The 72,089-nt window shown below is 44.6% G+C and overlaps 1 protein-coding gene and 1 long non-coding RNA gene across 2 annotated transcripts; one reads left to right on the top strand and one right to left on the bottom strand.

Moving 5' to 3' along the window:
- Window positions 1–31,392: 31,392 nt before the first annotated feature.
- On the bottom strand, window positions 31,393–55,370 carry Znf365 (zinc finger protein 365). The gene is made up of 5 exons (XM_006972751.4): window positions 55,058–55,370; window positions 51,881–52,642; window positions 41,923–42,103; window positions 35,688–35,725; window positions 31,393–34,976 (listed from the first exon to the last, which is right to left on the bottom strand). Exons 2-5 carry the CDS (start codon window positions 52,627–52,629, stop codon window positions 34,715–34,717), a joined length of 1,230 nt encoding a protein of 409 aa, XP_006972813.1. The 5' UTR covers window positions 52,630–52,642; window positions 55,058–55,370; the 3' UTR covers window positions 31,393–34,714.
- Window positions 55,371–58,245: 2,875 nt separating this feature from the next.
- LOC121824644 (uncharacterized) lies at window positions 58,246–66,442 on the top strand. Its single transcript, XR_006066569.2, has 3 exons — window positions 58,246–58,498; window positions 66,022–66,220; window positions 66,354–66,442. It is a non-coding gene; the product is annotated as an uncharacterized LOC121824644 (long non-coding RNA).
- The last annotated feature ends 5,647 nt before the right edge of the window (window positions 66,443–72,089 follow it).

The following is a 72,089-nucleotide window of genomic DNA, read 5'->3' as shown; positions in this document are numbered from 1 at the left end:
ATCCCTTCAGTGCCCCGTCACCTGGCTCAATGCTTACTATAGAAAGGGCACCCAAGACATTTGTCCAAGAAGGCATCATGGGTGAAGCTGACCACTGTCAGCCTACCTGCCCTTAATAGAGGGTCCAAGGATCCAGAAGTTGGGGTTCTCTTGAGCACACAGGGGATGTTACGGAGGGAACCCATGTGGCAGGTAACCTTGAATCTGCTCTGTGGGGGTGTTGCTCTAGAACGGGTGTTACTCAGTGGACACATGGCCTGGTTGGGGGAGGGGAAGTTACCAGGGCAAGTTCACGTTCCTCTCTAGGGACAACTAGGAGCAGAAGGCAAACCCTACATCCCCCTCCCCTACTAAAGGGTAAAGAAAACCCCTCAGACTGCAGAAACAGAAAGCCAATGGGTGCAGGTGCCTGGGTCGGGGTGGGGTCCTCTCTCAGACAGCATCGGAATAGTTGTTTTTGGTGGAAGAGAACTTCGGGAGCTCAGAGCAGATAGCTGGTGCCTGGGAATCAGCTTTTGTGAGGCAAAAGGTATTTCTGCAAGGTTGGACATAAGGAAAAGGCCAAGGGGATTATTTAGATATTGATTTTGAAGTGACCAAACAAAATCAATGGCTTCAAGCTTCTACAGGTAGTCAGTTAGAAAACAAATCCATTGTTTCAGCTCCAGCAACGGTAACATACGCCTGTGAGTACCCCCATGCTCCACGAGTGTGAGCACCTTTAAATGTCCCCTGGATTCTACATTCGGTTAATTAAAGCATGAAGTCTGATTGCTCATTTCATCTGCTCTATAACTGTGAGTCAATGTATGGAATTTACATGCCGGCTTGGGTTAATCTTCCAGCCTTCAATTTAGCAGGGAAATTTTCCCGTCTCTCTTCCTGCTTGGGGTCCTGGCTCTTTAAATTCTATCCTTATTGGCAGGCTGTTGTCATGGAGAAAAATAACTTTAAGTAGCTCTTTGGAAAGCTTTGAGATGCTGTTCCCTGCTATTTAAAGACACCCCAGTAAAGCAAAAAAGCACACTCCACTTCCTTATAAGGTTCTGCCACTCCAAGGCAAGAGTGTCACTTGGTCCTGTCCTCCCAGAGCAGTGTGAGGCGTGCCCCAAGTGTCTGAGGATCATATTTACTAAATAGTGTCAATCCAGCTCCGGAAGGCAAAAGAAAGGCGGGCGCACACTCTGTCACCTGGACCGACCCACGGGGCCCCGCAGTCACTCCGAAGCGGAGCCAATGAGACCAGCTCAACCCTAGACTCGTCCAGTCCTCCTCTCTCCTGGAGGACTGCCTGTCATGTGCCCATGAACTCACTTGACACAATCCATTTCCTCAAGACCTAGGAGTCAAACATTCAAACATCTCACACTTTCTTCAGTTCTATTCACAAGCAATTTACAGGACACACAAAGTACACTCAGCCTGTGGCTGGACCCCGGACAGGGACGTATTAAACGATGAGTCTAGCAGAGTGAGAACCGAGAGATAAGAGGGGACAGAGGAAGCAGATGGCCTCCCCAGCGAGACGGAGAAAGAGTGATTCCTAACCGTAGCTGAGCAGGCTTCTTAGGGAGATGCTATCTAAACACACAAATCCCAAGCTCTTATGCCTGGCTTAGTGACTCAGAAACTCTAAGAAGAGGCCCCACGAAGTGGCAAGATTTTTGCCCTGTGGACAATACTGGATTCTGTATGATCCTTAACATCTCTGACCCTCTGTTTTCTCATCTATAAAATGGGAAGAGGGTACAGAGGGCACTTGACCACCTTCTCTACCAGTTTGGCGACTTGAAGTGTGTGTGTGTGTGTGTGTGTGTGTGTGTGTGTGTGTGTGTGTGTGTTAGATAATAGCCAACACCCGAAGTCAGAGAGCTTGGTGGATAATGACGGAGCGAAGACATCCCAGTGGATGTAGAATGACTCCGAGCAGGGACATGAAAGCCACACCACCTCCGATTTGAACCTCACCCCTGTATCATTCCAGCTGGGTGGCCTTGGCCAAGCAGTCCCACCTGTCTGGCTACCCGTTGGCTAGTGTTAACAACAGTGTCTGCTTGCTGGAGCTGTTACAATGACGGCATCCGGCAAGCAAGTGGAGCACAGGGGCAGGGCTCAGTGACTGCGACGAGAACAATTCTCCCCGGGGTGGGTGGCGTCTTTGTTCCGTTTCCCCACTGCTGGGACAGGACACCCTGAAAAAGCAACTCAAGGAAGGGAGGGTTTATTTTGGCTCCCAGGTCCAAGGTGCAGTCTATCAAGATGGAAAGGTACGTGGCAGCAGCTTGAGGCATCATCCATAGTCACAAACAAGAGAATGGTGAATGCTAGCTTTCTTCTTTGTATGGAATCCAGGACCCAAACCTATGGAATGGTACCATCCACTGTGGGTAGGTCCTCCCACCTTAGTTGACCTAACAGAGAAAATCCCTCACAGATGTGTCGAGGGTTTTGTCTGCCAGGTGATTCTAGATGCCATCTAGAATTGACAATAGAGATTAGCTTATGTAGGTGGCGAGGAGACTAAGGAAGTCCCTCTGGGGAACAGCTTTGAGCCAGTGTGCACACGTTGTAAGGGTTATGATGCATTGGGTGCAGAGAGAGCAGCCGGCTTGCTTGTTAGGAAGACAGAGGTAAGTCTGATTAGCTACTTCAGCAATGATGAGGTCAGATTATTCAGTGGTGTTGTGAAAATGCCTGGACTCCTTGCAGCCAAACAGATCACTTCCTGGGCATGGCACACTGGGTAGATGCTCCCCAGGTGTTAGTTTCTCAGGCCAGTGCTTTTCTCCTTCCCACACAGAGAATCCAGCTTGTGCTTCCCTCCAGAGTCAATCTGACTTTGTCAGAGTGGGTCAGAGACAGCCTAGCCAACCTCGGCAGATGAGCACACATCCTCACGGAACTGGGGCTGTTGCTAATGGGAGGAGACTCAGCCTTGTCCTTGTGTCCAACGAGCCAGGTTCCTGCCAAGAAGAGACTCCCGGAGCAATCTCTGCCCACGGGAGATGAGTCACGTGTCTGTGTAGAAAGCCTGCTAAGTCTTCATGAACTTGTAACAGAATCCATGATGCCAAGGTCATGGGAAAGGGCAGGTGTAGAGTGTCAAAGAGAGGTACCCAGAGATACGCCAAGGGTCGGAGCCTGAAATGATGGGCCTTTGTGCTTAGGCACCCAAGTCTTTTAGGATAAGCATTATTCTTGGCTTCTGTTTATTTACTTGACATCAAGTCCATTTTCAAAAGCCTTGTCTTCTTCACTATCAAAGAAAATATTTTGCCTACTTCAAAAGGAGATTTTTTTCCTTTCTTTTTCTTGAAATGAAATAGCCTGTTTTGATCAAATAAACGTGACATGGTCGAAAGGAACGACATTAGAGACTGAACCATTGATGATATTATTTTCTATGCACCTACTGAATAGGAAATGCTTTGCAAGGTTCAAGGCAGAAGTTCGCACATGTGTAGATTTGTGGATTCCCGGGCAGCTTGCAAAGACTCCGACTCATCGTTTTGGAGCAGGGCCTGGGAACCTGTTTTTAGCAAAGCGCCGATCGATTTGGAATGTTCAGACCACGTTTAGAAACCCTCGTATAGATGATGCACCGATGAGTGAAGCGATGTTCCTACTTCAAGGAACTTACAGTTCCCAACCCATCCAGTAGCTGGATGTACTTTCCCACTTCCAGCTTCCTGCTTCCTCTCGCCTCCCTCAGCTTGATTGTGTGTACCGTGTGTGTGTGTGTGTGTGTGTGTGTGTGTGTGTGTGTGTGTGTGTGTGCCGTCACTGCACTGGCGGGGCAGACATAAGCAGAGTAAGCTGTCTGCCCTCCGAGGACATGTATGTGGAGACCGTCACCATCACTGTTGGGCAGACGGCTGAAGGTCACCTGTGATGGACGTGCATTCTACGTGACAGTCCCCTAGCTAAGCATGAGTTTAACTACAAGAAGTCCCTTTGGTGGGGTACAGTAGAGAGAAAAAAAAGAAAGAGGGCACATAGTCACGTGACACGTCCGTAGCCACTCCTCCAACCCCCGGCCGAGTTCTAAAGGGTCAAAATTTAAAATGGGACGTTTTAGAAGGACTTTAATCTTTATATGGAGCTGGATAAAATACATCCGGTTCCCAGGACAGGAGAGCAGATCGACAGTGGCAAAGATAGTAAACACATCCAGTAAATGGCCTGCGCTGTGAAAAGCAGGAGATAAAGCGCGTCCACCCCACAGGCGGCCTGCAGAGGTGACGGCCCAAGCTCGCACCGCCTGCGGCTCCCAGCCACCCAGGCCCATTCGTTGTCAGCTCTCGCCCTCTAGTGGTGAAGGGGAGACATTACCGCGGCCGTGCGTGCATGAGCGTTGTGCGGAAAAAGGTTTAGACACACTAACAAACGCACACGCATAAGCACACGTGTAGTAATCTGACCACATACTAACACAGAACAAACCCATACTAGCACAAACGCATGAACACACACAGAAACATACTAACAAGTAGGAACACACAGATTAGAATTCACAGAGCACACGCATACTAACACACACTAACATACACATGGGCACACACAAATTCACCCACGAACATACAAACATGCTAACACACATGACAGCACAAACATGCGTACTAGTATATACACACACTAACATGCAGAACACACCCATACTAATACACACACTAACACAAAGACACATACATACTAATAAACAAACATATACACAGACACCCATATACTAAAATATACTAACCACACACCATGACACATACACACTAATACATACTAACATACACAAATATGTGAACATAAATACTAGCACACATACCATACAAACACTAATCCACACTAACAAATACATACTAACATGCACATATAGCACACATATTAACACATATACACCAATAAACACAGAGCAAAATAACTCCTTCAAAGGGCCCTTGACGTTGCCTCCGTCACCACAGCCGTTCCCAGAACCCTTTCCTTAAAAACATAAGGAAGAAGGCAGCGTGTGTCTCCTTTAGAAGGACACGGTTTCCTATGCACATTTTCACATTCACTTTATGTCACAAAGAGAACTCACAGAGGGCCAGACACCCAGGGTAATGTAGCTCAACTCTTTAAGGCAAAAATCAACAAACTGCTTCCTAAAGCAATTGACTTGGTGGTTCATGTTTTGAGGCTGAGGCAGGGGGATGGATGGAACTTTGGGGCCTGTGTAGGCCACCTAGTGAGTTTCAGTTCAGCTAAGACAGCAGTGTGAGGCCCTGTCTCCAAAAACTTAAAATAAAGGGGTGAAAAATAAATGTAGGGGCAGGGGGTGTGGCCCAGTGAGCGGAGAGTCTGTCTAGCATGCAGCAAGGGAAGGCTTCCATCCTCAGCACCACATAAAACTTATCGCAGTGGCGCGGAACAGGAGGGTCAGGATCTGTGCTCACACACACGCAGGGCCCAGGCCCACTCACGGGCAGCCACAACAACATAAAGAGTCCAAGGCCTTGGCTACATGAAACATCGTCTCAAATAAATAAACAGGTTAACGGAAGCGATGTATTTTAAAAGCAGTTAGACTCAGCCAAACTGGCCTGTCCTAATTCATGAGTTGTAAAATAGTCGGATGACGAAGTGACTTCAGCCACATTCCCCTGCCTCCACCCATCCTGCTCCCTCAGACACCCACAGAACTGTATATTTATTTCCACGGGTGTGTACTGCAAAAAGATTTAAACAGAAACTCCTCACGACGGTGGGCGATTCTGAAATCACCGGCAGCAGAAAGGGCGTTTTCTCATCTGCGCATGGGCCTGTGGCCCTGGACTCTGCCGCTCTGAGAGCTAACAGTGAGTGAGTGTGAGGCTTCCCAGAAGATGCCCGCCTCGCTATAGGACACCCAGATGTGCATCCACAACATCTCTCAGGTGCTGAGTATGCACCGCGTACGCGTGAAGCTGGGCGGTGATGGATTCTCCTGACCACGTCACAGAGAAGCCCGCGGACATAAACGAGATTCCTGACACAAAGGTGGCCCGTTCTGCAAGCGGATCTTAACTCCTGGCTGGCCAAACCCTTTAGTTTTGGCTTTTCCAGCTGGTTGGCTCGATGCCACACTAGGCAGGATATTAGTCATTTCGACGACGTGGATCATCAAGGAAAGAGATTCAAGGGATGTTTATCTCCTACCAAACACAAACTTCTTTGTGAAAATCTTTCTGCCTTGAAATCCTGAAGTGACTCCATGAAGGGCTAAGGTCTTTTTTTTTTTTTTTTTTTTGTATATCATCAAAAATTAGCCTTATTTTTATGCCAATAATCGGACACATGGCTTAACTTTCTTATGTAATTAAATTTCAATGATTACCAGCTGGGCCTGTTGCTTTTCCTCCTAAAAGATGAACAAGGGGGCTCTGGGCTGGAGAGTTGCCTCCATGGGTAAAAATGCCTACTGCTCAATTGTGAGGACCTGAACTTGGATTCCTGGACCCCGAGTGTCCTAGTTAATGTTAACTGCCAACTTGACACGGTAGGGAAGAGAGTCTCAATGGAGAGAGAGCCTCTATCACACCGGCCTGTGGGGGTTGTCTTGGTTGTTAACTGATGTAGTGGTGACTCAGTCCACCACGGGGGCCACCATTCTCTGTTCAGATGGCTCTGAGCCACGTAAGAAATCTCTCTGAGAGTGGACCCGGAAACCGAGCCAGGAAGCAGCGTTCCTTCGTGGTTTCTGCTTTGAGTTTCTGCTCTGGCTTTTCTCCAGGGGAACTCTGTGATCAACAAACCACCTCTTTCCTCTTCCAGGTTGCTTTTGGTCAGAGTGGGTCATCAGAGCAACCTAAAGGAAGCTGGAGCACCATGTACATACGGGGCACCGTGATATGACGTCATACTTATGGTTTGATAGGCGACCACGCCTCCAAATGAAGTGGGGACATTGTGGCGGGGAAGGCATCCCAGCATCCACCTCTGGTCTCCTCATGTGCCCACACAGACAAGTCCATCTGCGTATACGCATGCACACACATATTCCATAAAGGAAAAGGAGGAAGAGGAAGGGGAGGAGGGAAGGGTGGCGGAGGGGAGTTCTGTGTACCCTCTTTCAGCCGTCAAAAAAAGAATCCCAGTGATTTAGCGTAAAGATTTTAGTTACTTCTGTGGCAGTTAGTCAATATTCCAGTCTATTTAACTTGTGTGGCTATTGGGACTTTCCTATCTGTCTAGAAGAAAATTCCCATGCCTGCAAAATTGGCAGCTTGCCTGATGGGATTGCGCTGTTTTTCTGCCAACTGTAGTATCTTGGATAAGGCAGCAGGTGGCGGTAGCTCCTTTACATGTGTTATCAATGAACCTCACAGATACGTTCAGATCAGTGTGCATCACCTAACCCTAACCCAGCCACAAAACTTTCGACCCACGATTTGTCCTGCCTGCAAGATGTGCGGGGGTAAAGGTGGTACAGAACTTGTGGGCGAGGCCAACCAGTGACTGGTCCAACTTGAGACCCTTGCCACTAGAGGGAGCCACGCCTGACACTGCCTGGCGGGCCAGGAACCAGAGGCTGGATAGCCCAGAGACCTAGGGTACAACCAAACTGGCAGGGGGAAAAAGTCAATGAAATGATTTCTAATGATACTCTACTATACTTGTAGACCGGAGCCTAGCATAATTGTCATCAGAGAGGCTTCATTCAACAACTGATGGGAATAGAAACAGAGACCCACAGCCAAACATTAGACTGAGCTTGGGGAATCCTGAAAAAGAGGTTGAGGAAGGATTGCAAGAGACGGAGGGGTCAAGGACACCACAAGAAAACCCACAGAATCAACTAACTGGGGCTCACAGGGATTCACAGAGACAGAACCAACAATCAGGGAAGTTATTTCTTACCACGGATCTTTGTATAGATCTGGCCTAGACCCTCTGCATGTATGTTATGGTTGCGTAGCTTGGTGTTCTTGTGGGACTCCTAACAGTGAGAGCAGGGGCTGTCTCTGACTCTTTTGCCAGCTTTTGGGACCTTTGTCCTCTTACTGGGTTGCCTCGTCCCGCCCTAATATGAGGGGATGTACCTATTCTTATGATAACTTGATATGTCATGTTTGGTTGATATCCCTGGGAAGTCTGGTCTTTTCTGAAAGGAAAAGGAGAGAAGTGATTCTGGGGAAGAGGGGAGGTGGTGGGGAGAGGCTGGGAGGAGAGGAGGGAGGGGAAACTTTAATTTGGATTTAATATATGAGAAGAATTTTAAAAGGAAGGAGGAAGGGAGGGAGGGAGGGAGGAAGGAAAGAAGGAAGAAAGGAAGGAGGAAAGAGAGAGAAAGGAAGAAGGAAGGAAAGAAAGAAAGAAAAGTAGGGTTAGGGGTACAATTCAATTGATAAGAGTGTTTGCCGTTAAGCACCCTGGGTTAGTTGATTAGCACTGAATAAGCAGTGTGTGACTGCCTTGTGCCTGTAATTTCAGCACTTGGGAGATGGAGGCAGAACCTTATTGGAAGGGAAGGAGGGAGGGAGGGAATCTGTGAGACTCTTAGTGGATTAAGAAACTTGTTACCAAGCTTGACTATGTGAGTTTGATCCCTGGAATCCACATACACAGTACAAGGAGAGAACCAACTCCCAAATGTTGTCCTGTGACCTCCAGACCTCCACACATGAATGGTGGCCGGCTCACACACAAAGAATAGATAAACAAACAAAAGTAAGCACATAAAAATGCTATAGTATGAATCAGCATTCCTTGGGTATATGCCCAAGAGTGGGATGGCTGGGTCTTGAGGTAGTTCGATTCCTAATTTTCTGAGAAACCGCCATACTGATTTCCACAGTGGTTGTACAAGTTTACATTCCCACCAACAGTGGAGGAGTGTTCCCTTTGCTCCACATCCTCTCCAACATTGGTTGTCATTGGTGTTTTTTATCATACCAGGTTGATTGCAGTCCTTGGGGGAGGACTTGTCCTGGAGGAGGTGGGAATGGGGGGGTAGGCTGGGGGTAAGGGGAGGGGGTGGGAGGGGAGAGAATAGGGGAACCCATGGCTGATATGTAGAACTGAATGGTATTGTAAAATTATATATATATATATATATATATGTGCTATGGTAAAGGAAACCAAACACCAAAGAGGTAAATATGTTAGGGTCATATTTACACGGTGTAAAATATGACCTTCCAAGTGTTAGTCGAAAACAAAGGCAAAAATGGTTAATTTGGCTGACACATCACTTTTGATAGAGGTGATATTTCAGTAAGAGCGTTGGAGATGACATATTTAAGGACGCCTATTGTCGCTTTGCCTGTAAAGAATAGGGCATAACAGGCTTAGTCAACAGACCAAAAGAAACTCATTTTCCCTTTTTGATTTTTGTAGTTTTAGGACTTAGGCATTGCTAGGGATTTGCATGAAAATGTGGCTGCAAAGATCCGTGGTAAGAAATAACTTTCCCGTTAGTTAACAGAAGGAATGAGAATTGGTACCAATGTTGCTGCCTGCATTGGGTTGGAAACGAACCAGCTTGCCTTAGCTTTTGCAGGTGTCTAAACGTCTACAGCGCCTACTACTTTATTGTCTCGCATCCCTGAAAATGAGCTGCTAAGATTCCCCAGTCTCCTGGCGGGAGAGCCTTATAAACTGTTCTAACTCTCACCCACTTCATCATTCAGCCACCAGCCAGCAGTCAGCACATGCGCGCTCCGTCACATCTAAAGCACCTGCGTTGCCAAGCAGACGCTCCTCTTTGGGAGTCTCAATAAAAAGGGCAAGTCTTCTGGAAACAAGTTGCTTCCAAACCCTGGGAAACCCGAGCTCTGGGCTAAAATCCTGATTAAATCCCCAACCATCTGAAAGTTCATTTGGGCTGGGGACGTTGCTACAGCCCTCCCCAGTCTCCCTAGGAAGAGGAGGCAAGGCGCCTCTCTGCCTAACCATCCTCTAAGACCGTTGATCTGGGGTTGACAAGATGGCTCAGCTGCTAAAGCCTCTTTGATGCCAAGCACAATGGCCTGGATCCCATGAAGATCCAGGGACCCACGAAGAGAAAACCAATTCACTCGCATGGTGGAAAGGGAGCCACCGCGCACGTTATCTATCCTCTGGCCTCCTCAGACACGCTAGTGGCATTTGAGTTACCCGCCTCACCCCTCCCCACCCCTGCCACGTCCACCTCCAGCTTGTCACCATCAGGAATGGTTTTCATGTATTCGTTCGCGCACTTAGTATTTGTCTCCCCCGCTAGAATGCAGCGCATCTGCTCGCTTCATGAGACATCCCAAGAAATGCTGTTGAATTCTCGAAAGGAGGCGTTTCCTAAATAAACGGAGCCCAATGGATGTAGGAAAGGGTGAATTTGCCTTCACCACGTAGGACTTGTTAGTCTTCTGAACAAGGTCGCTCTCCTGTTCTCTCAGATGGGATTGTGAGAAGAAATGCTAACCGCTCAAAGAGGTTGCCCCTGGCCGGGCGGTGGTGGCGCACACCTTTAATCCCAGCACTCGGGAGGCAGAGGCAGGCAGATCTCTGTGAGTTCGAGGCCAGCCTGGGCTACCAAGTGAGTCCCAGGAAAGGCGCAAAACTACACAGAGAAACGCTGTCTCAAAAAATAAAAAATAAAAATAAAAAAATTAAAAAGATTACACAAATGCCAACTCACTTTTGCTCATTGCATGAGTTGGCCGTTTGAAACCTGGAGCTTATGCAGGGACACTTGGCTCAGTCTGGGAGGAAGGGACTGGACCTGCCTGGACTGAGTCTACCAGGTTGATCGCAGTCCTCGGGGGGAGGATTTGCCCTGGAGGAGGTGGGAATGGGGAGGGTGGACTGGGGGTAAGGGGAGGGAGTGGGAGGGGGGAAAATAGGGGAGCCTGTGGCTGATATGTAGAACTGAATGGTATTGTAAAATAAAATAAAATAAATAATAAAAAAAGGAAAAAAAAGATATATATATATATATGTATGTATATATATATATATATATATATATATATATATATATATATATACAGAGAGAGAGAGAGAGAGAGAGAGAGAGAGAGAGAGAGAGAGAGAGGCTGCCCCGGACTGGCGTTCCACAGGGACGGCACCGAGTTCATTCGGGGTTGTAGAATATTATTTCAAGGTGTGTTACTTTTGTTTATGCTCTGGAATGGGTGTGTAATGATGCAAAGATGTGTTTGATTAAATAAAATTCCCCTGCAGTCCGGAGGCTGCGTCAGCAACCAGCTGATAGGAAGTGGTGAGGGGAGCCAGGTGAGAAAGGGTTTATAAGGAGGGCAAGGAAAAGCTTGGGGGCTTTTTGGAGGGTGCGAACAAGGAGAGGAGGGGAGCTGATTGCTATTCAGCCTCTCTGAAGAGCAGAATTCCACCTGAACCTTTGAATCCTGAGTTCTTTAGAGGGAGAGAGGTTTAGTTAAGTTCCCTTCTGTCGGTGCCTGAGGGAACAGATTTCCCTCCAGCTCTGGCCCTTGCAGCCCAAGCACTGCTGCTAGCCATGAAGCTGCAGTTGGTGATTCGGACAGCTGTGGCTTAAAAGGCAGCAACCATTTAAAAAAGGACAACAGGGCCCAACGGTGGTGGCGCACACCTTTAATCCCAGCACTCGAGAGGCAGAGCCAGGTGGATCTCTGTGAGTTCAAGGCCAGCCTGGTCTACAGAGCGAGATCCAGGACAAGAATCAAAACTACACAGAGAAACCCTGTCTCAAAAACAAACAACAACAACAACAACAAGGACAACGGTTCTGACCAGATATTCCACTTCGTGTGGAGAATGGGTATCTCCCGTCTCACTAGCCCTTTCCTGATGAGCAGGTGAGGTCTTTGCTGGAAGCCAGTGTTGGCCTTCCTTGTTAGCGTTCTTAATATCTCACGCTCATTGGCTACAGATCTTGTTTTGAAGTCAGAGGGAAAGACAAAAACAGGCTCTGGAGCTGTTTAAAGTGTGTGAGTGTGTGTGTGTGTGTGTGTGTGTGTGTGTGTGTGTGTGTGTGTGTGTGTCTGTCTGTCTGTCTGTCTGTCTGTCTGTCTGTGTGCCCTGTGTGCCCTGTGTGTTGATGTGGGTTTCCCTGGAGCTGGAGGCAGAGGTGGTCGAGAGCCACCTAGAGTGGGTGCTGAGAGGCCAGCTCGAGTCTCTGGAAGAAGATCAACAGGTGACCTTATCCATTGAGCTGTCAGTCACTCCTGCCACTTGACCTGTTTAAACTCTCGAGTGAGTGACTGGCCCTGGCCCTGGCCCTGGCCCTTTCTGAGAGCGGTGTCAATGCAGAGAAGGAACAGCAAACAGACCTTGCCCAGTCCAGGTTGGGTGCACCCAAGGCAGTGCCCATCTACATTAAGTCCTTAGTCCAGACCAAACTTCTCACCCACAGCCTAACTTGACTATTTGAGTCTTTTCTAGTTCAGACAGAAATATAAAGAGAAAGGGCAGGGTATATTGAAGGACTGTTGAGCAAAAGTTAAAGCTGGTTGATATCTTACCGAGTGATTCCCAAATTTCCAAACTTGTCTGAAGAGCGGTCACCCAAGGTACCAATTATATCAGTTCTCAACCCCACCCTAGTGATTTGCATTCAGCTCAGCTGGGCTGAGACTAGCTGTAGCCCTATTTTTTTTTAAACAAATATTCTCGGTGATGTTTTTGTTCAAGCAAGTTTGGGAAGTGCCAGTATAACCCAACCCTTTAATTTACCCAAATGAAGAAACAGAAGCATAAAGAAGTTTGGGTAGATGTCTGTGCCTGTGGCTCTTTAAACACCTTCAGTTCTGATCTGGAAGCTTTCCTAACTCTGTCATTTTTTAAAAAAAAATGATTTATTTCATTTTGTAATTGTGTGTGTGTGTGTGTGTGTGTGTGTGTGTGTGTGTTTATAGGTAGGTAAGTATGTGCATTTGTGAGTGCAGGTACCTGAGGAGTCCAGAAGAGGGAGTCAGCTCCCCTAGAGCTGGAGTTACAGGCAGCTGTGAGCTGCCCAACTTGAGGGAACTGAATTCAGATCCTCTGCAAGAACAGAACACTCTTTGAACCGCTGACCACCTCTCCAGACTCCCTCCACCCACTTTCCATCTTACTTAAATGTCCACACAGAACAAGAGAACTGGAACTCCCCACTGTGGTTTCGCTCCCTCAGTGTTTCCAAGGAAACCCATGGCTGATTGTTCTCAACATGCCCTTCTTTCCAAAGCATCAAGATTTCCACTCTCCGTGTACTCGAGGTCTACGCTGGATTTGGGGGTTTTAAAAACAATGCCTGCAGGTGATGTTTTGGGACACTTCTTGGCTCTCTATTTGGGGCTCTGTGGAGCTCTAACTTCAGCCTCTTGAATACTACTCTGGATTCTCCTCAAGATCCACTCAGTTCTATGTGAGTAAAGAAGCTGGCAAGCTGTTCAGAGCAAGGGTTTCGTCATCAGAAACTAAAAGCCATTACTAATGTGTTTTCACCCCTGAAGCCCATCTGTTCATGAGCAATGTGTCGGTTTCCTAAGAAGGATATCAGAGTGTCAGTATACTCAATGCTTGATACTTGAAATCAACGAGACAAAAATATCCAGCCAGCCCCCAATTCTTATGAAACCTAACTGAGAGCAGGTGAGTCAGCTCCATTGATGGCCAAAGTCAGTGAGTCCGTGAGCCTACTGTCTGAACGAATTCATTTCTGGAACTCAACTTCTGGGGCCTCCGAAAATTCACTAAATCATTTAGTAACTCATAAGCCCTAATGGATTAGCTTAGCCCTTTCCTCCACCCTGAGTCTCTGTTTTTGTTTTGCTTGGTTTTGTTTGTTTTGTGTGTGTTTATTTATTGTTTTTTGCTTTGTTTCATTTTATTGAAGCTGGCCTCAAACTCACCATGTAATCAAGAATGACTTTCAACTTCTGGCCCCCCCTCTCCCTCTGCCACTCCACCCAGTTTATGGATGTGATACTGGAGAGGGGACTCGGGGCTTCACACATGCTAGACCAGCATCCTACGAACGGAACCACATCTCCAACCCTGCCCGTGTTTTCACTCATCCCCAGAAAAGGCTGAACTGAGCTGAGATCAAGCTTCTCCGAGAAGCGGCTCCCATCACAGCAATGTGAACTTCCTTCTGGCTTGATTTCCCTGCTAATCTGGACTCTCCAAGGAAAACCAAAGTGTTGAGAGGCTTCCCTGGCTCATACCCTTTGATGCCCTAAGCCCCATAATGACTGAAAAGTGAGTGCCAAATCTGGGTGTGCTGGGAGAGTGCTTAATGTAAATCGTGGGGTTTAGAATGGAATATTCTGGGGCTAGAGAGATGGCTCAGTGCTTAAGAGCATTTCCTGCTCTTCCAGAGAACCCGAGTTTGGTTGCTTGGGCAGCTCACAAATGTGTGCAACTCCATTTTCGGGAGATCTGGCACCCTTTCCTGGCCTATGCGCATATATGTACACACATACAGATAAATACAAATACAAATAAATCTTTAAGGGGCTATAGGTGGAGTTGGGTGGTTGAGAGTGCACACCGTCCATGGACCTAGGTTTAGTTCCCAGCACCTGCATCTGGCTCTTCACAACCACTTGGAACTCCAGCCGGAGAGACTCGGATGCGCTCTTCTGGCCTCCTCAGGTATTTCATACATATGGTACACAAACACTTAGGCACTCTCATAAAATAAATAGATAAGTAAATAGATCTTTTAAAATAGATATTTAAGATGGAATATCCTGGAGACTGGTATTTTTTCCTATTATTTGAAGCAAAGTTGCTTTCTATGGTTCTTTTCCATCTTACTGGCATGTTTGGAAGCCTTTCCAAATGGACCTTTAGCTGCCACTGAATTGGTTTTTTCAAACGTTTCCACGGTGTGCCATCAGACTAGCACAGGCTGCTCTATTATGCTGAACATTTACAGTTCTGCAACATTGGACCATGTTGAAAATATAGGAGTACTGATTACAGAGGTCTTCAAGGCAATGAATGATCACTCTCGAGGGATTTTGAAACACTAATTAAGTGAAGGATTTATAAGATAACTCAAAAAAAATGCCAAGGGTCAGACTATCAATGCCACATTAAGGGATAAACAGCAAGCTGTTCACTTCAGAAATCCCACTGGGAAATTGGACCGTAGGATGGAGAGTCACTTGGTCCACAGGATCTGCACTACCAATCTGTTGTCGTGTCTGAAAGCACTTCTCACTGTGGAGGATGCTGAGGGTAGAATACTGTCTCGGAGTCCTTCTGAAGCAGATGGGAAAATAGCTGGGGCCAGAATACAGAGACAACAGGGGAAATCCAACAAACGTTCCCCCTTTAAGATCCTGCTGAGCCCTCAGCTCTCGGCAGGGTTGACCTGTGCAAAGGCTGAGCTCCTTGCCAGAGGGCTTAGGTTCAAAAGGCTAAGGCCTGGACACTTAACTAGTATCCACTCAGAACTGTGCTCACCGATAACCCAAGTGAAAGTCAAGTCAGTGTGAAGACAATTCTAAGTGGGCTCAGAGGTGTTCTGATATCTTATAGGTGGAAAAGCTGAGGTTTTGAGAGTGGATTTGCCCAAGATCACAAGATGTGTTTGTTACCTCTAGCTCTTATGACTCTAGAGGCTCCTTCTTTTTTTGTTGTTACTAGATTTCACCGTGGTTATTAGAGCCATTGATCACAGTGGGTATTTATTAAGACCAAATGTCACTTGAGGCTCCAGCTCAGCAGGGAAGTTGTTTGCAATTGTGAGGACCTGAGTTTTAATCCCCAGTGCCCACATAAGAGACAAACACAGAAGAATGCATCTGTAAGCCCAGTGCTGGAAGAGTGGAGACAGGTGAATTACTGATTTGGTGAGAGACCTTGACTCAAAAAACTAAGATGAAGAGGTAGAGAGACATCTGATGTTAACCTCAACCTCCATATGCAAGTGTACAGGCAACAACACAACACACACACACACACACACTGGCAGACTGGAAAACCTTCAACAGGGTTATTTTTACAAAATCATTTTAAAAAATATTGCCTGTCTTTGTCCAATCTTCGATTCCAAGGTGTGTCCTGTTTTACTTTGTTCTCATCAATGAGAGATTGTTTGGTTGCACATATCTTTGGTGTGTGTAAGTTCATGTATATATATATATATATATAGCTGCTCATGTGTATGTGTATAGAGGTCAGAGGTCAACCTTAAGTGCCACTCCTCAGATATCACTCACCTTGTTTTGTTTTTTGAGACAAGGAGTCTCATTGGCCTGGGCCAGTGAGCCACGGAGATCCTCCTGTCTTCACCTCCCCAGCACTGGGATGACAAGCACTTGCCATCATGCCTGCTCTTAAAATGGGCTCTGGAGATCAATCTCAGGTCTTCCTGCTTGTGCGCAGCAAGCATTGTACTGACTGAGCTATCTCCAAGCCCACGTATACATTTTGACCTAGAGGTTTGTGGTGGTTTGAGAGAAAATGGCCCCCAAAGACCTATAGGGAGTGGCACTATTAGGAGGTGTGGCCTTGTTGGAGGAGGTGTGGCTTTGTTGGAGGAGGTGTGTCACTAGGGGGCAGGCTTTGAGGTCTCAGATGCTCACAAGGATAGTGGCTCACAGTGTCTTTCTGCTGCCTTAGGATCTGGATGTAGAAGTCTCAGCTCCTTCCCCAGCACCATGTCTGTCTCTGTGACTCCATGCTTCCCACCGTGATGACAATGGACTCACCCTCTGAACTGTAAGCCAGCCCCAATTAAATGTTTTCCTTTATATGAGTTGTTGTGGTCATGGTGTCTCTTCACAGGAATAGAAACCCTAACTACAACGAGGTTTATCCTAAGTATGCATTTGTATAAACATCGTGTGATCTACACTGACTACATTAACTGTCACCATTTAAAAAACAAAGTTTAGCCATCAGTAGAGGACAGGCATAAAGACATATTTGAGACACACATGAGCTATGACACCGCTTTTAAAAAGAAGCAGAAAGATTTCTACTCATTGATATAGAAACCTGTTTGGGAAATATTGTAAAGCAAAAGAAGAATTCCATGTATAAGGTTCCATCTGAGTTTTAAATGTTTTTTTTTATACATACATCTATCCTTGTTTCTGGAAAGAAGAACCTGGAAGGATACCCAAGTAAAGTTTTGTTTTTAACATGGGCATTATTGCTTGCTAATAATTTCACAAATAATTAGAAAGAGCAGAAAAGTCAATGTGTTTTTCTAAGTCTAGAGCTGCTGGCCAAAATCAATAGATCTGACCTATTTGTAAAAAGTAGCCAGTTTCCCAGACAGAGCTATTGCAGTTGAAACCAAGGAAACGTGGTAGAGACAGATGGCGAGGCCTGTGACTTTTTACCAACTGCTCTGGTTTTTCCCTTTGGCCAAACACATCACGAGCTGTTTAAAAGAGAAACACTATAATTATATCCCGAATGACAAATAAAACCAGCAGCAAATGACATGATTGGACTCTTAGTCCTCATTAGCACTTCTGTCAAAACAGGCGTTGGCAGCCACTCACTTGCTCACTCGGGAGCACACCTAAGGCCACACCTTGATTGTCATACTCTATCTTGTTCATCAGATGTCTTGGGTTTGGTCTTGAAGTATAAAGAAAAATAGACAGGGTAATTCACTCAAGCCGGTTCCCCGGGTGAGCACGTGTGCCCGTGAACTTCGTTGGTGCCTCTTTCTCCTTCTCATGTCTGGACCTTGCACTTCAGTGACAAATGATTGTTTTATAAAGTTGTCAATAACTAGCATTTCATGCTGTCCCTGGGGTTTGAGTGTTATGCCATATAAAGCTTAAGTTTTAAAGGCCCCCAAAGGAGCTTGAGGGCGTGGCTCGGTTCATAGGATTGATGATGCTTTTACCATTCACTGAGCCCTGTGTTCGATCCCTAGCTCCATATACACCAGACATAGTGGTGCATATCTGCAGTCCCAGGACTCAGAAGGCAGAGGCTGGAGGATCAGTTCAAGGTCATCCTCAGATACATAGTAAGCCTGAGGCTACCCAGTCTCAAAATGAAAAGGGTTTTGTTGTTGTTGTTGCTGTTGTTGTTTTGTTTTGTTTTACTCTCCTATGAATGTCATGCTAAGTTTAAATAGAATCTTTTTAAATGTTTGGGTGCGGGGGCGGGGGAGCCTACAATGGTCCTTTCTATTCTAAGTATATGATATTTCTCAACTTCAGTGAGGAGAGTATTTGATACCCTGCCTATAATCTCAATCTCAGCATTCAGAAGGCTAAGGCAGGAGGGTTGCTACTAGTTCAGGAGCAGCCTGGAGTATATAGTAAGGAAGACCTTATCGAAAAAGAATAACAAGTAAATGAATGAAAGAAAGGGAAAACAAAAAAAAAAATGAGAACTTCAGAGACTCAGTGCAGTGAGATGGATCCCAACAGCCACCTCAGGCATGCAAAACAAGGACCCGAAGACTGTCACACATCCACTGTGTAACCCCTCCCTAAGTGACAAATCAGAGTCCTGGATGGGATGTTCTTGGCTTACAGCATCGAAATGGAATGATGCTTATACTCAATGATGGGTAATTCAATTATGCTATGTTTATGAGAAAGAGCATACAGTATCATTAAGAATATTAACGACAAGCACATATCATTTCTGTTTACTCAACATCCTTCTGGTCTCACTGTTCGCATGCCATCCCTGTGCCTGGGCTGTGGCCTGGTCCTGGCTAAGGATCATCTAGGAAGTCATACTATTGCAAGAACATCAGAGCCCCATTGAGCTTTTCTCTATGTTCTAGCCATGACTCCTGGCAGTCAGGAGAATGCCTGATTCTACCTCTTCGTTTCTTAAGAGAGAGGCAGTAATGGAAGAGGAGGGCAGCTTCATCTCTTCCTTGGACACTGAGCCAATGGCTGAAACTTCCTAAGAAGTTAGAAGAATAACCTAGCTGCAGGTACTGTGTCCCTAATAAGTGAGCTATGACAAACTGAAGCAAGACATCCTGAGAGAGGGACGTGATGTTAATTATTTTTTACATTCCTGTGATGTCTCTTGTAAAAACAACTTTAAAAAAGACAGTTTTTCTTTGGTTCATGGTTTCCAGAAAAATCTATCGTGGTGGGAAGACATGATGGAGCATCTCAGCTCATAATTCTCGCTAGGTAAGAAGCAGAGAGCAAGCAAAAGCTCTCTGTGTGTGTGGGGTGGGGTGGGTAGGTGGGTGGGTGGGTGGTGGTAGTGGTGGTGGTATTTAAACAATCCCAAGGACCTGTCCCCAATAACCCACTTTCTCTAGCTAGGTTCTACCTCCTAAAGGTTCTAGAACCTTCCAAAGTATCTTACATCAACTGAGAGACCAATTGCTCAAAACCCATGTCTGTGGGGCATATTTCATATTCAAATGTAAACACATATCGGCCTTCTCTATGAATGCAAACTTACGGTATGCATGGGAGTATGTTTGTACATGCATGCTCCCACATACATACCCACATACCCACACCGAATTTAGGAGTAATTACCAGGTTATTACCTTATTAACAATAGCTAAATAAAGTTCTTGACTGGCTTAGAACTCACTATGTAGACCAGGCTGGCCTTGAACTCATAGAAGTCTACCTGTCTCTGACTCCCAAGTGCTGGGACTAAAAATGTGTACCACCATGTCTGGCTTTTGCTCATCTTCTAATTGATTCAAAAGTTAAAAACCAATCCCCAAGGAAGTATACTATAAACTACATCTTTGAATGACAAATATGCTTATAATGTCACTTTTCTTTGTTGTTGTTGTTGTTGTTGTTGTATTGTTATTATTGTTTATACATGCATGTTGTGTGTGGGGTGCACAGGTACCAAGGTTCATCTGTGGAGATCAGGGAACAATTTGTGGGAATTCCTTCTTTTTTTTTTATTATGTGGGTCCCAGAGCCTAACTCGGGTCTTCAGGCTTGGTAACAAGCATCCTTACCTGTAGCTACATCTCATTGACCTTAGTAATTTAATTTTTTTTTTTTTTTTTTGCTTACAAACTGTATGGCCATGGCAGGCTTCTTGCTAACTGTTCTTTTTTTTTTTTTTTTTTTTTTTTTTTTTAGTAAATTTATTTTACAACATCATTAACATCATTTAGTTCAACATAATAGCCACAGATTCCCCTGTTCTCCCACTCTCGCCCCCCTCCCCCTCCCCCCCACCCCACCCCCCATTCCCATCTCCTCCAGATCAAGGTCTCCCCCAGGACCGGGATCGACCTGGTAGACTCAGTCCAGGCAGGTCCATTCCCCTCCTCCCAGACCAAGCCAAGCGTCCCTGCATAAGTTCCTGGTTTCAAACAGCCAACTCATGGAATGAGCACAGGACGTAATTTAATTTTTAACACATCAAATCACTTGAAGATCCTAAGTCTCAACGCTAAACTATAATGTAATCACCTAGCAACACTTTGGGAAAAGACTGTCCCCTGCAGTGAGCCAAGGTTGAGGTTCAGACCTCTACTGTGCAGGAGACAGCTGTGACCAATGCTCCCACTCTTTACTCTAGGGTCCACTGGTTTACAAGACTGAGAAGATTCCTGCAAAAACTCAAAGATGTTGTTGGATGCTTCTCTCCCACCTATCAGTTCCCAAATAACTACTCAGAGGCTTAATATTACTTATAAATTCTCAGCTGATAGCTCAGGCTTGTTACTAGCTAACTCTTACACTTAAATTAATCCATATTTCTTATCTATGCTTTACCATGAGGCTCATGGCTTATACATGTCCTGCTTCCTGGTGGCTGGCTGGCATCTCTTTGACTCTACCTCCTTCTTCCCAGAGTCTTCTATTTTTGGCTATCCTGCCTATACTTCCTGCCTGGCTACCAGCCCATCAGCTATTTATTAACCAATAAAAGTAATACATATTCACACTGTACAGAAGGATTATTCCACAGTACAAAGATGTTCCTAAGGAGGCCTGACACCCACAGGCATTTGCAGATAGAGTCAGAAGTCAGTTACACCAGAAGGAGGATGCAGAAGTTGGACCAGAGCTGTTCCCAACATCTAGAGGGCACCATTGTGCACGTCTGAATCCAATCCTGCCTAGCCTCTGCTCAGCCACTGCTCACTGGTAGCTTGAACTGTATTTGTGGGCATTCACACTAGGGAAAACAGGAATGCTATCAATTAGGGCTTTCCCCAACATACCCCCAAGCCAGTTGTTAAAACATAGCAAGCGATTAGGAGAGCCTGGGAAAGGGGAAATACATATCGGAGGGAGGACCAGTTTGCAAAGAGCGTTGTGTGGGGACTGTTGCTGGAGAGAACTTTGCAACATCAACCTAGTACTGAGCTCCTATGTGGGTTTAAGTCTGGCTGGAGAAGTAGGATATTTTTTTGACTATCCATCTACAGCCATGAAACCTTTAAGGGGCCCACGTTTCCACCCTCACTACAGTACCAGCATGGAGGATTGGTAGCAGGAGAAGCCATGGGTTGTAAATATCAATGCTCATCCCTTAATATTTTCTTCCTTGATCTACCCCAGAAAATACCAAGCAAAGAAGTAGTCACGTATGATTGACCATACAGAAGCAAGGTTAAAAAGTGGTACGGAAATGGATTCTCTGAGCTCCTTCCTGGCAATGGAAGATGGTTAATGGAGATTCATAACTAGTCATCGTGTAGCAAATAGCAGACTAAGGAGTGCTCAGCCTTAACTGCAACTAAATTTGTGTCAGAATCTCTTCCCACAGCTCAGATATTTGTAGTTGCTTTTTTTTTTTTCTCTCTTCAAGACTGGGGGTGGGGGAGCCAAGGGAGGGTGCTTCCGCCTTCATAATGAATCAACCAACCACTAAAGAAGAGAAGGACGGTGTTTCACAGACAGAGAGGTCGCATAATCAGGACAAAGCTGAAGAATTTGATTCTGGAGTTACAAGGACAAAAAAAATCAAATATATGATTTAATGTCTAGGGAGGGAAGTATCCATATTGATTGACTGTGAACAAGTCACTGTATCGTCTGAATGGAAAGCTATTAGAACATGGTGGGAGGTGTGTGTCCAGATGTATACAGGTACATGTATGTGTAGAGAGGTCAGAGGACAAACCTGAGTGTCATCTCTCAGGTACTGTCCATCTTTATATTTGAGACAAGTTCTCACAGCAGCCTGGAATTCACAGTGTAGGCTGAGCTGGGCCACAGAGCTCTGTTACCTGCCTATCTCTGTCCACCTAGCACTGGGATTACAAGTGAATGCTACAGGACCTTTTCCCTTTTATCGTGGGTTTTAGGAATCAGACTTCGGTCATGCCTGCAAGGCAATCATTTGACCAGCTGAACTATCTCCCCAGCCCACAGCATTGTGTGTTGACTTGCATTTTGTTTAAGTGTGACAGAACATCGTTTTATTTGTTCATTCAACAAAACTTTATTAAAGTCGCTACTTTGTGTCAGGTGTTAGCTCATGTGCAAAGTATCATAGCAGTGAATTCGTCAGATCCTTTACCAGGTGACACCTTTGGGCTTTTCTGCTGGAAGGACCCAGGACTATGGAGCCCTTGTGTATTAGTTACAGAGTAATTACCAACCAAATCTCTATTCATCTGCTCTTTACCACCTCTTTATCTTGTCTTTACAAACAGAACATTAAGTGTTCAATCTAGAGGACAGGGTGAGAGGTGGAGTCAGCAACAAGCAAAGACCATCAGCTAGGCATACACCACACACACACACACACACACACACACACGCACATATATATACACATACACATACACACACATACACACATTTACATACATACACATATACACACACATATACACATACACACATACATACACACACATATATACACATACACATACACACACATACATATATACACACATATACATACATACATACACACATACACATATACACACACATACACACATGTACTTATACACACATACACAGACACATACACACACACAGGGGTGTGGTTCTTAAATTTGTGTTTTCAGAATCAGTTAGAATCAACCATTTTGTTTTCCTACAGATGATATTTTTGTGGTCTATTATAAAAACTCATTAAAAACACGAAGTCATTTGTAATCAGATCTATTTTTTTCTTCATCAGGACCTTGTATCCTTATTCTGTCTGCAGCTCTCTCCCCACACCGCATATCCAAAGACACCAGAATGCACGGCAGACCCCGTGAACTTGAACACAGTGTGGAAGACAAAGAACAGTCCATTCTGAAAATCAGGATGATTTCAATAATCAGAATAGCCTAGTGCATAATCACAGTGCCAAATATCATGCCGGTAATTATAATTATTTCCCTCTCTAAATCAATTGGTGTGTAAGCTCAAAGCATGCATTTCATTACAGCCTAATTGGATTCATAGAGCTGCGTTCTCCTGGTAACCCTAATCCCTGTGATAAAATGAAAAAAATCATCATTAAATTTGATTTACATACTTCTCTTTCAGTATCACCTACATTACCCTCATAGCAAGGATTTTCTGTTAAAATTTTGTTTTGAATGAAGAACTGTAATCATTTCTAATAATCCAAGGAGAGTCTCTCATATCCTCCTCAGAGTTAAAATAAACATTTAGCACTTTCATTCCTCCTTTTCAAAATGAAATATTATCTCAAATCCTGAATTGCTAAAAATGTCCAAAGAAATTCTGAAATCACCAATATGGTAATTCCACTTTTTTATTCCACTTGTCATGAAATATGTAAAATCAAAATGCATGTTAGTGTTGTGTGTGGTGTGTGTAGTGTATGTGTGTATAATGTGTTGTATGTGTGGTGTATTTGTAATGTGTGTGTATGTGTGGTGTGTGTATGCATGTGTATGTATGGGGTGTGTGTGTGTGTGTTGGTGTATATGCTCATATATGCCTGTGCATGTGGAAACCAGGGGATGGGTGTCTCCCTTCAATGCACTCTGCCTTTTCTTTTGAGACACCCTTGCTGACCCTGAGTGGGCTGTTTCGGCTAGACTGGCTGGCTCTTCTGTCTCAGGGATCAGCCTGTCTCCAACACACTGACTTTGTCTCTAGCTCATCTGCTTTAGGGTTCTGCCATCTTCATCACACTCAAGGAGCTCTTTCCAGTGACAGTCTTTCCTGCTGCCATTGCTCAAGACAGACACTGTAGAGCCCCCCCCCCCAAGGACATTTAACTGTTTTTCTCAATGTCTTGGTTATGAGACCGTCTGATGAGCTCATCTTAAATGGTCCAGTGAGAGTGGACATCGGGACAGGCATGACAGACATTTACAACATTCCTACCCTTCTACCCCTGTAGATACTTTCTCTTTGTTCTATCCCCCATTTTTTTCAGGGGCTCAACTTGTTTACCACAAGCCACCATCAACTCAGCTTCAAACAGCCAAGTGTATGGCAAAGTCATTCTTCATTGCTTGAGTTCACGAAATGAATCCAGGATTTCTATTTCCTCCTATTAATTCATGAGAACACACTGATCGGGTCCTAAATGATCTAGCTTATAATAAAACCCATTCCTACAATATTCCCCAAGCTTCTGCCAACACAAATCAGCCACTGATTTGGCATTTAAACTGTCCCCTGTGGCTTAGAATGTGTCCTTGTTCCCTGTAGCATGTTGAATAGTTCTCTACCAGTGTATGGATCTGGGGACAATGTGGGATGAAGTGAATCTTAAACAAAATGATGTCTATTTGCAGCAAATTCTAGGTGAAGTCATAATGGGGTGTCTGAAAAGGACAACCTCCCCTTCCAAGAGGAAAGGGGACAACTTGGTGGATTTGAGGGGTTTATTGGATTTTTGTAGTCACCCCAATTTCCCCCAATTTTCAGAGCGTCAGTCAATGAGTTCATTTTTCCCAATAGACATCTCTACTCACACTGCAGTCTGGGAGCCTGTTTAACTAGACTGACTGTGACTTCAAGATGTCTCAGCATCATTAGTGCAAGAGGGAATATGTTACTTTAGGATCATTGTAATTATGTTTGTTCAACCATGTTTAAACCCAGGCATTTCAAGCTTTGAGCTTGTAAATTCAACCAGGATTTCCCACAGTCTTTTTTATTGTTCCTATCAAAATAATTCATTACGACAGCCATTTGGCTTCATAAAGAATTCCTCTCAGTAGACATTTTACTCTAAGCAAAAATAAACGAAAATGGGCAAATTCTTTCTTGATGGATGTAACTAAAGAGTCACCAGCCACTATTGGTTATCAACAACCTTAAACGTAAGTAGACTAGATGCCTTCATTGGAATGGTCATTTTCCAGAACTCTTCCAATACAAAATGCTTTATGGGTCAGGGTTCAGAAAAGAAAACAGGAACATTCCAGGAGGGATTGGGTGCTTTGACAGGTCACTGGAAGAACTAGAGGAGGAAATATGAAAGAAAGCCACCATGTGCTTTTGAGTTCATCATTTATTCGCAGAAAATTAACATATGACTCTTGCGGCCCAGGTCAAGAACTCCAAAGAATGCCATGGAGTAACGTTTGTTAAGTACTCAGTCTGCTCTCCTTTTTTTCTTTGCCTGCTTATAGTTATGTAAAGTCATTGAAACATGAGAAAATGCATACATCTCTGGGTTATGACAAAAAACACTTCACGGGCATCGCAATAGTCTCTTCCCAGAATAAGGTTACCTAAGACACAGTTTTCAGTTTGTGTCCTTACAGAGATGGAGGGAATTATGCTGTCCTGGATCCCAGCTGCCCTGGCTTCTTGACATAAATCTCAGAGGAAGGAGTCTCAGTTGATAAAATGCCTCCATTAGATCAGGTTATAGGGAAGCCTGTAGGGCATTTTCTTAGTGACTGATGGGGAATGGCTGGGCCCATTGTGGGTGGGGCCAACCCTGGGCTAGTGGTCCTGGGTTCTATAAGAAAGCATGCTGAGTAAGCCACAAAGAGCAAGCCAATAAGCAGCACGCCTCTATGGCCTCTACATTAGACGCCAACCCTGATTTCCCCAGGACTGAACTATTACTTGGAAGTATAAGCAAATAAAGCCTTTCCTCTCCAACTTGATTTTGGTCAAGGTGTTTCATCACAGCAATAGCAACTCTACCTAAAAAACTAGCTATGTGCAGTGAGGTGCTCTGGTAGACCTTAACTGCATAAAAGAAAATATAACTTAGATTTCAGGCTTAGTCTATTTCTAATGATAAAATAGAATAATAAGCTAGCTATTTAAAGAGATCAGCATATTCTTTAAAAATATATTGGTACATTGTAAAAGGAAATCAAGTCTATAAATAAAAATAAACTATTCTTGTTCAGATTTTAAAATTTCTGGTTCATAAAAATTTAAGAGGCTTGGGGTGTGGCTCTTTCTTTGCTACAGGCTTTCTAGCTAATTACTGGAACATCACTCCCTTTAACATGTCTCAGCTTCCCAAGGTATAAAAATGGAAGGCTCTAAATCCTTCCCATTTCCAAGAAAAAATGAATCAGTGTCATCTGTATTGTGGGTGCTGACGCACATCTAACTTGAGTTTGGTAAATACATCTGAGGAATGTCGGACAGTGTCCCACTGATTTGATTAAGAGGAGATGATTTCCATCTTTCTCATGGAAAGATTTCCATGTTTTTCCTAATCCAACCCTTCAGAGGTAAAGGCCATGGAAACAACTTCAACTGGATGGTGTGTGGCTTTAACAAAGAAACAGGAGTGGACGTTTTGTCCATGTTCACAGCAGGTTCTATTTATGAGAAGCTACGGTGTGCTTCTTTCACCGGAATCATTAACGGCATTTGAAGAATAACTAGAGGGCATACGATATTAAAATAGTCTGCTCTCAAACACTTCAGACCAGATGCTCATAACAGTCAGCATCAGGCAGAAGCATTAGGGACCATTATTGTGGTGCAAAGTGAGGAGAAAAAAGCACCTTGCCCTTGGCTTAGGCTCAAGCATTTGAGGACCAGTATGAGAATTTAAGGAACAATTTTTGGTAAGCAAAGTGAATGCATTTATCAAGGCTGAATTTCTTGTATGAGGTATTCATTTTAATATTGTTTCCAAAATTCTTATACAACTAAATAGGTAAATAAATAAGTAAGTAAATAAATAAATAAATAAAATAACTAGGTCTATTTTGATCTTAAATCAGAGGGACTGGTCTCTAAGTGTCCTTGTACTTGGATTGGAGGAGTACATCAGTTATAAAAACTCATGTTCTAGGATTATATGTCTGCTCACCTGCCCCAAGTCCACTAAGATTTCAATATAAATAGAAAAGCTACAAAGTGCCAACCAGTGATGTCATGATCCAAGACCTTCTAAACATTTTGAATCTGTCAGCTATTTCTCCAATTTACTGTCATCAAGAAGTGGGAATTAAAAGGCTCTTCCTTCAAGATATTAGACATTTGTTTTTGGATTTAGTAGCAGAAATACATGGAAATGTCCTTTTCTGAATTGATTCTTCAGAGAATTAATGCCAAGATCAAATATTCCTTCTACCTTCATTAGGAGAATGTCAACTTGGGCATACACAGATATTCTCTACCACATACTATCTCTTACATTTGATTCTCTTTGGATTCAGCTTTTACTAAATTTCAGTTTCAGATACCAGAAAGATGGAACATCTTCCAATAACAGTGGTAGGCTACAATTCAAGCCAGCCCAAGAAAATGGTCAGGAGGACTGCAGATGGCGAGAGCATAGGAATGGAACTGCCCAAGCTTGTGGGAGCTCACATCAGAACACCACTTACTCTGGATGTTGGACATGGAGCTGTAGGATGTAATGATAATCTTCTTGGTTTTATGTCTTAGGTTCTGTGGTCATTTGAATAAGATTGGCTCCCACAGGCTCATATATTTGAATGCTTAAGTCACCAAAGAGTAGAATTGTTTGAAAGGATTAGAAGGATTAGGAGGTGTGGACTTGTTGAAGTAGGTGTTGGCTTGTTGGAGAAAGTATGTCCTTGGGGGTAGGCTTGGAGGTTTCAAAAGCTTATGCCAGGCCCAATCTCTCTGCCTGCTGCCTGCCTACCTGTGGATCAGGATGTAGCTCTCAGCTACTTCTCAAGCCCCATGCCTTCCATTCATGCCGCCATGCTCCCTGCCATGATGATAATGGGCTAAGCTTCTGAAACTGTAAGTAAGCCTCCAATCAAATGCTTCCTCTTCTAAGAGTTGCCCTGGTCATGATGTTTCTTCGTAGCAACAAAACATGAACTAAGACAGGTCCCATCTCTCCTTTCTATGACCTAATTTACATGCTGTGTACCACAATATACTGAAGGTATATAACTTTCTTCTTATTTTTTAAAAGTTAAATGTAAGCATCAGAAGAATTTTAGTAGCTTCTAGAATTTGGATTAAATGCATTTTCTATTATGGGATAGGTATCAGCCTTTGAAGGAGGCTAAGGACAGAACGTTATAGCTTGAATATATAGTGTCCTCTGTAGGCTCATGATTTGAGTGTTTAGCCCCCAGTTGGTCATATTACTTTGGGAGGATCTGGAAAGTTAGGCAGTCTGATGACCTGGAAGAAGTAGGTCACTAGGGGTGAGAAAGTATGTGCATGTGCCCTGGGAGACCAGAGGCCAACCTTGGGTGTCTTTTTGTATCACTTTCATGTTATTGTTTTGAGATACAGTCTCTCACTCATTCTGGAGTTCAGCAAGTGGCTAGACTGACTGGCTGGCCGGCCTGCTGAGCCCCCATCCCAACCTACCAGTGCTGGGGTCACAGGAGTTTGCACCATGCACAGTCTTCTACCTGGGTAAGGGATTTCCAAAGTCAAGATCTCATGCTATACAACAAACTCCTTAACCCCCGACCCACGTTCCCAGCCCCTGGGGCATTAACTGATTATCGATGAGAAGCTGAATTTTAGAACACGGGATCTCTGTGGCACCAACAGATGCATGAATGTATGATCACCTCCACTTCTAACAGCGAAGAGGCTCAAAGTTGGAAACAAGCACTGTGTAAAAAGCCAGACTGACACTTTGTTTGGCTCTGACTCCCGGGCTCTAGAAACTTCTGCAAACTGCATTAAGTCCTGCTTTCGCTGTGAAACACGATGAAGTCACCTATTTTCATAACAAAGACAAATGTTGGTGTATAGCCAGCACAACATGGAACACACCGGAGGAAGGCACGACCCTGGAGCCCGACACAGCCCACATCGTGTCTCACCAGGTCCAACGTGGCCAAGTTCTCCCCAGCGCTGGAAAGGATTGCTGTTGAGTCAATTGGAGCACCAGAGGAAGCCGTTGGCTTGCCTTCCGGAGCCGTGTTGTAACAAAAAAACGAACCTTCTCTGAAAACATCACATCCCCACTCAGCCAAGTGAGACACACCACGTGCCGAAGCCACTGTGCCAAGCCCGCGTCTCTCCTTTCTCCAGCCACTGTTTCCCCACCTGCTCCCGGGAGCACGGGGGGGGGGGGGGGCTTCAGTTATTTCTACCTGTCCCCCAAGGACTCAGGAAGGGCAGACACAGACGCGGGTTACAGAAAACTTTACAAAGCCCACACCAGGAAAATAAAATCTCCCAAATCAAGTTGTCACCTCTGCTTGCTTTACGTGGCCAACGTTTATATTAATGCAACATCTGTACATATTGTCATAAAGTCCAGGGCCGCCTTAGCAGTCTCTGGTCTAATGCCACCGTGAAATTCTATCTGCCATGAAAAGCCACTCACACAGGGGGATCACTTGTTCCCGATGTAATCCCATCATTGTTGCACTTAAGACATTTTCATTAATGATCTGATTTTTGATTCTTGATCATCTTCTTTCACTGATTCCGGCAATGTCTCTTGCAGCCACAAGGCAGGCAACCCTCCGTGTGACATTTCAGATACTTGGCGGCAGCCATCATATCCCCCTCTCGTCACAAGACCAGTCCTCATGTACCATTCTGGGTACCTGCCACGGCATATGCAAAATTTATCAATGTCCCCATTCCAGGGTGGCGGAACCCAGCCTGCCCACAGATTAAGTTCCTCTCCTGGGTAGTTATTTTCTATCCTGGGAAACTGCTGCCCATGTCCTGTTGTGAGACAGGGCATGCATTCATTTTGTTGATACAAGACACAGGTTATAAAACTCTACTACCTTAATGCCGCAAAAAGGAGTCTAATTAAAAAAAATGACTTCTTGCCACCTGTATCTCTCTGTTTCGTTTTCTTAACAATTCATTTATGAAGTTTTCTGTTTTGACAAGGTAAATTTTGTCAGTGGTTCCCCTTGTGATGTACAATGTAGTGTCCTCGCTAACAGATGCTAATGCCAAGGTTGCCAAGATTTCTGTCGCCTTCACTTTCCAAGTTTACAATTTAAAGGCCTAAGTGTGAGGTTTGTTTGGAGCTGTGCACAGGGTGAAGTTCTGTGGAAATTTAGTGTCAGAAGCACCTGTGCTTTCCCTTCATTTTTTTATTAGTATGTATTCATTTTTATATGGTTTTTCCTTCCTTCCTCCTTCCTTCTTCCCTCCCCTTCTTTTCTCCTCCGTTCTTTCTTTCCTTCCTTTCCCACAGACTATCATGTATCCCCCGGGTTGACCTTGAACTTGCTGTGTGGCTGAGGATGACCTTGAATTCTTGATCCTCCCACCTCTGCCTTCCGAGGACTGGGATTACAGACTTTATGCCCGGCTAAAGTAATGGGGTTTATTGTATCATTTCTTTCTGTGCATCTAACGTCCTCTCGGATCATTTCACCTCCTGGCTCTCTTTATTACTCCCCCCCCCTTCCTCTTCCTTTTCACACCCTTTGCTGTCTCCCTTTCCGTCTCAGGCCTTTCCATTTCTCCTTAGCTTTTGCAAATGAGACAAAATGTGTTAAAAGCTGACAGAATAAAAGGGATGGAACTGAGGACCATCATGCTGAGCTAGTGAGTCCTGTAAAGGAATCCAATTTTTAACATTGCCCATCAGTCACTATTTGAAATCTCTCCAAGTCTCATGTTGCATGCTATCCCTGGAATTCAAGACACTAACTTACATTTTTGAATGCCAGGGGATAATCAAGACTATCATGCTAGTTCTCAAAACAAAAAACAAACAAACAAAAAAAAAAACCTGTAACATGGTAGACCTACTAATGTAACACTTCTTAAGTATTGAGAGCAGAGCCAAGGCCATCTCACCAATAGCTATAAGAAACTGACAATTGGAGTTTACTGAGTTCCCACAGTTCCATGCTCTTAGAAGACCAGTGGTTGCCGGGTGGTGGTGGCGCACACCTTTAATCCCAACACTCAGGAGGCAGTGGCAGGCAGATCTCTGTGAGTTCGAGGCCAGCCTGGGCTACCAAGTGAGTTCCAGGAAAGGCGCAAAGCTACACAGAGAAACCCTGTCTTGAACCGCCCCCCCCCCCCCCCGAAAAAGAAGAAGAAGACCAGTGGTTGAAGGGTTCCTGTCTTTGCAACCTGTTCTAAGTACTCTCTGGGCTTTACAGCAAAAATGATGTACAGCAGATCCAGGCTGGGGTACACTGTGACATCTGTTTATAGTTTTTTTTTTTTTGCTAAGAGTTAACAAGTTCAGAACTGAGGTGTTGGGGAAATTATTCACAGTCCTAGAGGTAGACAGGGAAAGCTGATCAGGCTTTTTTTTTTTTTTTTTTTTTTTTTTTTCGAGACAGGGTTTCTCTGTGTAGTTTTGCACCTTTACTGGAACTCACTTTGTAGACCAGGTTGGCCTTGAACTCACAGAGATCCACCTGCCTCTGCCTCCCGAGTGCTGGGATTAAAGGCCGCGCCGCTGCCGCCGCCGCCGCCACTGCTGCCGCTGCCACCACCCGGCCTGATCAGGCTTTTAATGACCCCCCATTAATGTGAAAAGACACTGAGATGTAGTACTAGAGTGCAGGCAAATGAACACGCTAGTTTCCCTGCAGGCTGAGAGGTGTCGAAGGTCACAGCGATTATGTCCATAATGAACAGGTTATTTGTGAAGCAGAGTTTTGTTCATTGTTAGTGATGCAGTCAATTTGACTTGCCCAAAAGACTTGACCTAGAATAAACAGACCAACATGTTAGTCAGAAATATAGCTTTATTATCATAATTAATTTCATAATCTAAAAACTTTCTTTTTTTCACCCTGGGAACAGAAATATTCCAACTTTCTATACAGTTGACTCGACCTGCAGAATACTGGAATACAGCTTCCAAGCAAGCCACACGTACAGTTAAGAATCTGTTCCTAGTTTGGGGCCTGAGGGAGGGGTGGGGGGAAAGAACAGTTCAACAGATCTTTTCCCCTTACAAAATAAATAATAAAATTCAATTTTTACTTCAGTTAAACCTTGACTATGGTTTCTCAAAAACTTTGGCAATTTATTCAAAAAGTCACTGCCTCAAATTTAAGGTTGATTGATTGCCTCAGATAACACATAAATGGAACTTGGCCATGGTGTGAGTGAATGATCCCTTCTGTGAGCCAGCTCCCATACCTCAATAGCAGATTTCTGTCCCTAGGAAGTCTATTGAATTTAATATCTTTCCTCTGTATGGGGGTCAGAATCCAGTTGAAACTTAAATTTTTTTAAATTTAGTAATTAAATGTCAAAACTATTTGTTTTGTGTAACGTCTACAGAGTAGATACAACATTAGGGTGCTCTCCAAAGATGACCGTGTGTCACTGTTAAAGAGGGCTGTCATTCCTTCTAGGCATGTCAAATAAACACCCAAAATGAATTACTTTAAAGAAAATGGGAAACCAGTCTGGCTATACTGTCCTCACAGCCAAGCTGTTGTTGCGCACACCACAGGACAGGGAGCATGCAGTACCGTCACCGGCCAGTCACATGTCAGTGTGGAGGAAGCTAAAATGCAATCATGATATCAACACCAATAATAAATACCTATGGAGGAGACTGCTGATCCAAATAAACGGCAGCATTACAGTTTTCACAATGGCAGCCTCAACAGTGAGAGCCACAGTTATGTCCTCTCCCCAGTTGGTATCTGCCCATACACCACATGGAAGATCTGCCCCCAGAAGCCGGAGGTCGGCGAAGACTCAAACATCAGCCTTTCCCTGAGGATAGGCTCCAAATATCTGAAAATATCCTTTTCAATCTATTGGCTTCCTAAGCCACTGCTTTATTATCTATTTTTAATGTAATGCTCCTCAGATGCGTGTTGCAATAACAATAATTCTACTAGTGTTAATTAGGTTACAGTTTTAATTTTTAAAGTAAAAGAATTGATTTACAGAAACAAAGCTATATAGTTTTAAAGCCACCCACCACAAACACAGACTTTTTCCATGAATATTTAAAAATAAACTATTAATATGCTCCACATATATATATATTGTGTATATGTTATATATGTATATACCTATGGACATTATCCCTGTTTTACGAAGGATGTCAGCATGTGTACACTCTAGAGACCTGATGGTTTTGTGCAATTCAAGGAAAAAGTTGAAAAAATCCATCTAGAAGAAAATTTAAAGACGGGAGATTCTTCAGAGTTCTTTTATGGGGACAATACCATTTGGGGAGGACGGTGTCAGAGGTCAGATCCCCCATGCATCCTTTTTTTTTCCTGAAATTACAATAGAATGCACCACACAGTGAATAATACCCTAGGTGTATGACTGACAGGTAGGTAAGTGTACACTAGTCATAGAAGTAGCAGGAGGTGACGTGAGCTTCCGGGTGGAAAAGGAAGACAGCTAAGTGAAGGACATGCTTGCTCACAGTTAACAGATAGCAAGCCGGTGGTACTTCCAGGGAAGCAGGTAGTAGCAGAAGGCTGGGCGTCCCTGCAACATGCCCAGGATGTTCCTGGTACACTGAACGTGCCCTCCTCTGGCACATCAAGCACTTGGGTACCACATCAATGATGCTACTGACCCCAAGGGTTTTAGCAGCTATCTAGACAGAAGCCGGTAGACAGCTCTGAGGGTGTGGCGTGCTTAGCCAAGGAAGGCAGGTGGGGTGCGCCCAGATCTGAATGAAGATGCTCGGAAGGACCCCAGATCTGAATCCGACAAACCTAAAAGCCATCTGGCGAAGTGGAAACTGACTGAGGTCTAACTGAACACATCTGGTAAGCCACCCAGGAGATTAAAGTCTTGATTCACGAGAATCCTTAAGGGTAACCAGAGCTTTTATGACAGAGACTTTCAAATGTATCAAAGGGAGTCCAAGCACAAACAAACAAGGACAAAAAAAACTTTTATTTCACTGCTCTCACCAGAACTTGACACTCCCAGCTGGGGGTGGTGGCACACACCTGTAACCCCAGCACTCGGGAGGCAGAGGCAGGAGGATTACTGCAAGTTCACAGCCAGCCTGGTGTATGTATAGTTCCAAGCCAGCCAGTCAGGGCTCCATAGCAGAGCAAGGCCCTGTCTCAAAACACTAGATATGAATAATATATATATATATTTTTTTAAAAAAGTAGAACTTCACAGTCACATTCCTTGCCTCATAATTCAGAGAGCAGTGGACACCAGAGCCTGGCGTCTTGTGTGGCCCAAGGACTAATGACCACTGCATAGAAGCCCAGGTACCAGGATTGCTGGAGACTGGGCCAATTATTTTAGAAGTTACAGCTTCATGTTTACCACAACAATGGGATAAAAGTGCTTCAGGTTTTACTTTCTTATTTCTTATTTTTTTGTAATTTGCCTTGCTTGCACCTAAATTTAGGTTGAAATACAATCTTGATTCATGGAGAACCTCTTTTTAAAACTCTGGTTAATCAGGGTGTCCCTCCCTATGTATTGTGTTCCTGATTCTGCCATGTCTTCCTACAGCAACGTGTCCCAAAGGCCCCTGGAACATCATCCCCCATCCCCCATGCCCATGGTGATGCTTCTGAGCCACCCACACTCTAGATGATATTCACGATTGCTGTAGGCTTCTTCTTAGCCATTTTGGGCCTGAAGTTGCCTTTCCGGCTCAGGCCCAGATGCTCCCCTTTCTTAGCTGGTCTGAAGAACTCTCTCGGAGACTCAGCCTGTTCGTGAACGGCCTTGGCGGGCTGCATCCCGGCTCTTTCATCCTTGGTTTTCTTCAGGTAGCTCCTCCCCTTGAGATGGAAATGGGCCCTCAGCTCTGGGTGGTTACACACAGAATGCGGGTGCCCTCGGCTTCTAGAGGGGTCGAGGAGAGGAACAGAGAGAGAGGGGCTTCTTTATACCTTAAAAGAAAAATAACTAACCACTCCTGTCCACCACCATGGCGACCATGCTCTCACTGACATAAGTCACAGACACTGGTATTTTAATGTCCCATGGTTCCTGTGACTGACTGAGTCTAAACCCCAGAGAGACAGTACTAACTCCACTACTAATGAAGAAATAGGCGTAGAAAACGTCAGTGACCAGCAGAATGCTGTACAAACGCACAGCATGGAACTCACCTCTCTTAACACTTTAAGTGACTACTGGGAGACTCAACAAAACATGTTCTGTATGTATTTTAAAGTATGTGATTTATAGAAATAGGGCATATAGAGTAGTAATATACTATATATATATCACGTATATTATATATATGTGCATATAACATATATATATAGATATATATATAAACATTATACATTAGTAAGAAAAAAATTACAGTAGATAACACCCTGGGAACATCACTCCAATGTTGCTATAGTATCACTCACGGACCAGCTGCTACCTATTTAAAAGTGGAAAGGGCATGCAGGTAAATGTTCACACAAGCCTTTAAAAAAATCCATCTTATCAAACACAATCGGCTTAAAAATCCACTCATGGATATCTTATCAAATGCAATAGGAAAGTATACAGTGTAAACATCCTCCAATGGCCCAAGTATAAAAATAACATACTTACAGACATCTGGGCTTCCTATTCAATGAGATGTCTGTGAGCTGATGGGAAATAAATAAGAGAAAACATTAGTTCACTTGAAGGCTGGGTGCGGTTCATGTATGTGTATGCGGGGGTGGCGGCGGTGGTGGGGGGAGAATGGAGTATTCAGTGAGGAAGTGCACTTAACCCAGCATGTGCTCACAGCAGCTCGAGAAAGACACTGGATGTCTTCCTACGTTAATCTCTACCCTATTCTCTCAAGACAGGGTTTCTCATTGAACCTGGAGCCTACTGTTTTTATCTAGGCTGGTAGCCAGTAAGTCCCAGGGATCCGCCTGTCTCCTGCACTATGCCCTCTGTAGTAATGGGGTTGCATGCACACAGAGCCATGCTCCACTTTTTATGTTGGTCCTGAGGATCTGTATTCAGATCTTCATGGTTTCACAGTAAGCACTTGACCCACTGATTCGTCTCCTCGGTTTCTGGACACAGTTTTAAAACTCTATTGTAGACAAATTGCTAAACGGTCTTATTAAATAAAAAAAAAAAAAACCTGAGCCAGATATTGGGGTTAAAACCTGAAAGATCAGAAGAACAGGAAAAACCACAAGCCAACTTTACCTTACCAACCGTCAGCTTTCAACATGGCAGGGGTAATTCACCACCAGCTCTGGGAGCCATGCTCTCTGCTGACTCTGGGAGGCAGTGGGTCCATGCCTCCATCCAGCAGTGTGTAGCCAAAAACCTCTCTCTCTCTCTCTTTTTTTGGTCTGTACTAGCAAAAGCTAAATCCCCATGCAGTGCGCTGCATGGCTTGGAGACGCCACTGTGTCCAATGCCATGCTGAACTTGCCATACTGTAGCTCAAGTCTGCACGCCACGGTGTCTCTGTACCTTGGCATCTCTGTACCTCAGCCCACATAAGACATGAAGTAGGGAGCTGTTCTTAGCTCAATTTTAGAATTTCTTTTTAAGTTCTCTCAAGTTTTACGTGGCAAGTCGAGCCAACATGTTGGGCAGCCATGCAGTCAGAAGTTTTCCTCTGTCCCGCCCAGTCCCACAGCTGCTCGGACCCAAGTAAGCACACAGAGGCTTATATTACTTATAAACTGTATGGACTAATGGCTCAGGCTTCTTGCTAGCTAGCTCTTTTAAATTAACCCATATCTATAAATCTGTGTTTTGCCACGTGTTCCATGGCTTTACTGGTCTGCTGGCATCTTGCTCCTTGTCTAGGTGGCTGGTTGGCTGGCATCTCCCCCATTCCACCTTTCTCTTCCTGCCTCTCCCCTTGGATTTCCCACCTGACTCTAAGCTGCCTTGCCATAGGCCAAAACAGCTTTATTTATGAGCTAATGGGAGCAACACATATTCACAGCATTACAGAAAGATATCCCACAGCACTCTATCTTCTTTAAGACACCGGATTCTCATGAAGGAGACCTGTAACTAGTTGGTGGCATTACCCAGGGAGCCGTCTATTGCATCTGAGTGAGCATGCAGTGAGCCTCTTCCACACCTGTTCTCAGTTTTCCAAGAAGTTTGTATTAGAATGTCTCAAAAATTTCAAAAATAAATAAATAAATAAGTACATGAAAAAGCTTCCGAATAAATCCAGGTTGGAAAAAAAAACACAAAAAACATGTTTTTACAACCCGGCACAATGTGTCATTATTTCTCAGGATCTGGCTGTATTTGCAGCTGATTTAGTACAGCTGTAGCTAGTCACAAAGTACCAACAGAAAGGAAATGAGCATCAAATGTTATTTCCTAAATATATCATTGCTAAAATGAGAACATATGAAGACCAACCCTACAAACGTCCCCAAGGCCATCTACCATCGAGATGATGTCCGTTCCTAATAGCCCATGCAATAAAATATCTGCCTGTGCTTTGTGGCTGGGCTCAGAGTGCCTTCGTTGGCAGCAGAAATTGATGGTTATCATATTGTGATCCAGATGTCATCGTTCCCCTTATGGGGAAGCCCAGGGTATTGCCAGCCCTAGGCTCCCAACCTCCCTCAAGCAGCTCTCACTAGGATGAAGTCAGGTCACATCTTTGGGCAGATTCAAAAGGGAGAACGCTGAAGAAAATATGGGAGAAAGGCCCCCTTGGAGTTTGGACCAAGGGGTATTATGGCATGCTTAGTATCGGTAGAGGACTTGGTCTCATGTTGCTTCAGGCCAACTGCTCCCCTCACCTTCTCAGTGTGATCCTCTAGCAGTTCATTCCTAATCCCCCTGTGCCCCTCACCCCCTCAGTATGACCCTCCATCAGTGCCCAATGGCCTCTTCAGCTCTACTCCAGAGAGCATCCTAAGCTACCACCTCTGTCCTCCTCGGCTGCTCCCTCCCAGCCACCACCTCTCACCTCCTATCATAAAATCCTCCTAGCATCTCTCATTCTGAAGCTCTTCCATCCTGGAAGCCTTCCCATAGCTTCTCTGTGCACTGGGAATAGATCTAAACTCCTCCTGTGACTCGCAACTCCCTGGCTTTGCCTCCTACCGCTCAGCCATGCCAAGTCTGTTCCTTCCTAGGCACCCGCACCACAGTGTCCTTGCTTAGAACGTCCTGCTTCTGACTTTCCACAGAGTCATTTCACTTAGGCCGCAGAGCTGCATAGAGCTCTCTCTGTCCATCGCCCCAAAGCATCTCTCCACCCCCAACATCTCAGACACTTATCATCTTCCACTGTCTTTGCAGTAGTTACCACCACGCAAGAATGTCATTATTATTGATTCGCTCGCTGTCCCCTCCACACAAGAGAAAAAGGACTTTGTTTGTCTTGCTCCTGGCATTGCATTGGCACCTCATGAGCCCTGTGCCCTCAATAAATACGAGTTAAATGAATTACCGCTAGTCCTCAATTAGCAGCCCAGAGGGAATGATTGCAGTCTTAAAACAAGATTATCCAAGCTGTTTCACAACCCTCTATCTGAGCGGTTCCGAGAATGATTTTTTGGCAGATGGGATATTAGGTCACTTTGTGTCTGATTTGACAGCTTTTTTTTTTAGAGCACAAAGATAAAGTATCTGAGTAAGCATGCTATATTTTTAGAAATCAGCCAGGTGAAAAAGAACATAAATGCTCAAGGGGATTCAGGGAAAGATGCAGAATGCCGCACATCGTTTCGGAAAAAGCACAAAAGGTGAGGGGCAAGAAAGCTCCCCCACCCAGGCCCCTCCTGCCCCGCCCCGCACAGGAAGATGCAATGCTAAGAGTCACTTCTGGAAGAGGCAACCCACCTAGCATGCTAAGGATGGCCCTTCTCTCTGGAGTGCACCTAGGGGAGAGGGAAGAAAAGTGGATCCACAGTGTGCGGCCTGTAATGAGGGGGGGGGCAATTTTCTGAATCACTCTGGAGGAGGAGGGACATGGAGGTGCTAGCAGGAAGAGGTGAGACGTGAGAGAGCCAGGCAGAGGTGAGATGTGAGAGAGCCAGGCAGAGTGTCTGCTTGTTCGGTGTGTCACAGTAAGTAACTATTCTGGGTGACTCCAGAAGCTTGCGTCAGATGGGTGCTCTGTAACACGCTAAGCTGTGCCCAATACGTGGTTCAAAGTTCTCCTTCCTAAAAGGATCCAAGTTATTCTATCTTCATTGCTGTTTCACCTTTGTTACAGGGCCTGCACTTTATACTCCCAGTGGCCTGCTGCTAAGGCCGGGCCATGGTTCTGGTGCTGCCACTAAAGGCAGTTCTAACTAAGTATCTATCGTTCTAGTAAAACAAGATTCAAAGTCTAGGTTGAAAACTTGTGAGCTCAGGGAGCAAGAATAGCCACTGGCTAACTTTGACTCTTTGCTGTCCCCAGAAGCCACACCCTTCCACTCCACCCTAACAAAAAAAAAAAAAAAATGACACTAAGCTCCTCCCTGCGACTTCCTGTCAGCCAGTTGCCAACCCCACCTCTCTGAGCCCTGGTTAATTGTATTTAATTAATGCAAATGCAAAGCACCTTTACATAGTTCACAAAGGCAGCAGAAACAAATGTAACACACCTTCACAGAGTTAAAGTAACGGTCCACAGCGTACACAAATGTAACACGTTTTTTGCCCAGTTAAAATAATATCCCACAGCACTCCATTGAGTGTGGGAGAGCAGACATCCTCTCTTACTCTATGAAAGGCTTGGCTCCTCATTTTCAGGTAGGAGTGGATGCATATGGCTACAATTAGAGCGAGAGAAAGAGAGAGACAGAGACACAGAGAGAGAGAACCCATTGTAGGGTCTGCAGACTGCCCAACTTGACCCAAGGAAAGGCCGAGGAAGATACAAAGAGGAGAAACTACCAACACATGTGCCTAATCCCTTCTGAAATCACTCCTTACTCTGGGTCTTTCCAAGGCCAGACCTCCAATCTACAACCATTAGGCAATTCCTCTCACTACAGCCTGATCATGCTAGTCACACAGTTCTCATATATAAATTGTTCATTACAATCTCAACTGCACTTAATAGCATTTAAATCAGCCAAAGCTTCCGTAGGTTGAGCCAGCTGGCTTAAGGCAGATCATGTCGTTAAACCATAAAAGAGACCAACATGAATACTTAATTTCCTACCACGTGTGAATGAATTTGTTTGTGTACATTGTGTAAATATATATTTATGTGTACATTATGTGAATTTGCACATGTTTACATGTGTAATACATCTGTGTAAGCTTACATATGCTCCATGTGCAATACAGTTTCGCATATGTATATCTGACCAGAAGACGAATATTATTCAACTTTTTATTACAAGATTAAATATATATGAAATAATTAGTGCTATGACTCTCAAAAGACTCAACTTTGGAGCTGGGAAAATAGGCTAAGCAAAGGGCATGAGCACAGAAATATAAAAAGAGGGGGCACTTATGGCTCCCATGCTTCCTTCCTGCCTTCGACTGCTTTCTCTTTTAAGACACCACGGGTAGAGTGCAGGGTTTTTCACACATGGATGTGCTTGGGGTAATTTATCCACCTACACACCCAAAATCTGAACGCTGCATTACAGCTTCAGGACTCTGAACCATCACGGGGGAACTGATAACTTATGAGGCCAAAACGGCTTTGAGAGCACTGGCCCCACTGACTTCATTTTCTAGAAGGGTTACAGGTCCAGGAAGGCAAACGACTGTCTTGGCTCAGTAAGAAGCAAGTGGAGAGTGTTCCAGAAGCCAAGCCTTTTCCCCTCACATCTGTGCGCCATGACCGCAGGCCACAGCCCTTCTGTGAGAGGGAATGATGTGAGAAGGTGGTCAAGAGGGTTCAGGGTGTCCCTCCAGCTGCTGCTAGTCAAGAAAGAACATGCTATAACTAGATAGAACATTCTCGGGATTTTCCTAGAAGAAAAGAGAGGCGTCAGCTTGGGGATTGGTGGTTCTGCCTCAGGGGGATTACACAGAATACACAGGCACCCCCACCTGGGAAAGAAAAGATAGGGCATACCAGCAGGGTTGCTTTGAGTATAGTGCTGAAATCTCACATACACTTCCTTCCTTAGTCTACTACTGGCCTTGGAGGAGAGGGGGGGTATCTGGTTTTATATTTTATTTTTTTTAATTTAATTTAATTTTATTTATCTCTCCATTCCTCTAAGGTTGAACTGTACATCAGGCAGATCTGACCATCCACTCACCCTGCCTGGAGAGTGATCGGACATCCTATTGCCCTTCAGAAGCCAGGAGTCTTGATCAAGCCTCTTAACAACACCCGGATCCCTAAACACCCACGGGCACTTCATTTAGGCTGGTAGCAGGCTGCCTAAGCTTCTGAAAGCCTTGTGTGAAATAGTATACCAAAACCTATCACCTGCCAGGGATTCTTTTTGAATAGGCCACTCAAACTTCTCCCTGTGAGCACTGCTGAAGAGCATTTTCCTCCCTTGTAAGGAAAGCCGAGTGTATATGGCTGGATCTTGCTTTCTTGAAATGATAATCCTCAGAATATTATCCAAGTTTCAAACCTGGATGCCTCTGGTCTACCTGAAAAGGAAGACCGGAACTCGGATATTTCCAACTTGGTTATTTTACAAGCATAAAAAAATACGTCTACCAATTCAGCTTGGAATAGAGGTGTGTACCCCAGACTTAGCTTCCTCCCTGGAGCCCTGGTACCATGGCTAGACAGAGGGACGGCCTGGCCCAGGACTTCAAATGCTACCCAGGAAGCCCCTGTGAATCACACAGCTCCCTTCTCTTCTGTCCTAGCTCTGTCTAGATTCATTCCCGCTGGACTCGGGCTGGAGGCGGGTTGGGCTGGACTCACCACATGCTCAGTAGTGTCGCGGCTGAAGCCCGAAGCCTGCTGGCTTTGATAGTACTCCAACTGCTTTTCCGCCAACTCTACCCGTTGCAGCAGATTCTCAATAAAGTCGTGGAGCCTTGCTTTTCCTTGAACTTCCTTCTCGGCAGCTGCTTCCAGGAAATGGTTGAATGTGACAACTTCTCTGTAAGGACCAGACACAAAGAGACACTGAAAGTCACTCCCTCCCTCATTGCATCCTGACAGACACCTGCAGTGCCTCAGCTGTGACGACGGCCATGACCAAAAGGGATAAGATTCCATGTTGATGGAGGGAGGCAGTCACCACCGGATGTAGAAATAAATGCGTGTGTCAGGAGGTAAGTTAACAACATTGAAACCAGGTCCAAAGGGACAAACTGACTCAGAGGGGGCAGTATTTTAGAAAGCAAAGTCAAGATCAACCCTGTAGGCGGGGACACCTGAAGGAAGTCTCAGGGAAGGAGCCACAGAGACACCTGGGAATTGTAAACCAGATACATGCAGATGGATCTGAGCCAGTGCATGCACCTAGAGGAAGGAGCTGGGAGGCTCATAGGTCACCGTGAAGATCCCAGACTCGGGGAAAAAAATGATATGAGAGACCACTGGACACCACTGAGAACCACATCTTTATTTCCCTGAGGAATGATAGGGGAAGTCTGGAGAGGGAGGAATAAAGGTTAGTGCCGAGGCTTCAGCCCAGTAGGTAGAGTGCCATCCTAGCAAGATGGCACAAACAGAGCCCTAGGTTTGATCCCCGGAACCACATAAAACTGGGCACAGTGGTGCATGTCATTAAGCCCAGCATTTGGGAGCTGGAGGGAGGAAGATTAGAAGTTCAAGGTCATCCTCAGCTACCCAGTGAGGTCGGGGCCAGCCTGGACTACATGATACTCTGCCTCAAAAACAAAACAACAAAAGGCGGGAGGTGGAGGGAGGGGGTTACTGTATTCCATTTACAACTTCTTTAGTAATTATACGCCAAACCATTAAACACTTGATAAAAGTACCAAATGGAACAATTAATCTCAATGTAAGAGAATGAAATGTTCATGATCTGGCTTCCGATTCCACAGCACAGTTACTCTTTCAGAAACTACCTGTTGTTGTTGTTGCGTTCTGGCATAGTATCATCTGCAGTTGTCTGCAAAGATTAAAATACCCCTCAGCCATCTCACAAGGTCCCTGTGATTCCACACTTCTTCCATCGACCTTCACCCCAACAATACATGTGTACCAAACTGAATATAGAACTACTAAAGTCTAGCTGTGCATGGAGAAGTGAGAAATGAAAAGTTTTCGTAGGGTGGGGAAGAGAGCTTGCAGCAGGAGCTTGGTGTCCAGAACCCACAAAGAAAGGAGAATCCCAGCTCCCAAAAGTTGTCCTTTGACCTCCACGCCCCCAGCCACCCTCACCCACACACCCAATAATAATGAATAAAACTTTAAAAGTCAACAGTATTTGTGGAACACTTAAAACAAGGTCCCTCTTTACTCAATTGTTTTGAGGGAAACAGCTATTTTTCCTAAAACCTGTGGTTTGTGCTAACAGCTCATACATTTTAGTGTGGTGGCTGAGGTAGACGTTACACATGGTAGATCCTGAAAAAGCCCAAGACTAGGGTTTACAGCTAAAAAGAAGAACAGGTCGCAATCCCACAGAACAGTGGAGCTAGTCCATGGTTTTAACTCGAGTTCTTGCCCTGCTGACTCAAAACACTGTGAGGCTCTGGAAGGCCAGATGCAAAGATAAGGGCCAACCTTAATGGAATTCAGTCAGGGTATGGGGGGAAAATCCCCTTTAACCACCCCTAAGTCACTTCCTGTCCATTTGCTCACTCATCGCTTATTAAAAAAAAAAAAAAAAAGAAGAGCAAACTACTATTAAATCCAAGATTTTATGGAAAAAATGCCTATTCAAAGTAACATCTGACTCTGAAAGGGGAAAATGTAAGAAACTGACATTGAAGCTCATTTCTATGCAGTGTTTTGCAGCCCTGGGACTGTGATTCAGCCCCAGGACTCGACGGCATTTTGAAATCCACAGAGCTGAAAAAGGCACAGAGGGAAAAAGCCCTTTCTTTCTGTGTGGCCAGAACTTCAGTGAGGAAAAAAAAATGCTTACTCATGCATTCATTTATAGGACGGCCATAAACTCTGCAACCTGGATAACATTATCTTTATTTACTACTGTTATTTATTTATTTATTTATTGGCTTGTTTGTTTATTGTGTTTGTGGGTGGGTGGGGGGACTGACAGAACTGAACATATTAATATATTATGGTATTCACAATTTGCATTGAGCTACACATCATTAAGGAGGGGGCAATGTATGGCCCCCTATCACCTAGCTTGTTATTCAAAACCATGTCTTTTCTTTCCAGCACCCAGGCAGAGTCTTACCTTCTCACACGTTGTTCTCTCAGACAGAATCTCTCCCCAGTCCCCTGTCTTAATGCTTTCCCTGGAGGAACCATTCCCAGACACATCCCCAAGTGTAGTGATGGATGGCTGTGTACTCCCACAGACCCTTGACCCTGTCAGGGCACGCCCCACAGGAGACCAGTTGTATGACTTGCCCATTTCATCATAAAATCATTGAGTAGGGGAAGAATATTAGTTACCTGCCTTGTTATGAGAAAAAAAAAAGTTACAAAAGTACCTTAATAAAGAAAACGCTTATTTTGGCTCACAGACCCAGAGGATGTCGTCCCTTAGTGGGGAACTCACTGTGTCAGGAGCCTGATGGAGCTGGTACACTGGCATCCACAGTTAGGAAGCACAGAGGGACGCATGCTGGTCCTCAGCTCACTTTCTCCTTTTGATTCAGCCCAGGACCCCAGCCTACAGAACACTGCTGCCCACATTTGGATCTTTCCACTCAACTACCTTAATTGAGCTAATCCCTCACAGATGTGCCCAGAGATTTGTTTCCATGGTGATTCTAAATCCCATCAAGTCAACCATCAAGATTAACCATCAGGGCACTGTGTGTGTAGTCCATGGGAGTCCAGGAGATAACAGAGACCTAACACATTCCTAATGGCGTACAAATGTACAAGCACGGCTCTAGCTGAGCATCACAACCAACAGAAAGACCCTACATTTCTTTTGTTCTTTTCCAGAGCAGTCTTGGGGCATAAGCCGATGAATAAACCATAGACACCTCCTACAGGAATAAGGTGGGATCTACAATGGATGCCTGCCGTCTACTCTTAAAAATGACTTCCACACCAGCTGGCTCCCCTTTCCCACAGGAAGACTCAATCAAGTTACTTAAATTTCATTTTACATTACTGATTTATGAACCTCTTCAGGGGTATATGAAACGATAAAAATACCTCCAGCTAAAAATAGTCCAACTATTGATCACATAGCACCTCAGATGGCCTGTAACGTCAACTCTGAGGCAAACTGAGAAGCTGGAGTCAACCCCGCCAAGCACCAGGCATCTAACCACAAGCTTGGAGGCCACAGTAAGGTCCCATACTCCCCAGGGAGCCACCCAGTCTTGAAACTGGTTTCTCTCTGTTTGTGTGTGGCCCTTTGCCTCACCTTTCCCTTTTGGCTTTTTGAAACACAAGTATACTCTTTATTAAGTTTGGTTTTTTTGGGGGGTGGGGGTGGCAGATTGGGGGAGATAACTCAGTGGGTAGCGTGCCTGCTGCAAGCATGATGACCTGAGTTCGGATCCCCAAAACCCACATAAAAGCTGATTTGGTAGCACATCTTCAACTCCAAGGCTGGGCGGAGGAATAGAGACAGATGAATTCCCTAGAGCTCATTGGCCAGTCAGCCTAGCGGGACTGATGAGTTCCAGGTTCCGTGAGAGACCCTGTCTTAAGAGACAAGGTAGAGCACACTAAAGGAACACACTGGTGGATGGGTTCCCTGGCAGCAAGGACTTCACCTTGCTTATACCACTGTAATACCAGAGCCTAGAACAAAACCTGACACTCATCAGGCTCTCTTGGAAATAGCCATCTCCTGCAGGGCTCGAGGCTGGAAACATGGCAAATGACAGAAGAGGGAGAGAAAGTCTGTCTGCTTTAGCTGACAGAGCACAGAATGGAAAGCAGAGACGGCATCAGAGGCCCCTCACCTCCATTCCAGGCCGACAGTGGCAAAGGCCCCACCCTGACAGCGTGAGGACTTCTGGAGAGCCGAGTTGGAAGCTCTGAGCTGGGTTTTCCAGAAACTTAGCATCACGACCGTGCTATGCTACTACCAGGCTCCTGCCTCCAACACCTCCAACGCCAGCTGACTCTCTCTTTATTCACATCAGAAAAATAAATGATGTCACCATAGCAGCCGTCTCAAAATAGCTGAGAATCGAGCTATTCCAAAATGGGCCACGCTTGGGATTATATAAGTCCTGATGCTTTGGATAAAAATCTCACATCGTCAGAAGTCTGGCAAGGACACAGCGAACCTCAGCAGGGAGACGGGGCAACTGGGTTCCACACTCAGCTCTGTTAGGGGATCTGTTCCTAGGCAAGTCACTTCCTGGCTCTCGGCCTTTTTTTTTTTTCTTTAACTGAAAAACAAAACAAAACAAACAAGCAAACAAAACCACACATACAAACAAAAAACGCGTCCCTCTGAAGGAAGCACAGGGCACCTCCCAGTTTCAAAATCACCAACCACAGGGTGCATTTAGGGACTCTCTGGCCCCCTCCCACCGCAGCAAAAGCGCAGCTCCTCTTCTCTCCCTTCCCTTCGCACTCTCTAGGAGGAAGGGTCTACTTTTCAATGCTTAGTAACTTAGAACTGTGGCCTCCGCTCAGGCGCTTAAAGCTAAAGCTACCCTGTGGTCGAGCATGGTGGCACGCACTTGTAATCTCAGCACCAGGAGGATGAAGCTACCAACAAAACCCTGGGTTAAAAAAAAAAAAAAAAAAAAAAGGTCAGGGCAGTGGTAGCGCACGTCTTTAATCCCAGCACTTTGGAGGCAGAGGCAGGCGCATCTCTGAGTTCTGGGTTGGAGGCCAGCCTGGTCTACACAGTGAGTTCCAAGACAGCCAGGGCTACACGGAAACCCTGTCTTAATGATGCCCCCTCCCACGCCCCAAAAAAGGTGGGGGAGGAGGCTGAGGCAATGTGGCACAGTGTTTGTTGCCTTGCAAACGTAAGAGCCTGAATTTGATCCCCAAAACTCACTTTTAAAAAAGAGGGGTATGGTGCCACTTGCTTGTAATGAGGGAGGAGAGAGCAGGAGAATCCCCGAGGCCCACTGGCCAGTCAGCCTACCCTATTTGGCAAGTTCCAGACCAGTAAGGGATACCTTAAAAATCGTACCTGAAGACCAAGAGTAACAGTTGCACACACACACACACACACACACACACACACACACACATTAAAGCCCTGGCCCTGTGTTTGCACAGGATATGATTCTGGGTATGCTTTCTGCTTTCTGCATAAGCACCTCAGGGAACAATATGAATCTTATGCTCTCCAGACATCCCCAGCACCACACTGGGCACATCAAAGACAGCCCAGTGGCATGTCCCAAACTTATTGGCTAAAAATATGTTAACAAATTTGGTGTGACTGTGGTACCAAGTAACCAACGGAGAGATTATCTGACTCCATTGTTCTGGTTAGGGATCCCTTACTGCAAGGTGGCCTGGATTGATTTACCTGATTAGAGACAGAGCTACCCGGCAGCTGAGACTGCTTGTCAATAAGTAAACGCATCTCTCATCATCGGGGCTCTTAAAGTCACACTGACTTGGGGAGGATGATGAGCAAATTCTTTTTTTCAGATTTGCACAGCAGAGCTCATAGGTGCCCTGCCCAGGGGGAGAAAGGCAATGGGTACAAAGGATGACCTACTCAAATCACCTCCTCTGCTAAGGACTGTGTAATCACTGCAAACTGAGTCAAGGCAGCCTGGAGGTGACTCCAGGGCTTTGTCTGTTTTGGTTTGGAGTGTGCTGTGCCATTGAGAGAGCATCTCATTTTGGAGCCCAAGATGACCTGGAACTCATTCTGTCGCTCGGTACTCTAGTTTCCTTTCTGTGGCTATGATAAAATATTTTGATCAAACAGCAACTTAGGAACCGGTTCATACTGTTTATAATTCCAGGTCACAGTCCATCACTGAAGAGACAGAATGCAAGGCAGAATCCTGAAGGCAGACGTGCTTCCTGTTCTACCCAGCATTGCCCCCCCCCCCCAAACGAGGAACTCAATTCACTGTCAAATAAGCATGGCAGGAACTAGAAAGGATGCTGCTGGCAGGCATGAAGGTTTGCACTCAGCTATCCTTACATGGTTCCGGTTCACCTACCTAGAGAATGGCACTGCTCACAGTGGGCTAGGACCTCATACAACAATTAACAACCAAGATAATCACAGAGACACGCCCACAGGCCAGCCTGGTTTAGGCAATCACTCACTTGAGACTCCTTCTCAGATAATTCTAGGGTGTGTCAAGTTGACAGTTAAAGCTAACCATGGCACCCAGTTGGGCCTTGAATTTTAGAGGCAATCCTTCGCCTCAGCCTTCCGAGTGCTATGATTACAGGGATGTAATACCATGTCCAGCTGTCCCTGAAGCTATTCATTTCGGTTTCAATGAAAGGTATTTTTAAAGCTAATTACATTTCCTTTTTTTTTTTTTAAGGCATTTGTTTGTCTTGACCAAATCTGCTCTCTGTATTTTAAAGTTTACCCAGATTTAAGCGAACCTGAAATGGGACAGTAGCAACCTATATTTGCTCAGAAATGAACTTTTAGCCCAGAGAGCTCACAATGGGACATTTATTAGGAAATTATCTAGAAGTTTCCTTGGCTGAAGAGGGGTCTTTCTTATCAGAAATGCCATGTCTCTGGGTGGTATAGTCCTCTGAGAAAATGGTAATATGGGAAGGGACCCAACCAGGCAAACATAATCAAACCAGCTGAGTTGGGATACACTGATGTGGCTGATGAGCAGCTGTCTCTGTGTTCCCATTCAGATGGCTGGGGTGGGGGGTGGTGGGTGGTGTCAGGGCAGGGGCCAGGCTCTGCAGATACTGAGGGACAGAGGGGGCTCTCTTTGTCTTTGTTACACTCAGACCAAGAGACTCAGTGTCCCTAGGAACAAGACCCTTTCAGTTCCAACTCACGTACAGAGAATGTGTTTATTTAAGGCGTGAATACAGAAACTGTAAGATGGCCTCCAAAGGAGGCCGAGAAAAATGGTGACTTTATATTTCAAAGTTTAAGGCAATTTCTCTATATTTTTTATTCCACATGTTTTATTTTTAAACTAAATATTCCTTTTCCCCCTGTCATCCCAAACATGACATGTTAAAAAGCGGTGATGCCCAGGCTGTGGAGCTCAATGGTCATGTGCATGTTTAGCAAACACGAGTCTCTGGCATCAATTCCAGACAATAAAGAAATGCCAGTTTAGAACTCACACAAATGTGAGCAAAGATGTGATAAGAAATTAGCTGGACTAGGACATTTAATTCTAGGAAAAAGGTGCATTCAATTGCGCTTTGGGTATCATGCCATCGTCCACAGGAATGGCAGAACTCTGTCTACTGAACAAAAGACACCAAAGAGGCATGCCACATGAAAGCACAAGCAGCTGTGAGGTCCAGGGGTGTGGCAGTACGTGTCAGGATTCCACTTGGAGGTACATTAGGAGTGTGTGCCTTGGCTGTGTGCACACGAGATAGGCCTGGAAGGAGGCTTATAAAACTTTGCAGTGTTTTTGCCTGAGGGTGAGTTGGGGTGGGCTTGGAGAGGAGATAGAACACATACCCCCCCCACCCACCCTACACACACACATCTGGTGGGATGTTTTGTTTCACAAGCCTCTGTTCAGGTGGCAATTCTGGATGAATAGAAACTGCCACTATCTATCCACCGACAGGGCACATGTATTTACTAATTAACTAATTAATTAAATAATGTTGAGAAAGGGTCTCAAGAAGCCTAGGCTGGCCTTCAATTCCCAACAGAGCTGAGGATGACTTTGAACTCCTGATCCTCCTCCCTTTTTTTTCCCGAGTGCTGGACTATAGGATTACAGGTGTGTACCACCATGGAGTTTTATGAGTGTTGGCAATTGAACCCAAGGCTTTGTGCACGCTAGGCAAACAATCTACCAAATAAGTACATTCCCAGCCATTAATCTTACTCTCTGGAAGAATAACTCACTGGTTGAGCCCACCATCTCAAATGAAAGTGAATGCTTGACAATAACAGACATCTGACCACATAACCACCTTCCATTAGCCATCATTCTGCAGTCTATGCAGTCCCTACCCCTAAACCCGCATCCATTATTATTTGTACTATGAGAAAATTATAAAATATAAAAAAAAGGAACAAATGCATTCATCTGTGGCCCTTTTGATTTACTGCTACTAAATCAAACGAAAGTATCAGGAAGTTAGCCCAGGCTTTACTCTTACAGCATCCCTATCTGCCATCTCGAAGTATTGCAGGGGGTAGGGGTAGGTCTTCTGGGTCACCCCTGTGGATCCAAACATGCACTTCCTTCCAGGGATCACCAGAGGTCAAACACCACAACAAAAATGATGTAGCCATTAGAGATGACTTTCCTAAGAACAAAGAAAGTCCTATGGATGATCAAGCTTGATCGTCAACTGGATGTGATTTAGAATCACCATAAAACACACTTCATGGTATGTCTAGGAAGCTATTTCCAGCGAGTTCTAACTAAGCTGCTATCCTGGTTTCCTTCCTGCTGCTGTGATTTAAAAAAGAAAAGTGTAACTTAAGGGAGAAAGGATTTATGCAAACCACAATCCCAGCTCATAGTCCATCATAACAAGAAAGTCGGTGTGGTAGGAACTTGAAGCAGCTAGTCATATTCACAGTCAAGAGCAGAGAGAAAATGAAAACATGCATGCCTACTTGTGCTCAGCCCCCGCTCTGCACTTAATACATACAGTCTGGGTGCAATGCCCCGCTTAGGGAATAGAGCCACCCACGGTGGGCAAGATTCTCCCACGTCAATTAATATAACTAAGACAATCCCCTACAGACATGCCCACCAGTCAACCTCATTGAGACTCTGTTTCCAGATGACTTTAAATTGTGGCCAGTTGACAATTAAAATTAATCACAATCAGGAAGAACCCAGCTAATTAACTAGAGTGACATAATCTCACGGGCTGAGTCCAGGACTGAATAAAAAGTAGAAAACAAACTGAACATCCGGGCTTGTCTCTCTCTGCTTCCTGACTACATATGCGATGTAACCAGATCCCTCATATTCTTTCTACCATGACTTCCCTGCCATGATGCCCTCGAACTGTGAGCCATGCTAAACCCCCCTCCCTTCCTTAAATCACTTTCATTGGGCACTTGGTCACAGCAGCGTGTGAAGTGACTAATACAATAGCTGATTAAAGTCATCCTAACTACATAATTTTAAAAATGTCTGGTGTGATGAAACAGTACCTGGGCATCTCTTCAATGGGAGCCTAAATATTTAACATTAGCAAACGAAGCTCTCTTGACTATAGTTTCTCTGGACATTGTAGTTACTATAATTTAAGAAAGAAAAGGATCAGGGGCAAACAAGCCAAAAGTACTTGTACTTGGAACATATTTCATATTAGAAGGAGACATCATCTCACGTTCTTGACTATATAATCTACACACACTGGCGGACCCTCGCCCACGGTGGGCAGGCTTATAGACAGGCTGTGTTACCATTCTGTCTAACGCCAGCCATGGAAGAGTTTCCAAGGTAACTAGGAGTTAGCTATTAACTAGATCAATGATGCCAGGTCGGCCACCATATCCAAGAAAGGTGAATAATATAGCAAAGATTCCCGTCTCCTGGCACTAGTGAACCAAGGAGGAATCTAGCCAAGACATGCGCACATAACACACAACCATGAACATCTGCTTGTAACTTGGGGTGGGGGGAGTCCCCCAAGTAGGGGTCAGCATCCCACTTACTCCTCCTTCCTCAGGAGTTCCTCCTCGGATTCCGTCAGTCGCTGCTTCAGCACAGCGATCATTTCCACGGCCACATCCACCTGCCTGTTCAGGGCCCGTTCTCGCCTCTGAACTTCCTGCTTCTTCTGAGTCAGCTGCACAAACGCTGCCCGGACTTCCAACAGTTCGGCGGTTTTCTGGGCCAGCTCTTTGGTGAGTTTATCGATTCTCTTCTCGATGGTCCTGTCCACCGCCTCTACCATGCGATTGAACTTCTCTCGGACGTGGGCCTCGAAAGCAGCTTTGGTGTCTGGGGTGGGGAGTCCAGGGCTCGATCGGGGGCCTTCCAGGGAGTCAGCCCGAATGTCCACGGCCGTGTAGGTCTGCACATAGGACACGGGCCTCTCTGCCACCATCTCAAAGGGCTTCGGGTCCTTGGCGTGTCCGTGGGAGATGCTGTACAAGTTAACATAGCTCGGCTTCTGCTTGGTCACCTTTGCGTGACCCCGGAGCAGTTTCCCCTGCTTCGGGAGTTCTGAGGAGGACCTGACTAGCTCCGTGTCTTTGAGCGACGGCAGGAGGCTGCATTTTGTCAGGAGGGTCCTCTCCTCGTAGCTGTGACTGAATTCCAGGTGGGCCCTCAAGGACGACAAGCTTCTAAATCGGGTGTGGTCTCCACACCTCGGGCAGCGGAATGGCAGGCACACAGCGACATTCTCCAGCGAGTCCTGCCAACGGTACCGGCTTTCCTCAAAAGTCGTCTGTTGCATCCCTCTGAAAGTCCTGGGAGGGGGAGAAGACACCAGTTGGCATGTCTGTCAGAAGCTACTGAAATGACACCACTGACCAGGATGGCTGCCCCTCTCCAGGGAGGCGGTGACTCTTTGTTTTTAATTGGCTTTTTAGTGCCAGCTAAGGAACTGGTTTCATTGTGGCTCTTCCATGCTTACTTTGTTCTTACTGGTCCTCCCCCACCTCCCAGTGCCTTCCTCTATCTGCCTGCCCTTCCAGATGATTCCCTTTCCTCCCGTCCCATTATCTCACCTCTACTTTCAAGTTACATGCTTTTGATTAGCCTTCCCTCTCGTTCCTTGAGATGTCCTTTTATCCTTATTTCATGACTTACACCCACCCAAACACACACACACACACACACACACACACACACACACACACACAAAATTCTAAGACCCTTGCTTGAGAGAAAACGTAATACTCGTCTTCTGAGTCTCGCTTATTTCATTTAGCAAAATGCCCCGTCCCTCTCATTTTCCTGTGAATGTCATTACTTTTAATTTTCTTAACAGCTGAATAAAATTCCATTTTGTATTTGTACCGCATTTTCTTTACCCATGCTTATGTTGGTGGGCACCTGAGCTGGTTCCAATGCTTAGCGATTGTGAACAGTGCAGCAATAGATATGGGTGAGCAAGTGTCTCTGTAGTAGGATATAGAGTCCTTTGGGGATATGCCCAGGAGTGGTATAGCTGGGCCATATGATACTTCTATTTTTACTTTCCTGAGAAATCTCCATGCCAATTTCCATAGTGACTACACCAGTTCAGGTTTCTTGGGTTTTAAGCAACTATTGCATATAGTATTTAGAGTTGATTTTTATGTTGAAATTAAAACCTAAACCCTGACGCTAAATGCAGCCACATCTGCCCTCCTCTATGCTGTACAGTATCGTTTCAGGTGGGATGCAGATGTCAAGGCATACAGGGGCAGAAACATGTCTAATCCAACTCCAACCTAGCTGAGTGAAGGTGGCTAACACACTTATGCAGATGAAAAGGAAAAACAGAGCAAGGAGATGAAATAATAAGCCCCAGGGAGGGAGGACAGGGGTCCAGAAACAGAACTCAAGTATTTTGCCCTCCTGAATTTGGCATACTACATGGAAATGCATCCCATGTGAATAGGTCTTAAGAGAGCCAGCTTGGCAGTCTTTTCTCAAGTTTGGGGTCGATGGATCTAGCAAAGCACAGTGGCTTTAAGCACACCATGAGCTTAAAAAAATTCAACCTCACATTTTGCTTGGTATTTTTTATTTTTTATTTTAAATAGCATCCCCCCACCCCCACCCCGTGTGTGTACGTCAGAAGACAACTTGTGTGCATGAGTCCTTTTCATCGGCCATGTGTGTACTGGAGATTGAACTCAGGTGATCAGGCTTGGTGACACATGCCTTTACCTGCTGAGCCATCTTGTCTGCCCGTAACTTTAATATTTGTAATTACTGGTGTGGTGACATAAATCAACACAATAATAACAACAACGATCCAACACCGCTGAAATGTGAAAACCCAAAACGTCAGATTATCATTTGATATAGACAGAGCCATGGACGATAATAGAATGTTCTAGGTGGAGCTGCCTTGCCTAGGATGCTGTTTTCAGCACGACAACTTCTAGAGTGTTGGAACCAGGTGGGCATCAGCCAGCATAACTCCTCCAAAAACAGGAAGTACTTGCTGTCTTTGCAAATTCTTCACCTTTGCCCTAGCAACAGATGACTATACAACCCAATGTTGCAAGGGGCCCGGTACTCACTTCCTCCAAGAACGGTAATGAGCACCGGGTCCCAGAGAGAAGGAGCTCGGATAGCATCTTAGGGTGAAGAGTCTGTGTTACACCCTCAACTGCACCTAGAAGCTGAGATGGAAATGGTGCCCTGTTTGGCCAGGCAGGCACATTTTCCAGGTTACTAAGTCTCTGGACCCGAGCAAAGGGGAACCTTCCGGTGCTGAGCTGGGATGTTTAACAGGATGCAAACCCTGGCCCAGCCCAGGGCTGAAGAGGCTGGCGAAGGGTGCAGGGATGGATACGAAGAGAGGATTCCAGAGCGGCAATGGGAAGGGAGGCATGTTTGCATGGGGAAGATAGGATAACCACGCACTCCCCAGCACCAGGCTTCCACCCGCGCAGCGGAAACCCGGGGCACAGGTTAGCAAAAAGGGCTGCGATTTCCTGTGCAGAGCTGGGCAAGCTGGGTAGCCCCTGCCTGGGGTCCCCCGCTTTCCTAGCCCTCCGCTCTGGTTGGTGATTGCGTGGATTCGTGCTCACGCGAGTTCGTGCAGGTGGCTGCGGGGAAGCCGGCCATTCCGACTCCCCGTGACGCTGCGCAGCCGGGACCAGCACCCCGTGTGTCCGTGGGGCAGGGGGCGCGGGCGCACGGCTCCAGCCGAGCCCACTTACCCGACTTGTTGCTGCCGCTGCAGCCGCCGGTGCTGATGCTGCGGGAGCCGCTCGAGCGGTTTTCAGCAGAGCCGTAAATCAGGCTGAGCCGGGTCGGCTCCCACGCGGGACGAGCGGCGACCGGGGCGGAGCGTGGCGCGGGCGGGACACGGGGGCGGCGCCCGGGGACGCGAGGCTGGAGCTCCCGGCCCCGGGCGGCCACCCCTGGGTCCACCCCATATGGCCTCCTCTATGGGAGATCCTGGGCCTTTCCCTCAATCCAGCTCAGGATTCCGCTGACATCACGGGGAGGGATCCAGGATGGTCCCCTGGTAGGAGGCGGGGACGCACGCCAGCCTTGCTCAGCTGAGACGCGTCAGGCCCAGGAAAGTGCTTCCCAGTTACAGGGGCCAGGAAAAGTGGGTGTGAAGATGGAGCCTTGTTGGCCAGCCCCCACAAAGAGCTGCCAGCAGGAAGGCCCTGGTATTTATACTAAAACTTCATGCAGGCAACCTGGCAAGGAGGGACCACATGACTACCCTGCTCCAGCCCTGGAAGGGAGTGTCCTGGGGCTAAGTTAAACAGAACTGAAGCTGGTAAATGTGCAGAAGTTAACAAACGCTTAAATTCAGCACCCCTGAGGTCTCCGTTCTGCGGGGATGCCCCAACACCAGTCTCTGGGTGGAAGGAAGGTTTAAACCTCCTGAGAGGTGTCATTTCTTAATTGAAACATCAGCTTGTTGATGTGTGTGTGTGTGTGTGTGTGTGTGTGTGTGTGTGTGTGTGTGTGTGTGTGTGTGTGTGTGTGTGTTTGGAGGGCTTTGAGGGGCTGGAGAGATGGCTCAGCAGTTCAAAGCACATACTGGTCTCGTAGACATCCTACACTGATGAGATCAGCTACTGCTGTCAATATTATTTCATGGATATTTACTAATAATTTGACAAGAATTCAGAAAAACAGGCCTGTAAAATTCAGAAAAACAGGTCCAGAGAGTCACTCCCACGAAATGGGTGTTGGCTGCTGCGCTGGGCCCAGCTCTCTTGGAAAATGTTATTCTTCGCTGAGGTTGCCATTTTAGATCACTCTCTGAAGTATATTTATTCCAACGGTTAATTAAGAGAGGGAGAGGGGAGAGAAAGGAGGGGACAGGGACAGGGAGGACAGGGAGAGGGACAGGGGGGAGGGAGATCTAACCTGAGGGTGCACACAAGGGGACAGGGAGGACAGGGAGAGGGACAGGGACAGGGGGGAGGGAGATCTAGCCTGAGGGTGCATACAAGCGAGAGCACAGGGTGTATGGGTCATTTTAAGCAAGCAGGAAGCTCACCTGGGCTGCCTTTGGGGATAGTGTGATCTGGGGATAGAGGCGAGACCAAGGTCTAGGTCTCAGCCCCCTCGCATCATTGAGGCAACTTGTTCCCTTTCTTGGTCCCAAAGTTTCTCCACTTCAAGTGAAAGCCTGGAGATTTTTCTAGAATCTTTTCTCCAATAATGGCATAAATATTATAAAATTCTTCATTAATCTATAATTTATGTATAACAATACAATTTCCATATTAAAGCACACAATGGTAGAATGATTTGATATAGTTTTAAATAGAAGCAAAGGGGGAACTCTTTTCAGTTTAAAAAAAAAAATCCAAGAACAATTTTATTTAAAATCACCTCTAAGTAGGTCAATGTGACAGATGTCAGTGACAGATCACTGCTACTTCATGTTGTGCTAAGGGTCAGTGATGCTAAAATAAAGCCGACTTCCACAACCTCTGCCTCAAGAGAACAATGCATGCTGGATCTTTCAGAATGCATATATAGTTCTTTCTACTTCAATACACAGAAAGTTGAATTCACAAATCCACAATGGAGAAAAAAAAAACCTATGACACAGTTGAAACTTCAAAAACAAAACCATTTTATATCATCTTTTATGACTTATGTCCTTCTGTCTGAGTTCCATTCTTCCTAATTGCCCAGTATTTCCCTCTCTTGGTCCCCTTCCTGAAAATTAGATTATACCCTCCACTTATATTTGTCATCCTGTGTACATGTATACATTATGGGCTAGGGCTTGCTTATGAGGAAGAACATCTGGTTTATTTCTGAGTCTGGGTCACTTTGCGTAATATTCTTTCCAGGTCCATCCATTTTCCCGCAAATGTCATGATTTCGTTTTCTTTACAGCTGAGCAATATCCCATACCTTCTCTGTATGCCTCACCAGTTAACAGACAGCCAGGCTGGTTCCATTCCATTGCTATCGTGAATAGAGCAGCAATAAACATAGATGTGCAAGTGTCTCTCTGATGGGATGCAGAGGTCTTTGGCACATGCCTAGGAGTCGTACAGCTGGGTCACATGGTAGCCTGTTTGGCTGTAATGGTCTATACTTTAATCAGCAGTGAATCAAGATTCCTCTTTCTCCACATCCTCTCCAACATCTGTTGGGTGTCTGGATGGCAGCCATTCTGAATGGGGTTGGGGTGGTATCCCAAGGCAGTTTTAGTTTGTATTTTCCTGAAGGCTAGAGATGTTGAACACTTCTTGAAATACTTAAAAATTAATACAAAGAGGTTGTGCGGCAGGGTTGAATCCAGCATTATGGGAGATTTGGCTTTAGTTCACAGGCAGAAAGGACCTTATAGTTTAACCCAGTGGTTTCTGAAGTGTCACTAGGGGCACAGTGCTTTGTCCCCATCAGCGGGAGCAGCTGACCCTTGTTAGAAATATGTGTTATTGGTTATGTGTCATACACATAGAAATCTGTGTTGTTAGTGATGTAGTATATGCAGTGATTTGAAACCCTGAGTATGGATCCCCAGCAATCTGCGGTTTGACAAGCCTTCCTGGTAATTCTGGTGATAAGTCATTTCCCACACAGCATGGCTTTAATTATGGAAATTCGCTGCCATCATTTCTCAAGGAAGGGGCAAGTGAAGCTGTTCCAAGGGGCCTCAGACATCCACTGTAGTGGCTCAGATCTCTGCTGGTCTATCTCCCAGCTCAATGACGGGCCTGCCGTCATTCTTCCCACGGTGTCACAGTATACCTACTGTGTGCCAGCACACTTCACTGATATTCTTTAAGCTTTAAAGTCATAACTGCAATCTGTCTTTAAAGCCTCCACCAGCATAATCCTCCAGAAAACTCTATTTCCATTACATTTTTTGGTTGTCATAGCAACCACCAAGCAACAGCCTGGAAAGTGTCTCAAAGGCAGCCGCGGCAGTCTGTGAGCCTGAGTGAATTTGCAGGGAGTAGGCCGTCCACAAAGGCTAGAAATAGACATCCTTTAGCAAGCCGCACCCCCGCCCAGTGCCTAGGATGAGCGCTATGGGGTACTCGTGCTGTTTGGGGGAGTCAAACGTGAGCCAGACAAGAAGATGGGCTAATGCTCCCTGTTGCAGGCCTCCACAGAACAGCGTTGGAGCTAAACTGAAAGACCCCAGACCTGCTGTGTCCCTAGTAAGCCGTGGGAGTTTGGGTTTAAACTGGGCAACCGCCCTGGGCGTCAGTGTCCTCGTTGGCAAAAGGCAAGAGTTAGATGGACTGAAGTCTTTCCCATGCGATCGTCCTAGTAGAGGGTTCTCATCATTCATTTTCATCCCAGTGACCGCCCGGATGGGCGGCCAAGACAGAGAACAAAGCAGGTCATCGTGTTGGTGGGGTGCTTTGTCGATAGACGAGTTGGCAGAACTCACTAGACACTGTTTCTTATGGTAACAGCTACATGGGTTGAATCCTTCCCACATGCCAAGGATGAGTCTCAGTGGTTTTCACATTCTGTACCACCTGGCTTTCCTAACAAGGGCAGGAGAAAGGGATGACGGATAGCCTTAGTTCACAGTGAGCAAATTTACCCACAGACAAGGTTGTAACTCACTTTTACAAAGCTAGTGCATTACATAGCTAGGATTTGAACCCAGGTTCCTTAAATTAAGCATCTAATGTGGGGCTGGGGAGATGGCTCATCAGTTAAGAGCACTCTTACAGAGGACCAAAGTTCAGTGCCCAGCACCCGTACTCAGGTTGGGCAGCTCACACCACCTGTAACTCCAGTTCCAGGGGATCCTACACCCTCTTTCTGGCATCTGCAGGCACCTGCACATACACACACACACACACACACACACACACACACACACACACACGTACGTGCACATCTCCATCCATATTCAAGCCACCCACCCATGCACACCTACCCATACTAGCACCCTCACCTACTCATCTCCCCCCAGAGAGAGAGAGAGAGAGAGAGAGAGAGAGAGAGAGAGAGCCTGCCTACAGATTATTCTATCATATGTCTGATGCCTAGATCCTCCCCTAGCCCCCTAAGGACATTTGAGAGGTAATTGTTGAGCATGCAATATATGGTTGGTGCCCTAGAAAAGTCCCCTGTGTTCACAGATCTTCAAGCCCCCTCCCTTTTTGGTAGTTTATAATCTGAAGAAAAACCTTTGAGACATATTCCCTAAGCAAAATGGCTGTGGGGAAAGCTAGAAATCATGTTGCTATGGAATGAAATTTAGCAAAGAGGATACTGTTAAAATATGGGGATTGTTAAATAAGGAGTTTGAATTATGCAATGATGTGAGGTATGAATTATGGAACTGATGCCCTGTCAAAATAAAGCCCGCTTTCTAGGACCTAAAACACATAGGCAATTTTATTCCCATTTTAAGTGAAAATTACCTGTGTTCTTAGATGCAGAAAGGCAAAGAGTATTTTGCTATAGGTAAGAGAGAATTGAATTTAAAAATAAATATACATAGACTTTTCCCTAGCACAGAAACATAACAAGTGGAACACATTAAAACGTGATTAACCCGCACCCAGAAGTACATTCTGAGATGAATCACTTTAACCTTATACTCCAAAGCAGGCCTTGAATGTTTAACTGGAGCCCTTTATAATTTTTTTTAGCCTTTATTGGAATATTTATTATGACTAAAAAGGCAAAATAATCTCCTCTGTCACCCCCATCAGTACAGGATTGGCTTCTTAGATTGTACTAAGCAATGCATTTTACCAGGCATAATGCACTAAAAATTAATTCAAGTTATAATTTCTTTAGAATGTTATTACTATGGTGTTCTTCAATCTCTACTTTCTAATCTAATTCTACCCTAATGCTAATTTTTCTGTTATTTTAACCTTTATTGAAAACCAGCATTTTTGTGTCCTAATTGTAAGTCCCAGTGAGTTTTCACAACTAGACAGAGCCGTGTAACCAGCAACCAGATTACAAAATACAGCAGTTGTCTGGTGGTGTACACCATAGGACCAGCACTCAGGAAACTAGGATAATCGTGAAGCTGAGGACTGTCTGGGCTATGTATCAAGTTTCATATCAGCCTTGCCTACAAAGCAAAACCAAGTTTGTGACACCACACAGTTTTTGAGGTGCTGGAACTCTGACTCGGGGCTTTGGGCATGCAGGGCAAGCAACCTACCAACTGGGCTACATTCCCAGCCCTTCCCAGTCATGTTTAAGACATCTTTTACACTCATGTGTGTTCATGTGTGCATGGTCTCATGCCAGCACATGTCCAGTCATGACACACCATTCGTGTGAAGGACAGAGGATGATTTATGGGAGTCGATATTCTCTTTCCACCCCATGGGTTCGAAACTTTGCTCACTAAGCCATCTTGCTGGCTCCTAAGACGTCTCAGACTGGGGTAATCAAGTAAACTTACGTGTTCTTTAAAAGCCGGCTTCCTTTCCCCATTTAGCTCTGTAATTAAATTTTGAGCAATGATATTTGAAAATGGTATTTTTTTTTAAAAAATGTGTTTTTTAAATTTTTATGGTTAATTTTTTATAATGGTCATTTTTTTTTATAATGTGGTCAATTTATCTAGCAATTTTTGCTGGCAATATAATTCTTTCCTCTAACACATCATAGGCTTTTTCACAGACCAGGTAACTATTTATGTGAAGGCTTTCTGATTCATTGGTTAGTTTACCTAACATTGTGCTGGTCCTGATGTTCTCTTTAGAATGAGAACATTTTGTTCTCATTACGAATCTTCCAGTTTTGATTTTCCCCTTTAAGTGCTTTGGATATTCTTGGCCCTTCGCATTTCCATAGGAATTTTAGAATCAAATGTTACTTATCACCCCACCCCCATTCCTGATGGGATTTTTACTGGATTAATAGTGAATGTATAAATTAATTACTTAATTAGTTACTTAATTGATTAATGTATGATTAATGAAAATATAATTAATTTATAATTAATTAAAAATATTAATACCTTCATCTACCAGAACTAGATGGTAAGACTCTGCGGCTAAATACACCACACACTTTGGATGCAGGATACAGATAAATCGGACTGGAAGCTTCCTCCCTGATCCTTAATAAGCATAAAGCCAGAGGGGCTTCTCAGGTTATCTGGGGGGAGAAAGGTTCCAACATCCTTACTATAGTAGCTTGGATGAGAAATGCCCGCTTTGTCTCAGACATTTGAACACAATCCCCAACTGATGGCGGGGGCCTTGCAGAAGGAAGTATGTTGCTGGGGATGGGTTTGGGAAATAAAATGTATAGCTTACTTCTAATTTGCTCTCTCTGCTTCATGCTTATACTTCAAGATGCGAGCTCTCAGCTTTCTGCTCCCGCCACGCCTGTCCCTTGCTATCCCTCCTGTCATGGACTCTGACCTTCTGGAACCATAAGCCCAACGAGACTCTTCACTCTACAAGTCACCTCGGTCTTGAGATTATATCACAACAACAGAAAAGTCATTAATACACTTATTCACCTTTGGGCTCTGCATACCACCATACCGACTTGTCAAACAGGATGTGCTCACTTGGGTTCTGATTGTTCGGGGAGTGGGGTGGGGGGGCTAACCAACCCTTTCCTCATTGGATTTGAGCCCTTCCTTCACCGCTGGTACTGTAAACTGGCTCAAATGCTTCTGGTTGGACACATCTGTAGCAGACACGAATGTACTTCTGATGGTACACTAAATGGACATGTATCCAAACTGCCTTCTAAATATTTATGTCTATATCCCTTGCCTCATGCTGTTTTTAGCCTTGGCCAGAGAAACTTCCTTTTGTAGTGGGAGGTGGTTAATACAGAGATTTGAAATTTCCGTGTTCTGAGAATAAGTGACTATTGAATGTTCAGCCCTAAATAGAGCATCTCTATCTTCCCCTCCTGGCCTCCAGGAAAAAAAAAATCACAGAAGTGGGGATGGAAAGATTGTAAGAGCCAGATGATGGATGGGGCAGGATGCTATAAAAAGCCGTCTTCTGGATATAAACACACTGCAGATGTGGTTGCCTTGTAAGACCCTATACACTCAAAAAACACGAAAGTTGAGAAGAAACAAGCTGGGAAGAAGAGATCAGCAGGAATGAAAGGGGTCAACAGAGGGGAATTGGGGGGGGGCTGGGATCACAATGCATAATATGCATGCATGAAACTGTCAAAAAATTAAACAAAAACTATTGAGATCTTTACAATTTTTAACTTTCCAAGAATTAAAATTTTACATTCCATGCTGGGCATGGTGGTGCACACCTTTAATCTCAGTACTTGGGAGGCAGAAGCAGGCAAATCTCTGAATTTGTGGCCAGCCTGGTCTACATAGTGAGTTTCAGGCCAGCCAAGGTTACATAGTGAGACCCTGTCCCAAACAAACAAACAAATGAACGAAAATTGGCGTTTGTTATTGCCAACATTGCAATGAAGCCAATTTTTGTAGAATTAAAACCAAATATAATATTTACCTTGATATTATAAATTATGTGATTTAAAATCTCTCAGAACTGGGACTGTACCTCAGTGGTAGAGTGCATAGTATGTGTGAGGACTTACATTGGGTAGAAATCCCCAGTATGGGTAGAAAAATGAATAAAATATAATTTTCTGTCTGTTTCTGGATGGTGTAGAAAAATATAAATTAAGAGCTGGAGAGATGGTTTCCTAGTTAGTCTCTGCTGTCAACTTCTCACAGCCTGGAGTCATCTGAGGGAATGTCAGTTGAGGGAATGTCCGAATCAGATTGGCCTGTAGGCCTGCAAGCATGATTGATGGCCCAGTCCACTGTGGGTGGTCCTGAACTGGGGAAGAAAGCTAGCTGCACATGAGTTGGAGAGCAAGTCAGTAAGCAGCATTCTGCCTGGTCCCTGCCTTCAGATTCCTGCTTGAGTTTCTGTCTTGGCTTCCCTTGATGAAGGATAGTAACCTCTTACTATCTTCTAAAGATAACTAAGATGCAATAACACTTCTCTCCTCCTATTTCCTTTTGGTCCAAATGGTTTATCACAACAAAAAGGAAACCAGAACAAGTGGCTCAGAGGTTAAGACCATGTACTGTTCTTGGAGAGTGTAACTAGAGTTTTCCTGCCTTGCCCACAGTCAGGACAAATCTTTGTCACCCGCCAGTCCCACAGTCATGCAGACCCAACCAAGTAAACACAGAGGTTTATATTGCTTACAAACTGTATGGCCATGGCAGGCTTCTTGCTAACTGTTCTTATAGCTTAAATTAATCCATTTCCATAAATCTATACCTTGCCACGTGGCTTGTGGCTTACCGGCATCTTCACATGCTGCTTGTCATGGCGGTGGCTGGCAGTGACTCCCTCCGCCTTCCTGTTCTTTCTTTTCTCCTCTCTGTTAGTCCTGCCTATACTTCCTGCCTAGCCACTGGCCAATCAGTGTTTTATTTATTGACCAATCAGAGTAATTTGACATACAGACCATCCCACAGCAGGAGAGAATCCAAGTTCAGTTCCCAGCACTCATGTCAAGTGGTTCACAACTGCCTCTACTCCAGGTCCATGGAATCTGACACCCTCTTCTGGACTCTATGGGCACCAGGATTCACACGCACATACCCACACAAATATATATATAATTTTTAACATGATAAAAATACTTATTTTTTTAAATAATGACCTTGTATTCAGTCACATTGCAGATTTGATTATTAGCTCAAATATTTTTTATATTAATTTGCATTTTTCTTACCGTAAGGATGATGAATAATGGCAGCATGATTTCTTACTCCAGATGCAATATCCTTTAAAAATATATTGTTATGACTAGAACCACTTGTCAAATGCAGGATGTAAGCATGAGAGCCAGTATCCATGTCAATTTCAGTCCATGTAGAAAGACTTTCAAGATTTCCCCACTAGATGTGATGTACCACAGGCGTTTTGTAATGTTCATTGTTTTTCAGTGTTGGGGATAGGGATGTAGCACAGTTGGTAGAGTGTTTGCCTAGCACACACACATCCTTGGGTTCCATCCCCAGCACCAACTGAGCTGAGTGTGATGGCACACACTTGTAGTCCCAGCACAAAGAGGTGGCAGTGGTAGGATCAGAAGTTCAAGGTCATCCTTGGCTACACAGCCAGTTTGGGACCAGCCTGAGATACATAAGAGAAAAACACTGTCATCTTTTACCCTTGGTTTCCTAAGAATTCAGGAAAATGGAAGTACAGAGAGGGACAAACTTTAACTATTTCTGCCTACATTAAGATTTTCCTATTCCACCTGTCTCCTTGTCATGGTAGTAGGGTTGTGTTTGTTTTTAAAATGTCAACTCAGTCTTACTTTCCTAGAATGGCCTCAACTTATCTATCATCAGGTTCATTTGTCTAACATATCATTAGAGATTTTTATGTCTATATTTGTAAGAGATGGATATAACTCTGTTTTTATTAAAGTTGCATTTGTCTCATAAAAGGTGTAGGAGAAAAAAATTCTCTGTATTGTACAAGTCTTGGGTTACATCTTATAAATTTTTTAAAAGGAATTTATTAGTAAATCCATGTGACTTTGAACTTCCTGTACTGGCTGGTTTCGTGTGTCAACTTGACACAAAGTAGAGTTATCAGAGAAAAAGGAGCCTCTGCTGAGGAAATGTCTCCTTGAGATCCAGCTGTAAGGCTTTTCTCAATTAGTGATCAATGCAGAAGGGCCCAGCCCTAGGCTGCTGGTCCTGGGTTCTGTAAGAAAGCAGGCTGAGCAAGCCAGGGGAAGCAAGCCAGTAAGCAGCTCCCCTCCATGGCCTCTGTATCAGCTCCTGCCTCCAGGATCCTGTCCTGTTTGAGTTCCTGTCCTGACTTCATTCATGGTGAACAACAATGTGGAAACAATGTGGAAGCAAAGTGTAAGCTGAATAAAACCTTTCCTCCCAACTTGCTTTTTGGTCACAGTGTGTCATCAAAACCCTGACTAAGACACGTTCATTCAGAGATTTCTAGGTGAAAGTTAAGTACTTTTTAATACATACTAAAATATACTCTTTCTATTTCCCATCGTGTGTTAACTTGTATTTTTCTAGGGATTTTTCCATTTTACCCCACCAGGCAAATTAATTCAGGCTAAATTTTTCATATCTTCTTATCACTCTCAGGTTTCTTAGATTTTTATTTATTGCTGTTTATTTGTGTGTGTGCATGTGTGCTTATGTGTAAGACATGTGGGAGTGCACATCATAGCACTGAAATAGTAACTATTACACTGAGCATTGGGGGACAAATTGATGGGGGAAACTGAATAGAAATTGAGGGGAGGTTATTGGGGAACGTGAGTGCTGTTTGAGACCAATGATGAGGCCTGGGTAGCAGTGGTGGCTGATGATACATAGCAAAAAAAGTGAAGTGAATAAATGTTATTGAAAGCTAGAAAGAAAAAAAAAGACATCTATTACAGAGTGGTGGGAAGCTTAACATATGGTTGCCCAGGGTAGCTTGAAAAATGTAAAATACAGCCATTAAGCTGGAGGAGATTTCTGAGAGAAGTTTAAGCCAGGCAGTTAAATGTGTTCCTTGGCTTCTACTTGCTGCTCATGGTGAAACAGACAGGCACAGAGAGAAGCTGCAAGGACTGAAAAGGATTCAAATCCAGGATGTGCTAGTTTTGAAATCAAAGGCAGTTCTTAGTCCCAGATTTTCCAGATGACAAACAATGTTGAGGTTAAGAAATAACTTTCAGGCATGTTTCAATCTAGGGCAATCAAGAGACACATGATCTACAGATGAAGCAGATGGTAGAACTGAAACTCTTTGTGAAGAGTTGAGGAAATCTGAAAGCAGTGCTCCGGGGAATTGTTCAGTGAGAGAGAAAGTTCTGCAAGAATTTGAAAACTATATGCCTTACCAACCTCAGAAGATACCGAAGGTGGAAAGGATCTTCTGAAAAAGACATTGGTGAGTCTAGCTTTGGTTCATAGACTCCAGTGAAACTCAGACAAAAATTTTAAAAGAATTACATTAACTGAAATTGTTTGGGGGCAGGAAGGGGTCAAGACGAGAGAAAATGACAGGAGGTCTTTGATTTCAGAGGATGATCCAAGATGGCATGGAACCAAAGATCTAAGGAGTGGACCAGAGATGGAACAACACCAATAAGACACAGAGTGGACCAAAGAGAGCATGGAAACGTGAGTCCGAAGAGTGGACAAAAGCCAGAGAGCATCAGTGGTAGGGAGCGCTGCAGCTGAATCTTCACAAATAATCTGGCAACATGTTGTACTGTGGGTTTCAGAATTCCCATGTTTCTGTGATTTCTGCCTTCTCATTGTTTTCTTTTTCACTTGGCTTACAGCAGTTATGATGGGCCTGTCTTGCTATTGCAGGTTGGGTGTTTAGGAAGCCTAAAACCAATCCCATTGTCCCACGAGTACTCTGATCCACAGAAATGACTCTAAAGCAGCATGACAGGAATCATGACCTCATATTCAGGAACCCCGCCTGCCCCTGCATCCTATAATGTTTAAACAGTTTGGGATGGGATGGGTTTAAAATTAAATTTTCAAATACAGAAATATAATAATATTACAGAACGTCTCTGTAGTCATAGAAGACAATAAATAGGAAGTTGCTATTCTGGACATGACAAAGAATGTGAGAAACCACTTATCTTGGGGTTTCCACTGCTGAGATAAAACACCGTAACCAAAAAATGATATGGGGAGGAAAGCATTTGTTTTGGCTCAGAACTCACAGGTCATACATACTCCATCACTGAGGGAAATTTGGGCAGGAACTCAATGCAGGAACTGAAGCAGAGGCCATGGAGGAGTGCTTACCAATTTGTTCTCCACGACGGATTGCTCAGTTTTTCTGATAGCATCCTGGATCAACTGCCCAAAGGGGTACCACCCACAATGGGCTAAGCCCCGCCCCCCACCAATCACTAAGAAAATGCACTACAGTCTTGCCTATGGGCCAATGCTGTGAAGGCATTTTCTCAGTGAAGATTCCTTCTTCCCAGGTGATGCTTGCTTGTGTCAAGTTGACATAAAATTCGCCAGCACATTGTTGTTTACAGATTGACCAGGTTGTGTGGAGCTGTACTGTGAGAAGGAGAGAAAGACAGATTGATGACATAATCCTTATCATTCTCCAGCTTTCAGTCTGGAGGTACTTTCCAGAAAAGAGAACCCTGAATTAATCTTAACACTGAGTTAAGGAGACAGGTGTTGGAAATGGGGAAGGTGAAGGCCACCATGATAAAAAGAACAAGGGTCCAGAGAGGAGCTGAGAGAACACAAAGAGTTAACAATTCTGCTGAGTTTCAGATGAGACAAGGTGAAGCATGGCCAAACTATACAAAAAAAAAAAAAAAAGGGAAAATCTGATTGCTAAAAATTTCAGAATTCTTAGAAATCATATGAGACTGGATGATATTTTTCACTTCAGATTTCCAGAATGGGGTTAAAAAAATCCATTTGAATACTCAGGGAATTCATTACTAACATCAAAATAACCAAGTCTTAGGAAGGAGACTAAGGCAGCCTCAGAGTACAGCTTACTGCAAGGCACACTGGTGAAGTGTTAGAGATCAAACTAGCCAAGCTGACTAGCAGGCAATTTCAGCAAGTGGCTGAACACATTGAAACAAATTTTAAAGAAACACAAGAAAGCATATGATTTATTTTTCGTTAATATGATAAAATGGCATAACCAAGGCAATTTATGGAAGAGTTCATTCTGGTTTACAGTTCCAAGGTGGGGGGGGGGGGTCCATAATCGCAAAGGAAGAATGCCCACAGGCAGATGAAGCAAGAAGCTAAGAGATCACGTCTTCAACCACAGGGAGGAAGCGGTGAGAACAAACCTGAAGTGAGGTAAGGGTATAAGCTCTCAAAGCCCACCCCCAGTGAGGTACTTCCTCCTTCAAGACCACACCTCTTAAAGATTCCATAACCTCCCTAAACATCACCCACTGGCAAGTGGAGCCAAGTGTTCAAATACTTGAGCCAATGGGGGACATTTTTTTTTCTTTTATTTTACAATACTATTCAGTTCTACATAACAGCCACAGATTCCCTTGTTCTCCCCCTTCCTGCCCCCTCCCCTTCCCCCCAGCCCACCCCCCATTCCCACTACCTCCAGACGGCCATACCACCCTGAACGTGCCCGATCTCGTCTGATCTCGGAAGCTAAGCAGGGTCGGGCCTGGTTAGTACTTGGATGGGGGACATTTTTATTAAACCACTACAAAAAAAAAAAAAAAAATCCAGGTGCTTAAGAAATTAGCCCCCACAGTGTTCAGCATTCATTGAAAACTTACTAGACGTAAGAAGGGTGAGAAATATGTGATAACCAAGAGAAATAGTAGAAACAGATTTAGAAATACAAGAGATGGTAGGGTTGGTATTCTAAAGACTTTGAGGCCTTAAGACTAAATGCTCAAGGACCTAATGCAGCTATAATGGGGAAAATACAGAAGTTATAAGAGAAGCCAGATACAACCCTTATGCCTGAAATGTGCAATACATGGAATATAAACTCACTGAATAAGATTATTCTACAATTAAACACAACAATAAAAAGAGACCAGTGGACACAAACAACAAGTTACATAAAATATACAGATATAAAGCAAGGGTGAAAATTAAGAAAGCATGAGCTCTCAGTGACCTCAGAGACCTGTGAGATAAGTCTTTATGTTGTTAGAGTCCCAAAAGAGAGTGGAAGCAAAAAAATACGAAGTAATGACTAAACTTTTCAAATTCAGCAAAATCTATGAACACACGTATCTAGATTACTTTTAATTTCTAGAGTGAATTCTTAATCAGATCAAATAAAGACAAACCCATGTAGGATAGACACAACCCTGTACCATGAATACATATGATTTCACAGCCAAATTCTTCCTTCAGTGTGTGCTCATGAGGTTTGGACGGCCTCGTTATAAGTATTTTCCCTACGTAATAAACACAGTATGAAACTTTATCACTAGTGTGTGCTGGAGATGAAAAGGGTGGATGTCTCCTGGGTCCAGTGTCTGCTACTTTGTTTTTTCGGATGGCAGTCCTACTGTGTGTCAGAGGAGCATGTGCAGAAGCATCCCAAACTCAGCGTCACATGCAAGTAAGAACACACAGACCCTTAGGAACCTTGCAGCCCAGCTCCCTGCACAGGCTGGAATGTCACCTCTGTGACAGCGCTCCCTTAGCAAATCTGCCTTTTGTTGAGTGTGTCCACCCCCAGCCTTAAATGTCTTTTCACATTCTCTTTATGGGATGACTCACTGTCTCTTTGCTGCTTTTAAAATTCTCTTTGTCTTCTGACAGGTTAGCATTGATGGATTGGGTGTGGAATCTTTAAACGTAGCCTGCTTGGGACCTGTTGAGCCTCACACTTCATTGCTTAATGTTTTCCATCAACTTTGAGACATTTTTTGCTCTTATTTTCTTGACACGTGCTCTCTCTCCCACTCCTCACCCCTGGGAATCTCACTGTGTGTCCTTGGTAGGAATTCACTGGTTTCTGAGACTACTTGCTTTTCTGTATAATTTTTAATCTGTGGGTCTGCTCAAACAGATGTACTTCACTGGTGTCACAGCTCACCAGTTATTTACATTTTTAAGATTAATTTGATTTTTAATTGTGTATGTGATGGGATATGTACATGTTCACATGTGGATGGGTGCCCACAGAAGCCAGAAGAGGGCATCAGATCCTCTGGAACTTGAGTTTCAGTTAGCTATGAGCCACCATATTTAGATAATGAGAACTGAACTTGGGCCCTCGGCAAGAGCAACATGTGCTTTTAACCACTGAGCCATCCCTCCAGCCCCTAACCAATGCCTTGCAAACTGCTATAATTTCAGCCTGTTTGATCTTTGCTCTGCAATGCATTGAAAACATTGTCTTGACAAAATCTGACTTGTGAAATATTAATAAGTGTTTTTCCTACCATTCTCAAATGACAGGTTATGTCATTGGTTTTATTGTGTGCTCAGTTTCCCACATCTCTGTCTCCTTCGATCATATTAAATTTCATCTGTTTGTGCTACATATTGCTACCCAGAATAAGGACTACATTTTCAAGATCCTCTCAGGTGAGTGTGGCTATTTGGTTCCCATCAAAAATGGAAATGGAAATTGTATAAACAATTCCCTAGTGTCCTCTCTGAAGGAAAAGGATCTGCTCTTTTCTCCTTTCCCATCTCCTCACTGTTCAGAATATATATGGAGATGTGAGCCATCCTCAGTCAGGTGCCTCCTGGATAAAGGCAGGTAACTCCTTCAAAAAGGAGGAATACAGATTGATAAACCAAAAAGGAACTGCTACATGTAAATACAGCTTGGCACATGAGTAGCTTTTACCTACTGTTTTGTGACTTGTTGCTATGGGAACAAAATCAAGCCTGTTCGCTTACATGTTGTCTATCTCCGCTTTCACACTGTTGCAGCAGAGGTAAGTCCTTGCAAGTGAGCTCTTATGGCTCCCTGTGAAGTCTCCTGTGGCTACCATAACAAATTGTCACAGATTGGGTGACCAAAGCCTCTGAAATGGATTTTTTTTCTTACAGTTCTGGAAGCCAAAGTTAAGGTATCCACAGGGCTCCAGGGGGTCCGATGCCCTCTTTTGACCTCCACAGACACCCACACACTTGTTCATACACACATGCACTTGACTTAAATCTTGAAAACATCCTTCTACATGGAGTAAGGTAAAGATTGATTCTCATTAACTTGTCGAGATGAAAGGGCTGCATAGTGTTATTCTTTACGATCATGCCATGGTGTGCTTATTACTATCACACACAGGGTCAGTCAGCCACCGTGTATTTCCTGTTTGTTCTACTTCAGAAACACTAATCAGTATTCAAATTATTCCTTCACAGTGAATCAGGGCAACACAGAGCTTATCCACATACTTCCTGGGTGTTGGAGATCCAGTTTATCCGTGGAGTAGATTAGACACAGGAAGTGACTAACACAGTTAAGCTGCATGATAATATAAGCATGGCGTCTCTGGTTCTGAAACTTATGAGACAGCAAAAGTCCTTTCCCTCTATTTCAGTAATTCTCAACTTGAGGGTCGCGACTCCTTTGGGATCGAATGACCCGTTCACGGGGTGGCATATCAGATATTTACATGATGATTCATAACAGTAGCAAAATTACAGTTATGAAGTAGCAATGAAATAATTTTATGGTTGGGGGTCACCACAACATGAGGAGCTGTATTAAAGGGTTGCAGTATTAGGAAGGTTGAGAAGCACTGATCTATTTGGAAAACACACTTGGATATCAAATAATTCATTTTTAATAGTCTTATTGCATTTTTATTTATTTATTTATTTTCATTATTTATTTATTTATTTATTTATTTATTTTTGTGTGTGTGTGTGTGTGTGTGTGTGTGTGTGTGTGTGTGTTAAAAGATAGCTCACAGGGATTGGTCCTCAATTTCTGCTGGTGGGCCTCAGGGATTGAACTTAGGTTGTCAGGGTTAGTGGTAACTGCCTTTACAGAATGAGACATCTCATTGGCCTGATTTTCTAGTTTTCTATTAATATACTTCTTATTTTCCCTCTTGTTTACTCGAGCTGATGGTTCTTATACCAGACCTGTTTCAAAACAACAAAAACAAACAAAAATTGTCAAGACAAGGAAATTCAGTATAAATAAATGGGAGAGACCCTGGGCTAATAGGAAGGTATACACTCCTCCTCTCTGTCTGTCTCTGTCCCTCTGTCTCTGTCTCTGTCTCTGTCTCTGTCTCTGTCTCTCTCTCTCTCTCTCTCTCTCTCTCTCTCTCTCTCTCTCTCTCTCT

The sequence above is a fragment of the Peromyscus maniculatus genome, chromosome 21 (assembly GCF_049852395.1).
Source record: "Peromyscus maniculatus bairdii isolate BWxNUB_F1_BW_parent chromosome 21, HU_Pman_BW_mat_3.1, whole genome shotgun sequence".
NCBI lineage: Eukaryota > Metazoa > Chordata > Mammalia > Rodentia > Cricetidae > Peromyscus > Peromyscus maniculatus.
The sequence above is the reverse complement of the archived record's forward strand: the minus strand, read 5'-3'. Positions and strand labels throughout refer to the sequence as shown.

Excerpts from the sequence above, each read along its gene's own strand:
- Znf365 (XM_006972751.4), bottom strand. The coding sequence starts at position 52,629 with ATGCAACAGACGACTTTTGAGGAAAGCCGGTACCGTTGGCAGGACTCG. Across the intron at positions 42,104-51,880 it reads GAACTCCTGAGGAAGGAGGA|AGAAGTTGTCACATTCAACC; the intron begins GTAAGTGGGATG and ends TGGTCCTTACAG. Across the intron at positions 35,726-41,922 it reads GCGACACTACTGAGCATGTG|CTCACAGACATCTCATTGAA; the intron begins GTGAGTCCAGCC and ends ATTTCCCATCAG.